At 36.7% G+C, this 72,089-nt stretch overlaps 3 protein-coding genes and 2 non-coding genes across 7 annotated transcripts; 2 read left to right on the top strand and 3 right to left on the bottom strand.

The window, feature by feature from the left end:
* Positions 1 to 27,757: 27,757 nt before the first annotated feature.
* LOC136766750 (corticoliberin-like) lies at positions 27,758 to 28,987 on the top strand. Its single transcript, XM_066720537.1, has 2 exons — positions 27,758 to 27,850; positions 28,467 to 28,987. The coding sequence occupies exon 2, from the start codon at positions 28,487 to 28,489 to the stop codon at positions 28,985 to 28,987; it is 501 nt and encodes a 166-aa protein (XP_066576634.1). The 5' UTR covers positions 27,758 to 27,850; positions 28,467 to 28,486.
* A 179-nt stretch (positions 28,988 to 29,166) lies between these two features.
* LOC136766736 (E3 ubiquitin-protein ligase TRIM63) lies at positions 29,167 to 50,817 on the bottom strand. 3 transcript variants are annotated; one of them, XM_066720524.1, is made up of 11 exons: positions 50,474 to 50,817; positions 49,749 to 49,921; positions 47,083 to 47,260; positions 46,162 to 46,257; positions 43,369 to 43,602; positions 42,306 to 42,328; positions 42,092 to 42,216; positions 41,547 to 41,764; positions 39,935 to 40,189; positions 37,016 to 37,106; positions 29,864 to 29,956 (listed from the first exon to the last, which is right to left on the bottom strand). In XM_066720524.1, exons 1-11 carry the CDS (start codon positions 50,636 to 50,638, stop codon positions 29,946 to 29,948), a joined length of 1,569 nt encoding a protein of 522 aa, XP_066576621.1. In that variant the 5' UTR covers positions 50,639 to 50,817; the 3' UTR covers positions 29,864 to 29,945. The 3 variants fall into 3 exon arrangements, with proteins under 3 accessions (XP_066576612.1, XP_066576603.1, XP_066576621.1); XM_066720515.1 differs by lacking the exon at positions 37,016 to 37,106 and having other exon boundaries at positions 29,167 to 29,956; positions 47,083 to 47,257; positions 50,474 to 50,815; XM_066720506.1 differs by lacking the exon at positions 37,016 to 37,106 and having other exon boundaries at positions 29,167 to 29,956; positions 50,474 to 50,814.
* Positions 50,818 to 51,952: 1,135 nt separating this feature from the next.
* trnaa-agc (transfer RNA alanine (anticodon AGC)) lies at positions 51,953 to 52,025 on the bottom strand. Its single transcript has one exon. It is a non-coding gene; the product is annotated as a tRNA-Ala (tRNA).
* A 562-nt stretch (positions 52,026 to 52,587) lies between these two features.
* trnay-gua (transfer RNA tyrosine (anticodon GUA)) lies at positions 52,588 to 52,673 on the top strand. Its single transcript is given in 2 exon segments — positions 52,588 to 52,624; positions 52,638 to 52,673. It is a non-coding gene; the product is annotated as a tRNA-Tyr (tRNA).
* Positions 52,674 to 56,215: 3,542 nt separating this feature from the next.
* Positions 56,216 to 67,978, bottom strand: dnajc5b (DnaJ (Hsp40) homolog, subfamily C, member 5 beta). The gene is made up of 5 exons (XM_066689232.1): positions 67,932 to 67,978; positions 63,604 to 63,726; positions 61,179 to 61,392; positions 60,451 to 60,625; positions 56,216 to 57,399 (listed from the first exon to the last, which is right to left on the bottom strand). Exons 2-5 carry the CDS (start codon positions 63,708 to 63,710, stop codon positions 57,299 to 57,301), a joined length of 597 nt encoding a protein of 198 aa, XP_066545329.1. The 5' UTR covers positions 63,711 to 63,726; positions 67,932 to 67,978; the 3' UTR covers positions 56,216 to 57,298.
* Positions 67,979 to 72,089: the final 4,111 nt, after the last annotated feature.

Here is a 72,089-nt window from a genome sequence, read left to right as displayed (position 1 = left end):
TATCACCAAAGTCACATTCAGTTAGATGTAATCAGCTTGTTTGTTTTCCCATTACTTTTTGTAGGAAATATGTAAAAAAAAAAATAATTAAAAAAAAAAAAATATATATATATATATACACTCACCTAAAGGATTATTAGGAACACCTGTTCAATTTCTCATTAATGCAATTATCTAACCAACCAATCACATGGCAGTTGCTTCAATGCATTCAGGGGTGTGGTCCTGGTCAAGACAATCTCCTGAACTCCAAACTGAATGTCTGAATGGGAAAGAAAGGTGATTTAAGCAATTTTGAGCGTGGCATGGTTGTTGGTGCCAGACGGGCCGGTCTGAGTATTTCACAATCTGCTCAGTTACTGGGATTTTCACGCACAACCATTTCTAGGGTTTACAAAGAATGGTGTGAAAAGGGAAAAACATCCAGTATGCGGCAGTCCTGTGGGCGAAAATGCCTTGTTGATGCTAGAGGTCAGAGGAGAATGGGCCGACTGATTCAAGCTGATAGAAGAGCAACTTTGACTGAAATAACCACTCGTTACAACCGAGGTATGCAGCAAAGCATTTGTGAAGCCACAACACGTACAACCTTGAGGCGGATGGGCTACAACAGCAGAAGACCCCACCGGGTACCACTCATCTCCACTACAAATAGGAAAAAGAGGCTACAATTTGCACAAGCTCACCAAAATTGGACAGTTGAAGACTGGAAAAATGTTGCCTGGTCTGATGAGTCTCGATTTCTGTTGAGACATTCAGATGGTGGTGTAATGATGTGGGGGATGTTTTCTTGGCACACTTTAGGCCCATTAGTGCCAATTGGGCATCGTTTAAATGCCACGGCCTACCTGAGCATTGTTTCTGACCATGTCCATACCTTTATGACCACCATGTACCCATCCTCTGATGGCTACTTCCAGCAGGATAATGCACCATGTCACAAAGGTCCAATCATTTCAAATTGGTTTCTTAATCATGACAATGAGTTCACTGTAATAAACTGGCCCCCACAGTCACCAGATCTTAACCCAATAGAGCATCTTTGGGATGTGGTGGAACGGGAGCTTCGTGCCCTGGATGTGCATCCCACAAATCTCCATCAACTGCAAGATGCTATCCTATCAATATGGGCCAACATTTCTAAAGAATGCTTTCAGCACCTTGTTGAATCAATGCCACGTAGAATTAAGGCAGTTCTGAAGGCGAAAGGGGGTCAAACACAGTATTAGTATGGTGTTCGTAATAATCCTTTAGGTGAGTGTATATATATATTGTGAGCTAAATATTTATATACAATATATACAAGATGTAAACAGGAAACAGGAAGAGTAGATTAGAGTTTGCCAAAAAACATCTAAAGAACCCTGTACAGTTCTGGAACAACATCCTATGGACAGATGAGACAAAGAATAATGGGAAATGAAGAGTATAGTGAAGGGAAGGAACTGCTCATGATCCAAAGCATACCACCTCATCTGTGAAGCACGTTATGGCATGGGCATGTATGGCTGCCAAAGGAACTGGTTCCCTTGTATTTATTGATGATGTGATTGCTGACAAAAGTGTTTAGGGCTATATTATCTGCTCAGATTCAGCCAAATGCTTCAAAACTCATTGGATGGCGCTTCACAGTGCAGATGGAAAATGACCTGAAGCATACAGCATGATGAACTGCATTTCTTTCCCTGTGTGTCTCTGGAAACAAGGTCACTGTCTCGCGGCCTTGCTGTGCTATGGTACTGTGCCATAGTGCAACCCTGATACCCAGAGGAACAGAGTCTGATAAGAACCAGTTTTCTCCAGACATTTGGGCTTGATACATCGTACAAACCCCCCTTATATTAAACATTACGTATGCTTTAATTTTCCCCGGTTTAACCATATATGGGTTTTCCTAAGGAGATGTCAGGCCGGATCCGAACTTGCACTCATCACGGGACATACATGTGGGTCCTGTTATCTTTCTCTCCTGGCTGGTCTGCATAAAAGTGCCTGTAGTTTGTAACTTCTCTAAGACTGTTCTTGAGATCGCCTCTTGAACCTCTTCCTTGCAGCTGCATGTAATAAAAAAACCTTTGACTGGAAACATATATCTCTCTCTGGATTTCTTCGACTCTTCACTGCGAAAGTAACCCAATCCTTTTTTTAAGGTGAAGAAATGGAATGATCTGCAATAGCCAAGTCAATCACCTGACCTGAATCCAATTGAGCATGCATTTCACTTGCTGAAGGCAAAAGTGAAGGCAAAACGCACCAAGAACAAGACCGCTGCAGTGCAGGCCTGGCAGAGCATCACCAGGGAAGAAACCCAACATCTGGTGATGTCTATGGATTCCAGACTTCAGGCAGTTATTGACTGCAAAGGATTTGCAACCAAGTATTGAAACTCACAATTTAATTCATGAGTTAGTTTGTCCAGATTCTTTTGAGCCCCTAAAATCGGGGGGATCACATATAAAAATGGGTGTAATTCCTACACTGTTCACCCAATTTGGATGTAACTACCCTCAAATTAAAACTGAAAGTCTACACTTAAAGAACATATTTTTGTCATTGTGGTGGTGAACAGAGACAAAATGATGACAATTGTGTAACTGTCCAAATATTTATGGACCTAACTGTATATTGCAAACCAAGTACTTGACTGTAACTTCATTTTGTAGACACACATACTCATACTGTATATTTTCACATTATGCATTCTGTACAAATTTAAAACACCCTTACATGTTGTGTTACCCAGTGTTTTTCAACTCTGGTTCCTCTATGGCCATGAGCAGTCCAGGTTCTTAATTTAAATGGCTCTAAAACACGTGTAACAATAATACAACATTAAATATCTACTTTGAATAATAGATACAGGGAAACATTTAAAACTTAAACTAAAATGAAACCTGTTTGTTTTATACCTCAGTTACAGAACACCAGCATTCTTTGCTCTCTGGTAAAGTTTGGTAAATTATTTATTATTCCTTAGAGGTCTCGGGCATCAGATGTCAGTTTTGTTTTATATTCTTTAAATTCCCTGCAGCCAGCTGAACAGAATCTGTGAAGTGGATCCAAATGGCAGCAATGCTGTATGACTGTTTGGTCAGCTGAAGCATTTTTGATGCAATGCACGGCCATCAACTGGATGACTGTTCTTGGAAGTTTTATACGATTACAGAATTATTTATTCTATGATAAACTATATAATACATAATATATAATCTTTGGAGGCAACTAAAGTTCACTGCTCTTCCCAAGCTGCTCTGTTGAAGAGTTGTATGTTAAGTCTTAAGTTAAGTTTATATACATTTAAGGGCCAGCTTAGACTGAGCTGGCAGAGCAAGCAATTGATGCTCTGGCCACTGACACTGACCACAGAATGAGATCCTCTCTTAGTCACTCTATTACAGAAATACAGTATTTCGAGCTATCTGGGACTTTCTTCAATTGTAGAGGCTAGGATTTGCCTCCAGCTGTGCACTTACTTTAGTTACCATGGCGATGCACGTATAACTTCTACTAATGCATGTCAAATTTTGCAAAGTAGTCGTCCAGCCATAGATGAAAAAGTGTCTATGAGCATTAATGAGTAGAAAATGTGTACTTCAAAGGGTCTGATGTTTTCTTTCCAGGAAATAGGTTTTGTTAGCTTAGTCCTGAAAAAAGGGAGGTGCATTATATAAAAACAATGCTCTAAACCACTGCTAGATTCAAGAGGAAGATTCACAGTCTTGTCTTTGGTCAACCTGTAATTCCGTAAACAAATCCCCTGCTTTAAGCAATTATGCTTTAAGAATATTAAGATACCAGTTCAAACAAAACCCGCAGATATGGTGGCACTGAAGAACCAGGATTAACCACCACATTATTATGTACGGACAGAAATATTCTTGAATCACGGTACTTTTACTTTTCTAAATTAAAAATAAACAAAAACAAGCAGATTTCCATCTGACCAGGTCATAAAACTGTGTACATAGCAGTGTTGGCTCCAGCTTATGGTAGCTTTATATACAGCCATCTGGGACTATTATGTGAGACGGAGGGACTGCAGAGTGTGTGTGAGTCAGTTGTGTGTGTTGGGGGGTGGGGAAGTAAATTGGGCATCTGATGTATTGAGGGGAATTTTTATAGTTTCCAAGTTCGAAGGTTAGCTCCATGTGTGATAGGCGTGGGCACTGTGATTGGGGGAGCTGATCATGGGGGAAAGGAGATTGATGGGATGCCTCGGAGTAGAAGTATTTTGGAGTGTGGTGCCTGACTGTCTACAAATAAGTACTGTTGTTTGCACCTCTCTCTTACTATTTGTTGTCTTTTTAAGAGGTAAATCCAGCTAGCTAGCACACATTCTGCAATATATTAAATATGTGTCTTTGGATTACACTTGTAGCAGTGTAAAGACGAAAAATATTTGTCATCGACCTATTTTCAGTGACATGCTTAAAGATATGCTTATGCTATATCACTTTAAACATACAATCTTTTGTTTATCAGTGGGGGACGTGTTTGAACATGATATTGTAACGATTACGAGCCTTGCTTAGAGGCCTTTTAGTGATGCAGTAAGATTTTGCCACAGGAGACTGGTGTTCAATTCCCCATCTCGCCGTAACCCAATTGTGCATACTGGAATATAAAAATACAGATGGGATGATTGTATTTGCATTGTGACCTAAATAACGCGTGCATACATGAAAATGCAACTGTGGGATTGTATTTGCAATTTAATAAAGTACACTATATGCTTCCGTACTGTTCTTGTGACTATTCTTATTACACACATTTTCAATAGAGACTTCAAACTGAAAATAATGTGAATTACAGTAATTTGTGACCGTGAAGTTTACAATAGCTGTTTGTGACTTGATTTCAAATACATTTCAAATTAAGTCACTCAATATGTTTATGTTTTGCATCCATCCACTATTTGATGTAATCATCTGCCATCAGACATAATCCATAATGGTGATAATGAAGTTAACAAAAATAAAAAATAAATACATGGACTAAAATTACATTGACTAAAACTAGACTAAAATAACAGGCATTTTCGTCGACTAATCTTAACTAAAACTATTGAAATTTGAAATGTCTAAAATGTGAATAAAACTGATAAGCATTTTAGTTGAAAGAGTAAGACTAACACAAAATCTAAAATAGCTGCCAAAATTAACACTGACTTGTAGACCTTTTAATGTTTTCATATGTTGAGTGTATAGTGATTTTAGACCTAACTTTAAAGTGTGTATCTTATAATCTATAGAACATTTTATGTTAGTGCTTGTATGACCTTCATCTTGGATAATGGCGTCAAGCTAAATTAAATTATTAGGAATAATAATAATGTGTTACATAGCCAAATTTAGTACACTAATTATTCTTAGGTCTAGGATGTTGTGACAGGGATTCAGGTAATAAAATCAGCCAAAATATCTACGAGCCATCTAGTTCCTAAACATACATATATATATATATATATATATATATATATATATATATATATATATATATATATTTTAGTAGCAATACCAAATTTCTTGGGGCCATCCAGCTCCTGATTATATATTTTTAGTAGCCAAACCACTTTAATTACTATATGTCATAGATGTCTTGAAGTTAGTAAAGTCTCTTTAGTTAACAATGTGAGGTGCTATTTGGAAAAAATACTACTGTGAAGGGCCAGATGCCAGAAAAAAAATTGTGACAAATAGTCTGTCTTTATATTTAAAATCAACTAGAAAAAAAAATACTAGAACTAATACCCTATAGCAGGGGTGGCTAACCCTGGTCGTGGAGAGCTGCAGGGTCTACAGGTTTTTGTTCAATCCAGATCGTTAACAGCTTAATTGAACCAATTGTGTGTCTTAATTAGGCTCAATGTCCCTGTGTTCAAGGTATCCAATGATTGGTGATTTAGAGAGACCTGGAAAACCTGCAGGATTGCAGCTCTCCAGGAACAGGGTTAGCCACTCCTGCCCTATAGTATCATGAAATCTATTATATGTACAATGTATTCATTTCTGTAAGGTCTGTCCCCTGTTTGACATAATGATTCAATGTAACGTTTTGACGTACCCCTTGCTTTGCATTACTAGTACTCGTATTGTTTATTTTGATTTCCCCTATGCCTTCTTTCCCTTAGCTCTTAACGATGCCTGGACTAGCTAGGACTATCTAGGATGTAGGACTTGTATTGTTTACTGTATATTTCCTATACACTTGTGTAAATTGGAATTTGTAAGTTGCATTATGCTTTGAACTGTACTGTATTATTGCACTTTGTATTGCTCTTATGTTTTGTAAGTCACCCTGGATAAGGGGGTCTGCCAAGAAATAATAATAATAATAATAATAATAATAATAATAATAATAATAATAATAATAATAATAATAATAACCTAAATATACAATAGACCTCACATACTGTATATTAAACATAAGATCATCAATTACAATTTTTAGATGTGAATCCATGAACAATATACAGCTAAACTGGAAAACAATATAATACAAATGTGTTTGATAGGTATAAGAAAATAAGAACATAAGAAAGTGTACAAACGAGAGGAGGCCATTCAACCCATCGTGCTCGTTTGGTGTCCATTAATAACAAAGTGATCCAAGGATCCTATCCAGTCTATTTTTAAATGTTCCCAAACTTTCAGCATCTACCACATCGCTAGGGAGTTTGTTCCAGATTGTGACGACTCTCTGTGTAAAGACGTGTCTCCTGTTTTCCGTTTTGAATGCCTTGAAGCCCAATTTCCATTTGTGTCCCCGGGTGCGTGTGTCCCTGCTGATCTGGAAAAGCTCCTCTGGTTTGATGTGGTTGATGCCTTTCATGATTTTGAAGACTTGGATCAAGACGTAGTCTCCTCTGTTCCAGGGTGAAAAGGTTCAGGTCCCTCAGTCTCTCAGTAGGATATTCCCTTCAGACCTGGAATAAGTCTGGTTGCTCTCCTCTGAACTGCCTCTAGAGCAGCGATATCTTTCTTGAAGTGTGGAGCCCAGAACTGTCCACAGTATCCAGATGAGCTCTAACTAGTGCATTGTACAGTCTGAACATTACTGCCCTTGTTTTAAATTCTACACTTTTGACAATATACACTAACATTGTGTTTGCCTTTTTTATTGCTTCCCCACATTGTTTGGATGGAGAAAGTGAGGAGTCCACATAGACTCCTAGGTCTTTCTCATGTGTTACTTCATCTAGTTCTATTCCTCCCATAGTGTAATTATAGTTGATATTTTTTTTACCTGCATGTATTACCTTGCACTTGTCCACATTGAATTTCATCTGCCAGGTGTTGGCCCACAAATGAATATTATCTAAGGCCCTTTGAATAGCCTGTACTGTGTATATCATATCATATGCTTTCACATGATCTGCAGCTGCAGTTGCATGTTCAAAAAACTCTAATGAATTAGTAAGACATGATCTGCCTCGTCTAAACCCATCTCCATCTATCTCCAAGTATATGGTTTTCATTGAGATGCTCCTCTGTTTTCTGTCTAATAATTTTCTCCAACATTTTACAGGTGATGCAGGTGAGACTGACTGGTTTGTAGTTTCCTGGCTCAGTTTTGTCACCTTTCTTGTGGATTGGTATGACATTTGCTGTCTTCCAGTCAGTCGGCACATCCCCTGTTCTAAGTTTCATTTGGAATATTTGAGTTAGCGGTCTATAAATCATTTCCCTCATTTCTTTAAGTATTGTTGGGAATATACCATCTGGCCCAGGTGATTTGTTTGTTTTTAATTCTGCTAGTCCCTTTAGTACCTCCTCCTCATTTATCCTGATCTCTCTTAGGGTTTGACTGGACTGATTGTCAACCTGTGGCATGCTATCTGTTGTTTCTTTTGTAAAAACCTCTGTGAAATACATATTTAGAACATTTGCCACATCTTGTTCGATTTCCAAGATACATCCGTTTTTGCCCTTTATCTGTTTCACTTCCTCCTTTATTGACCGCTTGCTGTTGTAGTATTGAAAAAGCTCTTTGCATTAGCTTTAGCTCCAAGAGCTGTTTCTTTCTATTTCCCTCTTTGCTTTCCTGATCCCTTTCTTAAGATCTCTTTGCAGCTCAACATATTCTTTGTATTTTGTTTCGTCTCCATCCCTTTTGTATGCGCTATACAACATTTTCTTTCTCTTGATTTTTTTTGCATACCTCTATTAAACCATTTTGGCCAATGATTTCTGGTACTCAATTTGCTAAGTTTTGGTATAAATTTCTCCTGAGCCTCAAGTAGTATATTCTTAAAATATACTCATCCATTTTCAACTGAATCTGTATCCAGTGTGCTCCAGTCTAAGTCCACCTCTTCTAAATGCAGCCTCATACCGTCAAGGTTTGCTTTTCTAAAATTGTAGACCATTGTTTTAGACTTGGACCTTGTTTTTTGAAAGAATGCCTCAAAGCTAACCATATTGTGATCACAATTTGCCATTGGTTCTCTAACTACTATCCCCCTGACTCTATCTTGGTCATTTGAAAATATCAAGTCAATACATGCCCTCTCCCTGGTTGGTTCCCTGACAAATTGAGTTAGAAAGCAGTCATTTACCATCTCAACCATTTCTATTTCTGCTTCTGTAGTCCCAACCGGGCTTTCCCAGTCTATGTTAGGAAAATTGAAATCCCCCATTATAACAGCCACATCCTTGCTACATGCAGTCCTGATTACACTGTACAATGCAACATCTTGCTGAATATCTGAGTTGGGTGGTCTGTAACACACTCTACCACTAATCCTCCAGATCTGTTGTTCAGTTTGACCCACAAAGATTCTGTTCCGTTACTGGGATCTAATTTGAGTTCTTCTGCCTCAATGTAATTTTTCACATACTGTATAATGCTACCCCACCCCCTCTTCGATTTTGCCTGTCCCTCCTAAACTGTGTGTATCCTTTCAACTTGTATTCATCCCCTGTCCTACCTTTTGCTATGTCATTGGTTCCAATGTGGACCATGACCAGTGGATTCCCTCTGGCTTTGACCAGTAGCCCGTCTACTAGTTTAGGGAGATCTGCAACCTGAGCACCAGGCAGGCAAGATACCATGCGGGTCTCCTTATCACTAGAACACACTGTGTGATCTACACCTCTAAGAATTGAGTCTCCTACTATAACTACCTCCTTCTTCTGGGGGGGAGTGGGCACCATGGTGCTCTGGTGCTCAACTGCCCCCCCATCACCCTTTGAGCTGACACTGTCCAACTTGGTGTCCAGCAGTTGGAACCTGTTGGGCAATTCTAGCTCCTGGGATGTCTCTATGAGTTCTGCACGCCCTGTAAACCAGCAGTTCTCTACACTTTCCTGCTCTACGGTCTCAACTCTCCTAGGTTTTGGCATGCACACCATCTCTCTCATGGGTTGATTGACTAATTATTTTATATCACTAATACAGCACAGATCAACAAGCTGAGCCTCAAGATCACAAACCTTGATCTCTAGGATTACAATGTGACGTCATCGATAAATTTTGCACATTAGCACCAACAAAGCTTCGAACCTTCATTCGGTAATGTATTCCAAACCATCAAAGGTAAAAATGTACCCTTCGGGACAGCTCTACTCCGTGCACAAAAGGATGTCTAACAGAAACGGGGCCCCATAGGTGTCAACCATGGACACAATGTGATAAATACTTAAAAAGTCATCTATAATGTCTTGCTCAGATGATGTGGGTAAGTAATTCAGTAATGTGTTATTTAAGGACAAAGCTCACACTGCTGCTTCCACCTTATTTCCCTTTGTCACTCTAGTCCTGCCCTGCCCAGTTAAGTCACATGAACAACCGATATGGTACATGCAAACCGAGAGGGCAAGAGTGGGCATTAGTGACCGGGGGGCATAAGTGACCAGCTACTTTTAAACACTTGAAAAATAGGTTTTGTGATGTCTTATATATATCATGTCAGCCCATCACAATAGAGCTTATTGCACTGCCTTGGCATAATTAGCCAATAGAAAGCCACGTTCCTGGAGAAATTTGAAATTGTACTCCACACAAACCACTATTATAGCAGGACACTTTTTAAATGCAGGAAATACATTTTTACTTATTCATATAATCAAATAATTATTTTGATTCCATAATTATATTCATCTACAGTTAGTCAAGCTACAGTAGGAACATTTGGTAAATATCATTAGCAACATTTTTGGCATAGTTTGTGAAAGAAATGTAATCTGTATTTTCCCCTGAAGTCAGGGCATTCATGATTTCAGCAAATATCACATAAATCACATTATCAACAAACAGAAATTGTGTTATGGAAATAAAAAATACAATGTTTCTATCTGTTATGTCTTTTTAATTTAACTTATTTAAAAATGGTGGTCACTAATGCCCCCTCTTGCATCTAGCGTGCATGGAAACCAATAGAGTACACACACAGACCAGAGCAATATAGTATGCATGCAATCCGATGTATGGCCTGTTTAGCCCCCCATACCATCATGGACACATTCTTATAAGCTGGCTGTAAAGCTGCATGTGGAAACGCTTGTTTGATTATGCAACAGTTTATTTGGTAATCTAATATATATTTCTTAATTAATGTCAGATTTGTTACACCTCATAGTGTTATCCCCCCATCCACCTTGGGGATGCCCCCACAACCTCTGACACAATTCCAACACTGCCTGAAGTTAGTGTTGTCACTATCAAACACTAAGGTGTTTTTCCTAGTCCAAATAGCCTAGACTCGTCTTTTTCTACTTCTGCAAAACACACCAACTCTGGACTATAACAGTCGTCCCTAAAGTGGAATTACATGTCCTGTTTTGTGAACACAGCTTGCAGTGAATCTCTAACTGAACTGCTCCATCACATCAAAAATAATTATGGATAAAGATGCAACATCTAATTTGTTAGGCCCAATGTACACTTTACACTAAACATGCTATATTTCACTGACACAGAGGGTATGCCAATGTGTGAATAGCTGAACTCGCCCCCCAGCAGACTTTTATCTTGCCGATAAAATGCACCCTTCCTTCACATGACAATGAAACTTACTCTACTGACTGAACACTTTAATTTAAAACACAGTGAATAAAGTCAACAAGTGAACATGTTAAATACTGTATAGAAGGGTTTAAATATATATAAAACATATATATAAATGAGATCTTAACTGTATTTAAAAAACAAAACGAAATCAATCCATCGCATACAGGGTATACACTGTGTGAAATTGAGAATATTTTACTTCAGGAAAGGAATATGGTTTAGCTTGAAATATACAATTCCTTCGGAGTTGGTATTCAAAATCATTACTGTTTGAAACCGCCAAATTAAAGGTAATGGTTTAAGGAGAACACACACTTCATTAAATAAATTAATATTGGAGGTTGAAAGAAAAAGCTAATTGTATGTTAAAAGGGGTGAGTTTGTGAAATGAAAACATAAACATATAATTGAATCCTTTTAAATGAAATTATACCAGTAAAACATACAGAATTTTGAAGATATTCTGTTGAATATACTATTGTTGTGATAATTAACGTAAAATAATATATATAGTAACTTTAGTATAAAATGGTATGAGCTAGTGGGAGGAGCCTCCCATTATATATTAAGGGCTCTGATGTGGGTTTGCTGAGCACGCTGCACGCTGATTTTCTGACTACTAAGTAGTACAGTACACAGTATGACGATGAATGATTCAGTGTAGTATATAGGCTATGTCATGTGACCTGATATGACAGACATGCCGTTCTGTAAAAGCAAAAAATCTTGTCGAGTTAAAAGCTGTGTTGCTGAAAACTACTTTTTGATCAGGAAACATCAATAAAATGGATACATTATCAATACAATTAACCATGTTGTTACATTTGAATTCCAGAGAGCTTCCTTCAGTGATAGATTTGACCAACATTTTTTTTCCAAAGTGAATGGAACGGCGGCCGAACATGAAGCATGATGGGATGCAGTAATCATTGTAATGAGCTCTGGCTGTATACTGCATATTTTGCATCATTTAATTAAGTTTGTTTCCCCCTCTATATTATATTGAGAATGGGCAATAGTTTTTATTAATTTTGTTCAGTTCTTATATTTTTTTCTTTTTTTTTGTTCCTGTCAATCCAGTGCACTCAGTCCTTGTCTTTCGGGCATGAAATAAAAACCTATCCTGACATTTGTGTTCCAGACAGTTGCCACTTCATTGTAAAGGCACAAGGTTCCATGCTTACACTATGTAACTCTTGTATTTCTTCCACATTTGTTGAATGTGCTTTGTTAACATTATTGGCGTAACTGCGAGAGGTTTTAGGACGACTTTGAAGTATTGCAAGTATTTTCTTGATCTAATACCGCTAGTATGTGACCAATCCCATGGCATTTTGTGTGGAAGGTTAGCAGAGTGAAATCCATTTGCAGTAATGCCGCTAATGCCTACAAGCACCATTCACAGCTCAAACGTTTTTCATTTAACAGGGCCCTAAACATAAGGCCCACAACTGGCAGTTACATCAGCCTACAACCCCATTTAAATCAACACTCACTGTGTTTATCAGCTAGCCGTGCTGGTTATTTTATCAGGCCAGATATTAACATATTAGTTACTTTCTAATTGCATTACACAGGTACAGCATATTTTATGTTAATTATTGTTATATCAGGTAAGTTGTGACCTTTGGACAAAGGTGTCTGCTAAATACATTTAAATATAATAATATGAATAATTTTAATAATAATAGACATTAGACTGATGCCAAGGAATGTATGCATCTGCTAGAGATCACCCTACTTGGGAACTGAAATGATAGATCTACTATTTAGGTGCTTGGTTGATCAAGGGGTGCAAAAGCCTGATGTTGGATGTGATTTTTTATAGTGCTCAGCCAAGGGTCACGTAAGGAGTCCCATATTACTCATGCCCATACAATTTGATAGACATTTTCTGGTCAACCTACATAAGAATTAAACTCCAAAGGTAATGACTATTGCTTCAACTGGCAGAGAGATACATGAACATACCAATTAAAGTCACATTTCTTGGTATGTTTTAGGAAGAAAGTTCCGGCCAAACAATCTTCAGAAAAATACATAATGATGTGTCTTTTTCATTCAATGTGTCAGCAGAGTTTTCTTTATGAATAATGTCATGTGCACTGTGGCATTTGCAATCCATTATCCGCATTGTAAGAGAAATATTCACTGTTTCGTAAAGTAGTTACTCTGAAGATCGACAGTGGGAGAGATTATGTAAATTTCTTCCAAGTGAGAGGGCTAGATGCATGCTGATTAGTCACAAGGCCATAGGATAAAGGTGATTTATTCTTGGGCTTGCCCTCTCTTGTCAAATAGTGATATAAGTAACAGTGCCTTTCAGAGTCTTATTCAATCCTCCTTTTATTACAGAGGAAGCATTATGAGTTTCCGGTCTCCACCAGTGTGTAAGTAAAAGCTCTGAATGAAGAGGCGCTATCTTGTGCATCTTATAAGCACTAACTATTCTATCTACATATCTGTGACCTCACATCCCTCATCTCAACTCTTCAGTTATTGAAGAGTAGATTATAGTAGCTACTGACGTCTCATGAGAAGGATATAGATATAATATAAGTACACTGATAATAAGATCAACATAAGAGATATCAAAATCTTTACAACACATATAAAGCAGAAAAGTGCACCAAGATGAATTAGGGCTCTTTTATCCTGCATTAATTTCAGCATGATGAATCTCCCCATGTTTATATGAATGACTGAAGATATACCAATTTTTCAACTAGAGCCACACAATCACACTTCAGGAATAACATACCCAGTTATTCCCCAAATTTAGCTTTCATGTGGCAAGATAAAACTGTAATACAGGGACACTATAAAAACAGATGCCATGCCATCTAGACTTTAGTACAAATGTGTAAACTATGAATGAATTCCCTCATATGAATATGGAATTGTGTCATCCATCATTGAGTCCCCAAAGGTCAGAAAGAGGCTGGGATCACATACCATACATTTTTGTTAGACAAGCAGAAGAAAAGGCCACAAGGTATTGATTTTGTGTCACAGGGTCTTGGTCAGGCAAATGACAAGCTTTGCAGAGGTTACAGGCTTCAATTAAAATAAGTAGTTTGTTGCTTATTATTACATTTTAATATCACTAATTATAATAAGCCTCCTGATCAGGCATTAGTCATGGATTTGGATATTTAGGAACAGCTGTTTTTTAAGCATTGTATTTCTCTAAAATGTGTGAAACTTTACTTCATAGGGATTGTTGCTACCTGCTTCCAAACATTGCTCTTTTGATATGTATAACAAGACTCAATACGGTCTATGTTGATGTGTTTTCCTGTGACATTGACCCAAGGACTCAATTGCTAATTAAAATTACACCAAAAAATTAGTTTTAAAGAAAACTCGTGATAGTATTAGATAATATTAATGAAAGACTATTCTGGACAGATTTGTTCTGCTATGCGCTTTATCAGTTTCACTTTGTTGTTTGCTGTATGGACACATTACACAATATTACATTCATTCAATTCTGTATTTATTTAAATTAAAAGTTTTAAGAGATAAAAAAACAACAACAGTAAAATAATTCAAGATGGATGAACATAAAAGGTTACAGTTCTTGTTAGATTGAATATAAAAATGTTTCTTTGTTAAATAAAACAATCTTTAGAGATTATACCGCCTTTGGTTTTGTGCCCCAACATCTGATCAGTTTTGACTTGACCTCTTCAAAACACATCAACACTGCGCTGGTTTCAGTTTCTGGAGCTGACATTTTATTATACCAAGTGTGCCACCCAGTCAAGGTAATTTACTGTCTTGTTATATTAACTTTCCCAGATAACATTTACACTGAAATTTTTGGTAGGGGAAAACACGCACACACACACAAAGATAACACTAAAAGGAAATGTTTTGGAAATCTTATAAACTGAAGACCTAATTCTAAATTCTGATTTCTGATTCAAAAAAGTTTTATTTAAAAACACTGAATATACAAATGCAGTATGTTTACTTCATTTTATTTCTTATGTTGATTTCTGCTCTCCTCACTTGCCTTTAAAGTTGTAAAATTGAAGTTTTGAATCCTTGTCTGTTTATCAATTAAACAACAGAGATCTAATGACAAATCAGGTATATAATAATGATTTATTTCCTATTCAAAGGACAACAATTAAGTGCAATCGGTTGATACACAACAATGCACCTATCTGATAAATTAACAAGTCAGACAGTGTACCATCACGTAACCATCACATGTTATTTAAAAAAAAATGTACACAGGTCATATGTTTGGGGAAACTGCAATATCTGTCCTGAAATACCATTTTCCATGGCTTCCTTCCTTTCAAATCAAGATGGTCTAAAAAAGAAGCACTTTGCTGACAGTTATTCTATAAAAAGTAAAATCTGCTCACAGGTCACAATGGGTTTTAAACTGCTATAAGATGTTTTGAATTCTTACTTTTCCTCAGCATGAACAGCTAGTTCACATTTCCACTTCATTAACACTCCCATATTCTTACTCCTGTCTGAAACATTGTGAAATATGTAATTGCTTTCTTATTTATAAATGCTTTTTATTAAGAGATCCATTTAAGAAAGTACACTTTCTTACCTTCTGGAAGTGACATTTCCAGTGATAAACCATTACCATTTAGAAATATATAACGGACAATTAACTTTTAATAATAATAATAATAATCATCATATCTATCTATCTATCTATCTATCTATCTATCTATCTATCTATCTATCTATCTATCTATCTATCTATCTATATATAGTTGGTACAAAATAAAATGTTCCTGACATCAGCTTTATAAGTTGTCTGAAATGTTACATATGAAAAAGCCTTCAGGCCCATTTCCACATCTTAAATCTGAGCATTAGATTTGAAGCTCACTGACCATATTAGAATATTAGTGTGAACATCACTTTCAATCATGAAATAGGTATACAGCCTGATGCTGGATCTGTAATAACCCTTCCCTTAACCCTGCAACGTATTATGCTGCGTGTAACTGGAGGCTGCTTGAACAACACTTCAGAACACACAGCATATGGGATGTGAGGAAAGTAATGTCAGTAATTCCAACTCAAATTAATTATTTCCTGGCATATGTAGATAATCTATCAAATAAACTTTAACAATGTTAGGAATTGCATATTTTGTTAGTTAACATGCCAAACCCGCATTTGTATGATATGTCATTACCATAAATATGCTTATATTGTAATATATTTTTAATTTCATATAAGCTATTTCTGTATGTAGTTTCCTGAAGTGAGAAAATACAAAATCAGCCTTTTCTGGCTTTAGTGTTTAGAACAAACGAATTTCAGACATGCATGTATCATAAAAGACTTCAGTTTATAAATACTTCCTTGCATATCTGTTAACTGCTGTATTTTGAATTCACAATACACCCTACGGCCTTCTATTACAACACCCCACTCTGTGTCACCTGATACAGCCACTACTTAAAAGAACAAGGTTAGACGTATCCACCAAGTAATTACTATATTAACACCCAGAGCTAATGAAGAATGCAATGATGCAAGTGTGCAAACAGCTGTCCTGAAAGTTTAATATTTTGTTCCCAAGAATATTGACATACAGGAAGGATTCAAATTTCAAGTGAGATTTGTCTTTATTAGAAGAACCACTCACATATTTGACAATAATAATTTGACTTTATATGTTATGCCTCTGTAGTCCTCAATTAAACACATTCAGACACAGCTAGAGATGAGAACAAATGCACAAAGGAAATCTCAAGGCGTTCTTCCAAAGTTAAAGATTTTTGGCATGCTAAGTCTTTATTCATTCTGATGGAAAATGTATTTACTCCTTCATGCAGTGAAAGTATAAATGTAGTTTATAATTAGTCTTGTTCTGCAATTATGAAATGCTTGTCTAATGCAATTTTATCTATTTTTGATATATTTAGGGCTGCATCAATAATGCCCACTTGCCCAGCCTTCTGTTGTATTTTTGTCAGTGTGATGAATAGATGTCTTGGACACAGTTAACAACTTATTTCTTTGGTTAAGGTGAAGAGGAAATGAGGTTTGCACTTCCGATAGCACCTTCAAATCTTCAGGAAATATCCCTTGAATCTGATAAAACACACTTGATTAACCCTGACAGGGAAAAAATGAGCTATAATATTCAATCTATTAAAATGTAATGAGCAATACACTCTTGTAAACCAACATTTCACCTTATATGTCAAATTGAATATTACATAATGAAAACCGTCTGTAAAACAGAATATATTTTTTCAATTAAGTTGTACTCTGATGAAGAATTACAGTTTGGATTAGTTATGGGAACACAACACAAAAATACTGGTATGTATTTACTGAGGCTTGCACCAAAATAAATAAATAAATAAATAAATACATAAATAAATAAATAAACATTTCTCACAGTGCTTGCTTTTCTATCTGATGAAAATTCCACATTGTATGTGTTTTATGTTCATCACTATGCTGTCAAGGTTAATAATCAGGCACCTTCAGATATATATTTTTATAACGAATGCTGCTGAACAGAAACCTTATATTTAAATAAATTACAATTTTAATTTTTACTGTTAGTTCATTCCAGAACACTGACCCTATTATTCAAGTAGTTTCTTTCCCCAGTACTACAGATGTCAAAGGACTTCAATGTATCTCTCATATATCCACCGAGGTATGATGTCTTTTAAAAAGAATTGGAAATCTTAAAAAAAAGAGATTGACTTAGCTCATGAATTACAATTATTTTTATAACACTGGTTATGAAACCATGCTTATTTTACTGGTGGCTGTAAAACTTGGCCTTTTGCCCATTTTATAGAGAACAGTTTGCTTTATTGGTCTGACCATTTGAATGAATTAGCTGCAGTATTAGGTTGATGCCCAGAACTTTTGAAGATATTCAGAAGAATGTTGGTTCAGTTTCAAGATTCTTCTGCTTTTGGCTTGATCAGTTAATTAGATTAGTGGATCAGCTAAAAGTGGATTGCTATACATATCTGAAATGGAGAGAAATGGCCTCTCAAGGAGCTCATCTGCTAAATGCCTTTGCTAAGAGTGTAGAAGAGTTGACGACTCCAGGTTGAATATTTGGGTATTTTGATCTACAGTGTATATCTAAATGTTCTTAAACAAAGTGAATTATTACCCTTTTTTTTACCAGTCCTTGTTGGATCTCTTTTTGTTGTTTTAAAAAAAAAAAAAGTATTTAACCACATAAATCTTAACTTTCCATAATGCACTCAAAAAGTTGCACACAAAAAGTGTTTTGAATATGTGGTGGCGATGGTGGGTGGTGTACTTCTTAAGTACTTCTAGTAGGTGCATTTATAACTGTTTAGTGTGAATAGATGTTTTAACAAGTCAATTCTGTGACAAATTGTAACAAATTATTTTAATGATCCTTTTAATTATCTTTATATATTTTCTAACTCATAATTACACCCAGGGATCTGTGTTGGGCAATTTAAACGTGATTAAAATGGATGCATTTAAGTAACTGTTATAAGTATATTCAATCCAATTAGAAGTACCAGCTCATATTAATAAATGCACAATCTTCCTGACAGATTTGCTGTACAAGTAACTAGGGCTGCAGTCTATTGGGACAAATCAGAGCAGCAGGAGGCTTCTGTGAACAGCAGGAGACATATTTTAACAAACTCATTTACAATGCCACAGCACAATGTTTATTGATATTTGTGTTCTCTGTGAACTGAAATAGACTATATTAATAAAACATAGTGTACTTTTGAAAGTATTGGAGACCAATCCAATTACTGGCATGTTAATACTTTATAAAAAAGCAGCTCAACATATTTTCTACTCAACACATATAATGTTAAAGATAGAGATACAGAGGAAGGAGTTGTAAGCTTAAAATAAAGTAGAAGATAGATAGATAGAATAATGAGTTGACTAGCATTACAGAAAAAAAAACTAAAAAACTAAAACAGAAACAAAGCAGGTCATCAAATGAAGCTGCAGGCTCAAATTTCACTTCATGAAAATACCTAAACATTGTACTGGATTTATTCTCATGAAGCATTCCTGGAAACATTTGAACTATGTTTAAATTCAGTCCTACAAAATATCTTCTACTGATTTTTCGTCACTGTGGTTTGTCCCTGACAGAGGACCAATGAAAATGGACTAATGAAAAGTCTTAACTCTAATTAGAGAATTAGGTCAGTAACTATTGATCTGTAGATAATAGATACATGGAGAAAGTATTCCTTTACAAATTGGTGGTAGCTAACCAATGTCTCCAAGGACATGAAGAAAACAATGGTAAAGATACTGGTAAACATTACATAGATTAGATGGTTGTGTTTATAGAATTATGGCATCATCCATCCAATGTTAAACTGATTATCTTCTATAATCATTTTCTGATGAGTTTGTGGGTTACAAAAGTTAGATGTTAGACAATTTGCACAATGAACGTATTTACAGATGCTACATGTTCACAAACAGTTATAATGTTTACCAGAATGTTGCAGAACTTAAGATAAAGCACAAGGTCTGCATTACAAACCTATATATTCAATTAGATTTTTCAAAAGGAGCAAAATAAGAATTTGTTATCATTTTCTTCACTTATATAAAAAATATTGTATAATGTTTCCACTGTCAGAGTCGGAAAAAAAAATCTATATGAATGCAAGCTACGCTGATTGGAAGTCATTACAATCCAAGAGGAGCAATGAAACATTCTTCAGTGAATTGGAAAATAATGCAAAGATGACTCAATATTTAGAGAAACAAAAGTTAAAAACATTTCAAGATTCATGCTTGATGACCAATGCAGTAATTATGATTATGATTATTATGATAATATATATAGTTGTTGATGCTGATGTTGTTGTTGTTGTATTCCAAGACAACTCTTACGAACAACAATATTATCAGTTCATTATTGATTCTCCACCTTCGGACGAGGTCACAAAACCATGACCTCTCAAATCTGAATAATGTCATGGAAGGGCACGTTAATAGCCTAAATTTACTTCAGCACTTGTTTATTTTGTATTTCCCCTTGGAGAGCACAGAGGCAGCCACATTAGAAGGTGATGAAGTTGAATGTCCAGAACTCCTGGCTGTTACTCAGAGCTACCCAAGATAGAGGTGACTTAATATATCTGTCTGTTAAACCAAAATAAATGGGTTTAATTTAAAAAAAAGCATTTCATTAAAAAAAGAAAGAAAGAAAATTAATAAAACAGTTACAAAGTTATTATTTATTATTGTGAAACAACAGTTACTGAAAAAAATGTCTTGGTTAGATAAGTATGCACCCCTCTGAGTCAATACTTGGCAGAACCACCTTTGGCAGCAATTAAAGCAATTAAAAACAATATTCATCCATTCTTCTTGGAAAAATTGTTCAAGCTCTGTCAAGTTGGATGGGGATGGTTGGTGGACAGCAATCCTCAAGTCTTTTTTAGCAGACTGAAGCAGGTTTTCCCTGTATTTAGCTCTATCCATTGTGACCTCTGCCATGACAAGCTGCCACTACAAAGCATCCCCATAACATGCTGCCTGCACCATGCTTCACAGTGGGCATGGTGGTACCTGGGTGATGTGCTGCGCTGGGTTTGTGTCATTTATGATTATGATTATTATATTTCTTTGCAGACAGCCGTATCCGGGGGGACTAATAATTGTTAAAAAATGTCACATTATTATATATCACCCATTTGTACAGCTGTTTCTTTTTTTTTTTAACTGATGTCCTATACCTGAGATTGAACTCAATACCCTCTGCTCAGGAGTCCAGAGTGCTATTGACTACTCCACAAGCTAAAATAGTTAAGGTTTTGTTTTGTTGGACCACAAATCCATGGATACATACCTAATTAAGGCTTTTTGTTTTTTTATTTTTCATTGATTTGTTTTTTCACCCCCCCATTTTTTCTCACATGAAAGTGTTGAATACGTCCTATAGCCACTGTACATATACAAATGGCATCTTATCTATTACACTAATTTTGAAATTATTTCCGAAAATATTTAATGCTTCTATGTGCTGCTCAAAATGAAACCCTGCATAATAACCAATATTTAATATTAAGTGCTACTTAACTTTTTGTTTGTAACCGCTTAGGGCAACAGTTGAAAAACTAGGCAGATGCCTGTATATTTCAGGAGACTAATTACAGGTCTATCTTTATTTCTTACTTTCTTATTCTTTTAGGTTTTTTTACTCATATTCTATGATTCCAGTGTGCGTGTTGTGGCTTATATTTGTCAATTTCATGTTACTAACTAACCTTTCAAGAATACCTCAGAAATATAACAACTATGCTCAGTTTTTACAACACTATGAAATGTAAAACATTACATTTTACAATGAAATGTAAAATTGTATGTTTTTATTTATTTCTCAAAGACCTATTTGCATTTGAATGTATTAGCATTGCATTTAGCAGAAAAGCCAAGATGGACAAAGTATACATTTCCACTTGGCTTATAATTATCACCCAAGCACCATTGACTGCTACTAGTGATTATGAAGTGCAGATTTCTCAAGTGAAGTGCCATGCCTATGGAGATTCCTTTCTGTTTCCATAAAGGTTAGGTGCCCTTCAGAAGGTCTTTGCAAAGTGCAGTTCGTTAACATGAAGCCGAATGCACAAGCATTTCCCAATCTCAAGGTCACAAACCAAGGAAAGAAAGAGTTCCACACACAACAGCTGATTGAGATTCTCGAAGCAGAATGGAAACTTGTGCTGAACATTGCACAGCTTGAAAGACCACTTTCTAGCCTGACTGTGAGAGCCAGATTGACAGCGGCAATGACGTATTTTCTAATGAACTGTCTGTAATGAATTATTTGAAGCAGCTCAGAAGGCTGTACATCCTTTTGTGCCCCTTTTGTGGGGACATGTTTTAAAGTCCATCAGCATGGCATACATAAACTAATCTTGACAGGATGTTTGAGCAAAATGTAAATTTAAGATCAGCAATCGGGGATATGATATTAAGAATAAATGATATGATTGGAAATGCAAAATGGCATGAAGCACCAAAGGATATGTTTTTATTTTCTACAGGATACAGGGTGAAGCATTGCTTATGCTACCAGTCAATAATAAATGCAGACACACTCAGCCACACATACTCAGACGATTGTTGAGATACTTCAGAAATCTGACTGAATACTTCTGTCTGACTGAAGTAAGAATAGCATTTGTAACTATAGTACAAATAAACAAATGAGACAAAACTAAATTACACAAGGCCCACACCAAATCAGATATTCCACCCACCCATTAATCTCATATAATTCACTCTGCTGGGTGCAAGCTTCTAATTTGCAGTTAGTGAGAAATTCAAAATTATTTGGTCTAAGTCTATGTAAGAAACAACTATAACAGAACTATGAGAAACTGTGGAAGAAGGATCTCCTCAGTTTTCAACACACAAATTATTTCAACATAAAGAGAAACAAAACTTTTAATGTATGACAAACATCAAATTCATTTGAAAAAACAATTAATTATTCACCCCTCTCTGCCCATTAAGTAATAAAGTGAGGTAAGACATTTTTAAGTAAATAAATCCAGTCAATTGTGAGAAACTCTGAGATAATGATGTACCTAACATTAATTTTAAGGAGGCATCTACTTTGACAGCCCTTCTAAATTCAACCACAAAGAACCGATTATGTCTAAAATGTTTTGTATTTATTTAATGGGGGAAAATGTCCCAAGAGTATTTTAGTTTTAGGCTGAGGATGAAAAGTGCTTGGTCTTTAATCACAGGAAAAATCTTAACATTTTTAAATGGGTTGTGAAAAATGACTGCTCCATAGAAACAAAAAGCATTTTAAAGCCTTTGTTTTATGTAGGCTATTGTAGTAATTACACCATTTCAAACCAACAGTTATCAGCTTTTGCAGATCCTAGGGAATGTATAGTGCCTTTCATAATGATGACAATGACACTGTGGTGCAGAATATGGCAAGAAAAGACAAGGAAAATGAAATGCTTGGTTGGGACTCTTTTCTGAAGCAGGAAGGTAAGAGAAGCTGTTAGGTGTGAGGTTTCACATTCATCAGTGGGTTCCCAAAATGCTCAGCTTGAGTCCAACAGTTCAGACATCACTAGTTCAGATCTAAGTGATGTCACAGTGTCTTGTCCAAGATAATTACAACTTATCTATTGTTTTCCACATTGATATGAAGTAAAATATTAATATGCATAAAGTAATAATCTGAAATTGGCCAACTAAACAGAATGACAATTTTGAAATGAAAATAACAGGAAGGAACAAACTTGTTAGATCACCTAATGAAAAACAGCACCAATGTACTAATTTATTAGAGCTTAAAATTAAGGCAATTTGTTGTTTAATTGTAGAGTCAGAAAAGTGATAAATCATATGTATGCATATTCATATTTCCATGCAATAATATTTTTTCCCTGGGATTGATTAACATTACCAAAGGGATCTAAACAAATACATATTTTTTGAATGGTTTAAGGGACACAGACTGGGGGCATTTAAACCACTAGAGACACTCGAATATAACTTTCAGAAGTGCTGAAAGTAAAATAAGTATTTTTCTGAAGTAAAACAATAAACAACTAAAAAGGTTAGGGTTAGAGTTCAGGTGGTCTGGTTATGAATAAATCACCCATAAAAGTCATTCATATGATGTAGTTGTAAAAGCTAATTATGATACATAATTCGTACAGATTATCAAAAAATAAAGGTCAAATATAGAATAATCCTTTATGCAGAAATAGAAGCATTTTCATACATATGTAACACAAGAGGTTATTCTATCATAATGTATGCAGATATCATTAATGTAACATTTCTGTGTTTGACCTTATCATTTATATTATTTTTCCATCTCATTTGACCAGCTGTATTTCAGTATTTTATAATTTACATACATTACATTTCCATTTAAAATGGAACCCAGACAGCACCCAGAATCCAAACTTGACCGAGGACTGTCTTAAAATCCATGACATCACAAAGAGATTTTGAAGTATTACAAGGGTTCAGTTACTCAAAAACAAGTAAATCACTGACTCTTAGGCTGATCGCTATATTTAAGTATAATTATTGACATACTAAGTTGTGTTTTTGCTAATGACCATCAATTTGTTTTTGTTTTTCCCTCTCCAAATGTTTCTTCAAATTAAGGCTTAAATTCTGCTTGTTACTTTTATCCAACCCAGTTTAATTCAGTGGTTTTGAAATAACAGGTATGTTAAGGATATATTAAATACTCACAATCTAAGAATAAAACATAGAAAGGAAAGAAAATAATGCATTATGCGAATCTGACAGAATACTTACAAAAATTATTTAAAATTTTACCTCCCCTTAGCTAAGTTTTCTTAATACTAGTTTTCTTCAGAAAGAGTTTGTGATATGTCAATATGGCCTAGCTTTAATGATAGCAATTTCATACAAATATTCAGCATATGAAAAGGTCAGTGATGTCTTCAGAGTTGCAAACCTTCAAGGATAGCAACCTATAATATGTCACCTGCTAGCTTAATGATAGAAAGTGTAGTTTTGTGCTTAGACTGTTCTATTTATATCTGACCAAAAGAATATGATGCTTTCAATAATAAGCAAATAACACACTTGGAACAGCAAAACTCTTTACTAGGAAATGAGTAGATTTTTTTATATAGTGTCAGATTTCTTTCTTTTCTTTTCCAAATTAATGTTACTTAAATATTTTTGCTAGAACAAAATATTCTTAAGAATGCCACCAGGGCAAAACATTGATTCACAATTTACTATAGAACTTTACAAAAACTAAACCTAGTCAAAAGGAACACTAAAGCTCACAAAATCATGTAAATATACTAATACATCAGAATGCACTAGTTTCTGAATGTTTTTCCAAGAGGTTATGTTTTCTGAGTGAAAGGTATGCTTAATATTCATTTTAGCTAGCTTAGGCCTTTCACACCTAATTTTAACTTGAAAACCAAATCTATTGCAAATATATATATATATATATATATATATATATATATATATATATATATATATATATATTGATGCAATGTCACTTCAGTGAAGATTACTGATGTCTTCATATGTTTATGGTCAGACACACATTGCCTGGATATTGTTATCAGTTACTGATTTTCATGGTTTGGGACAGTCAATTGGAGGTGTTGCCTTTTGACATCTCTCTGCTGTATGAACTTCTTTATAGTTAAGTATGTTTACACTGCGGTGAGGTTGGCTCTAAGCCAGCTTCATGACACTGCATGAGGTGCCTGATCCTTAGCAGTGCTCAAAACTGTATAGGTGCTTTTGCACCGCCAAGAAATATCCAGAGACTCTAATCCCACCAGTGTAAATGCAGCCTTGGGCTTCATTGTTGGTTTTATTCCTGGTGTAGATTGCTAATGAAATAAAAATGATTTAATCAGGCACCTGATGTAAGTACCATATAAACTATTATTGAGGCTCTGCTTCAGCACCATTTGGTTCAGAACTTGGTTCAGTGGTTTTCAAGTTGTTCTTGCTGAGTTTACTAGTCCACTGAGGACTAAGCTGTCATGGTAAAGCCTTGCTGAGTCCACGGTGAAGAAGCTTATTTTCACTGTATTTTCATTTAAATCTTCCTGAGAAAAATGTCGCTAGTGAGGATGAAATCTTTAACTTTTTCTTTAAGGTTCAGTGGTAACTGTCTTACCAAGCATGCTAAAATATTTGATATACATTTACTTAAAATCCCCTGTACTTTAAAGTGGGGAAATACATGTATTATTTTTATTTGGTTGAAGCATATCTGATTTAATAAACCATTTACAGCCACATTTTCCACTGCAAAAGGCTAATACATGCACCACAGAGCGGGCAGTTTAGTCACAATTCGCCCACAGCTGAAAATAATGATCTTGGTATACATTTTCAAAACCTTACTCTGAACAGCAATGTTTCATAAGTTAAATCTCATACTCATACACACTAACTGTTGTCTTCATTTAAATTTAACCTATCATATAGTGTACATTAATACATTAAGGGAATATGGTTGATATCATTTTTGACTTCATAATCATCTTTCCTTACTTCCTCTATCCTTTTCTTGGGTGACTTAATAATGTGTTTTTCATTTTATCTGAAGGACTAAGACAACCAAGAACAACCATTGTTGCTTCAATTGTTGTGTGTTTATACATTAATTATATCTATCTAATAACAATCTTGAATTAAGCACAAACCTGGATGTGCTGTCTTTATACTATACCAACATAAAAATACGCCTGTGAAGCTAAACTAGATGCTGTGTGAAACACAATTATCTTTTGGTGCGTTTCATAAATTTGCTCCACTGGAAAAAAAAAAAAAAAAAAACTATATATGTATAATATGATTCATTCAATTCATACTATTGTGACAATGCCTGTATCTGAACGACAGGCTTTGTCCTCCAAAATCATTATCTCGATGATGTACACAGATCGCCGCCAAGCGTTTATATGTACTTACGCATGTAAAGCACACAAATCAATCAAGCATTTTTAATGTTATTTTGTTTGTTTGTTTCAAACTGACTTATGACTAAAACGAACTTAGGCAACGTATGAACAACACATTACTAACTGATGCATACAATTGTACTTAACTACTGGTCAAGATCAATCTAATTAAGTTTTATACGTGTAAGAATGGCCTTAGTGAAATAAACTGAATTGAAGTATGAAGAATGAAGTAAACTAAATTAAAATGTCATCCCGCCTGCCAATCGCAAAATAACAAGTAACAAGACATAGTTTTGCTGGCAGGTTTCCTTTGAGCAAAGAACTTAAAGCCAGTTCTGAGCGAAATGAATCATCCTCGTTTTTTCCAAATGTTTTGGCCACCAGTGATGATGAAAACTTTAAAGGGAAATAAGAAAACAGACACACACACACATCGAGGACTCAAATGATAAACCGACAGAAGGTAGCTGCCACACGTTCAATCGTATAACCGCAATTACGGATCAGGGGTGCTAATCTGTGTGGGGAAAAAAAAGACATATACCTTTCAAACGTACACAACTGTGGAAAATGTGAGTTGCAAGCCCTTCGCATAAACTGATGTGCTTTGAAGTCGCAGGTGACAGAAAAGCACATCATCTACCTGCTTAATTAGAAGTGTTCTCGCCTGAAAAGGTACTTGTTAAGTCCTTTCATGTTCTTCATGTGATTATAAAGGCATTGAAGGAGTGACGGAGAGACGTAATGAAGGATAGATGATTTTCTTTCTTTTTTATATGAGCAGTCACTAGATCGCCGCAGTCCTATGTGAACTAACTTTTCAGCACCATGGACAGATACAGGTGGGAGATGCGGTTTGCAGACGCATGTTCCCTAAAACTGGTTGTTGATGTGGAAATGGGAAACGCACAATAGTAGATACACTCAGGTGGATCTTAATTAAGAAAAACAATATTTGTTTCTTGTTCAAAACTTTCCCCCAGAGAACATTCATTCACATGCCATCATCAATGGGCTTCCAAATTGCTGAACTGGTTGCACGTCGAATTACGTCACGATGAAATGAGACAGACACTTAGAAATAATGGCATCCGAGCTTGTGTTGCTGAATACATTTGCCCACCAGCTTTTCAAATCCATTGTTCATTCAGGTGTCTACCCATTCAAGTGACTGCGCAGGCGCCGGATCTGAGCTCAGAGCATGACACTTGGCGCAGGTCTTGGGCTATAAAAATCCCACATCCAGCCTTTCTTTGAAGACGTCCGTTTACAGGTTGATGACAGATCAGTAGCAAAACTGGAAGACGGAAGACTCTTATCAACTGTTCAGCAACTTGCCCAGGCATACTTGGCATTCCGATCTAATTCAGGTATGAAAACGTAAAACTTTGTAAGTATGTGTTTATTTGTTAATTTAAGCACAGATAATGTCATTTTGTTAGGTTGTCTATAGCGCATTTCAGTTGCAGATGTCATCTTAGTAGTTAACATTTATAGATTGAGCACATTTTCAGTATTATAACCTATGTTCACCTTTCTAATTTGGCACTGTATTTACTTCTGAGTGAACTGTACTGCTGTCAGTTTATGTTTGGTGTCCTTCAACCTGATTCTTAAACTTAAGTGTCAGATTAGTAGCATGTTAGTACATTTCGTTTGCTTTACAATATTATATTTTATTCATTTTTTTTGAGTTGCTAACTTAAACATATAGTATACAACATAGTGTAGAATGTCCATGAATAAATGTTTAATTAAATACATACTGGCAAGGTATAATCAGCTCTAGTTTCATTGTGCTAGAACCATCTCAGATCCATGGTAATAATGCAACGAACTTGAAAAATAGACATGCCCTGATAAAGTTTTTTTTCCTTGTTGTTTCATTTAATTTAACTCAAACATATAAGCGTTTTAAAACACCTAAATCTAACAACATAATGGAAGTGTTCAAAAACAACTATATAATAACTCTTTCTTCTTTAGATTCCTGTTGCTATCCTGACATGAAGCTCAATTTCCTCATTTCTACCGTGGTTCTTCTCGTTGCCTTTCTACCACGCCATGAATGTAGAGCTCTCGACAGCCCGGGCGCTGTCCAACACGCTCCCGACTCCCAGTCCGACCTGCAGCAGCAGCCCCTGCCCGTCCTGGTGCGCCTGGGAGAGGAGTACTTCATCCGGCTGGGCAATGTCAACAAGAACCCCCCACCGTCCACAGCCAACCTCTCTCCTGAAGACTCCTCGACCACCGTCAACAGGGCTCTGCAACTGCAGCTCACACAGCGGCTTTTGCAAGGCAAAGTTGGTAACATCAGTCGGTTTGTGAGCAGCTCCGGTAACCAGATTGAAGACCTGATGGAAAGGGGGAAGCGGTCCGAAGAGCCCCCCATTTCCCTGGACCTGACCTTCCACCTGCTCAGAGAAGTGCTAGAAATGGCTCGGGCGGAGCAGTTAGCCCAGCAAGCACACAGCAACAGGAAAATGATGGAGATCATCGGAAAGTAACCATGACGTCATTGCATCGGCCAAAGAAGTTGTACATCTAGCACAAACACAGTATTCTATACCATAGTGCTGCTTTTACATTATTTATTTTTTATAGCTTTAAACCTCAATACGAAGAAAAATTGATAAGGAATTGTATTCCGCTTGATGGTGAACAGACTGTATCATAAATGCAAGAAGAAAATACATGTAATTTTAATTTGTATAACTGTTGTAACAGTGCTAATACAAAAACTGTAGCATTTACACAAGAAATCCTCTCACCTTTTCATAAAAATACCAATTCGTATATTTTAAGTAGCTTGGTAGGATATTCACACATTTCAGGATGCCGTACTCAGAAAGATCTCCTCTCTGAAATTCAGTTTTCACTGTACTCTACCTTGTTTACGTTTGATAATAAACATACTATGAGCAAACAGTCACTTTTTGTTGTGCAAGAGAATGTCTAATATTTATATTTTTTAATAAAAGCTTGGAAGCTACGTTTACATGTTATTGTGTAACTTCTTGCGTGCTAACAATTTGAAACTTGCATGTAAAAGTGTAGTATATTAGCATATTCACAAGTATTGTTTTTACAGTTACTCAAAGTTGACAGTGTAGACGAGGGATACATTAATTGGTGAGAGATACATGATTTCTTAAATCATGAAGGTCGCGTAATTTGTTCCAGATGAGATTTGTGTCCGACCGCGCGTTGTCTTGCAGGCGTCTTTCCATCAATGGAATCGAGCTTAAAACAAACCGGTTAATATGGGAATATTTCAAGCAGGGTCTCCCGTAGACCAGGGCTCCCCGGCACATGGACGGGCTCACTGTGCGCTCGCCGGCTGGGAAAAGGGGACACTACTCTTTAAGCGAGTTTAACCAAGAGAAGGAGAAGACGTGCCGGGGTCCGTCGCCGCTTTTCTCCTCTGAATTGGCTTGACTTTCGGCTTGTCCACCCGCTGCAGCGTCAGAACCAATCTGGAAAATAGGTTTACGGAAGGAAATGTAAAAATAATGCCATTGATGACTTACAGGTAGAATTGCTATCAAATCATGGTGTATTGTGTATTTATTGAAACTGACATTGTTAATGGAATTTCAATTAATATCATTAAATGTATGCTTAATTAACAAAACAAAACAAAAAACAGCCTTTCTCTGACAATTTACGATAGATGCAATTTAAATTGAACTGTGAGGTGCCGTTAGTTGTACCAGTTTCTCTCTTGTCTGTAGAATGTAATGGAAACTTATTTCTACTACTAGTACCACAACACATATGATTAATCTGAGTAGTAGTAGTTGTAATATTATTTATTTTTCTTAGCCTATAGTTTTAAAATTGTTTATAATCTGCAAGGTTACATATGATTATGATTTATCCAGGACTGGTTGAAAATGTGTTAGTTTGCTGGGCGGAACTGTAACAAATTACTAACTCACTATATAAATAAATACATGTCAAAATATAATTCAGTTGAATGAGACAGCATGAACATCTGTGAGCAGTACATGGAAGTGTTGAGAATCATTGCTGCATGCTACAGTGTGTCGTGATGTATGCCTTGAAGAAGCCATGCCATACAACTGCAAAGAGCATGCACCCTAACATCCTAAAGGCTTGCGGATAAGAAAGTAGGTTTCTTGTTTCAGTGTCAGATAGAATTTAGTTCCTCAATTTACCTAAAAGAAAACATTAATTTGACCCCCCCCACCCTCTCTCTCTCTCTCTCTCTCTCTCTCTCTCTCTATCTCTCTCTCTATCTCACACACACACACACACACACACACACACATACTTAGGTTGAGATACTCTCTTCATGCTTCTTTTATTATTAACAGGTATTTTAGGCTTTGATTTCCAGGAAAACAACTATCACATAAAACATTCCCTGTGTGGATGCTCTTAGTTTAATTAAAGCCATCGTTGAGTTTTTATAGTCCATTAACATTGTTGATATGCTATAAGACACCCTAAAGACATGAAAGGAAATTATATTTTATTCCCATTTAGTAATGGAGCACTACACAAGTGCTAGTTTCTTTATTTTTTCCATAGTCAACAGCACTACCTCTAAAAATGTGTACACAATCATGAACGTATTTAATACAGTAAACAGCTTTACAAAATTGTAAAATGTGTGATGTTTAGGGCAGGAATAAGGAGTATTCCATACTTACGTACGTAATCTCTCTCTCTCTCTCTCTCTCTCTCTCTCTATATATATATATATATATATATATATATATACACACACACACACACACAGACAGATAGATAGATATTTGTAAAGCTAATCACTATGAAAAAATCACCTGAAACCCATAAGAGAAAGAGCCCAGTAAATCATCCACTTCATTACTTTCCAATACACAAGTAAATGGGGTACACATAAATAAATTGTATACTCTTGATAAAATTAAATACATGTCTAGTTCTCCATCCAATGAGTAGGTCACTTCAACAAGGTCACCATAGACACAGAAGAGTTTATCTAATTCTTGAAGTGAAGGTTAAAGCTGACAGTCTAAAATAATTTGGGACTGTGGATAAGTACTTCTAATAGGACCAATCAATTAGGTTTCCCATCTTATAAGTGCTGTGCAATTAGTTACAAATCCTCTAACATACCAGCTTGGGGTGATACATTTAAGCAATGACTGCACAAAACCTGGAAAAAATTATCTAGCACTGTATGTTACACACACACACACACAAACACACACACACACACACACACACACACACACACACAATAACACCAGCTACTGAAACAACACTGTATGTTGTCCATTGTTATGAACAACAAACAGTCTACATAACAATGTGAATACACTGTCATATTATTCTTTCTTCCTCATGCAAAACACATTCTAACACTGTCACTTTTCACTTCTGAAAAACATTACATAAAATATCCCCTTCATCAAAACGTTGTGTAAGCTGAAAAATCGAATGAATGCAGTGTGTGAATATACAAATCATGAAGTACAGACATTGAAGAAATCCATAATGTCAAGAGACACACCACCACATATTTGTTATCAATCAAACAGGAAATATAATTCACCACCCAGGCATTTATATCTTTGCATACATTTTCAGCTGTGCAGAATGAAGGCTGTAATTTCACCCGATCATCTCGATTCTACATGCATCGAAGCGCCTAGTACAAGATATTTGTATGCAATCAAGGTGAGTGGGGGCCGCCCCTGTAGCTCCTGGAAACAAAGGGATATACATTGAGCTTTCACGATATAGCCCCCCATTGTAGTCTATGGAACAACTACTGCAGGTCTCTGCTAGTGGTATAAAAACTCTGCTTTATCCTATGTTTTCTTGCCCCCCCAGAAGCTGGCATTCACTTGCTTCAGCCGCACATCTCGCAGCTTCCAGGTGCTGCACAAGGCATGCTTTAGCCCACGGGCTCCGCACCTCCAGAAGCCGCTATTCACTTGCTTTAGCCTTATTCTCTCAGTTCTGTATACAGCGCTGCATTTGCCGCCTTTCATTTGATCCCATGGAGAGGCAAATGGAGAGGCTACATTTTAAACATGCAATGTCTTGAAGGAGCCTTTTTTTTATACATGTGTGTATTTATTTCTGTATGTAGTGTATTTAAGACATCGTAATAGAATGAGGAGGTTCATGTGCTCTTTATGGAAGCTATGCGCCGCCTCCAGAAGCTGCAATACACCTGCTTCAGTCTTATATCTCTCAGCTCCCAGGGGCTGCACACTGCATGTTTTATACCTCCAGCTCGGCGCCTCCAGAAGCCCATATTGCTTTAGCTTTACTGGTCTCAGTTTCATCTCTTACAGCCTCCATTTCTAGCATTTTATGTGATCCTATCGAGGGGAAAAAATTATAGTCAATATTTTAAACCTGTTGTGTTTTGAAGGTGCATTTATGTAGCCTATATGTGTATTTATTTATTTTAATAACTAAGACCACGCAATAACTGGGCCGTGCAGAGACTCAATTTTGGAGGGAGACTGTACTGCGGGGCTGTGGATGAATTGTCGGGCGAATCAGCAGTGGCTAGTAACGGCTCACGTCCCTGTTTTCCACCCAAATTCTACCACTGATGCCCTATTGTGTCTTTCAAGAGTATATCAATAATACTGTAATTATGCCAGCCGAATATTCTGCATTGATTGACGCATCAGGCATTGTTTTCATGACAACAACAAGTTGCTTGTCCCTGTGCGCGAGGACAGTGGCCGGGTTTTGGGTCGGAACCAGAACAGCCTCGCGCTTTGATTGGGCCGCATCTGTCAGATATATGTGATGTCTCTGCATGGCCCTGTTATTGGGTGGTCTTAGTTATTAAAATAAATATATACACATATAGGCTACATAAAGGCACCTTCAAAACACAACAGGTTTAAAATGTAGACTATATTTTTTCCCCTCGATTGGATCACATAAAATGTTAGAAATGGAGGCTGTAAGAGACGAAACTGGGACCTGTAAGGCTAAAGCAACATGGGCTTCTGGAGGCGCCGAGCTGGAGGCATAAAGCATGCAGTGTGCAGCCCCTGGGAGCTGAGAGATATAAGACTGAAGCAGGTGTATTGCAGCTTCTGGAGGCGGCGCATAGCTTCCATAAAGAGCACATGAACCTCCTCATTCTATTACGATGTCTTAAATACACTACATACAGAAATAAATACACACATGTATAAATAAAGACTCATTCAAGACATCACGTTTAAAATGTAGCCTCTCCATTTGCGTCTCCATGGGATCAAATGAAAGGCGACAAATGCAGCGCTGTATACGGAACAGAGAGAATAAGGATAAAGCAAGTGAATAGCGGCTTCTGGAGGTGCGGAGCCCGTGGGCTAAAGCATGCCTTGTGCAGCACCTGGAAGCTGTGAGATGTGCGGCTGAAGCAAGTGAATGCCAGCTTCTGGGGTCCAGGAAAGCATAGGATAAAGCAGAGTTTTTATGCTACTAGCGGGGACTTGCGGTAGTTGTTCTATAGACTACAATGGGGGGCTATTGTGAAGGCTCAATGCATATGCCTTTGTTTCTGGGAGCTACAGGGGCGGCCCCCACTCACCTCGATTACATAACATTTCTTCTACTGGCGCTTCGATGCATGTAGAATTGCACTCAGCTGTATTCTGTGCAACAAAATAAATGCTTTGTCAATGTTTTTATTTTTGATTATATAATATCACACTGCTGCTTCTTCGGCTAAAACAATTGCTTTGTAAACACATATTTATTTATTTCAATGGACTGCAATACAGAATTTGTGACAAGGTTAATGTAATAACAATTTAGAACATTGCTCATTTGAGATCTGTGTGTGTGTTGTGTGACAATGCCCCTTTGATCTATGTGTTTGGATCCTGCAAAATACATCACAGTCTCATTAACTTAATTCAGGAGGGGATATAATAACCTTCCAGGCCCAATACCTCACAGGCATTTCTTTAAGTTTTGGGGCAGATTCAATTGGAACAATTGTATGCAATTAATTTTCTAAAGAGGAATCCCACATAATTATTCAAAAATTGTCTCAGTGAAGAGTACTTCAACTTATGTTCAACTCAACATAAGACCAGCTACATGTGTTTTTTTTTTCCCTCTTCATTTGGAGACTAGGGAGCTTCAAAGACTTGTCCTATTAACATTTTAAAGCATGTTTCACAGTAGCTCAGATGAATTGAGACCAAGGCGTTTGGTAGAACACACACAAATATTGAATTAATAACTAAACATTGTTTAATAAAAAATATATAAAAAAACTCCTTGCAGTGGGTGAGAGCATTATTGCCCTGGGACAGACAGTAGGAGGCTTTAGTATCATATCATCATGGGCAAAGGGGAATTATCCACAACACTAATCATGCTTTGTGACCTTTTATTGTAAAGCATAGTTCAGTGCTTTTCCTAGTCTGTGACCTACAAGGACACCAATTCTTGAAGAGACTCCTGACCGCGACTTTTCCAACAGACAAGAAAAGCCAGAGCCTTGATTCATAAGTTTAAATGACACTTTCATGTTTTCTTCCAAACATCTTAAGTAGCATTCAGTATACCAACAATCACACTCCACTGTATTTTGAATCTATATATACTGCAGACATTTGACCAAGCACACAGAGTTTAGAAATACTGTCCATCATCCATTTATTTATGTATTTATTTATTTATTTATTTGAGTACAGTCTTATTGACAGACATGCCTTAAGAACAGCCAGCAACCTGTTCTGACATTTAAACTCCCTGTTACATAGTTGGATGTTTCAAGGCGAGAAACAGGAGGAACTCCTGGAGAAACTATACACTGACATTGATGCTTAAATTGCAACTCTGATAATGTGTTTGTATGCTCATGATTTAATTCACTTTAAATCACGCATTATGGAAATCTTTTAAACATACAATTTAAATGCAGCAGAAATTAAGGTACAGTAAGTCACAGTTAAATGTTCATCAATCTTCAAAAACTTTGGACTGACACTAGTTTATGAATTGTTAATTCTAAAGAAAGAGTTTACTCCCAGGTTAATTTGTATAAAAGGTTTATGCATAATACAATTTCACATATTTCTGAAACTTCCTATTCAATCTTCCTTGTGGGAGTGTAGCCTACACTATTTCTAGATGTAAGCTTTGGAGTGTCTTTGGAGTATCTATTTGGCAGCACATGATCCATCCTAACTTCTATTGAATTTGAAATGTCTCTGTGCAGCCATGTGTTACACTTGCATTTTTATTTTAACTTCTTACAGTGTACACATTCCTATATAGTTAATTGGTCTAGAATCTATAGATTATACAACTTTTCTTACATCATATTTTCAATAAGAAAGCAAAATTTTTCACCACAGCTAAAATACTAAGAAAGCTACCAAAATGAGAAGAGACATCTGAACAGCAGACTATTTATCATATTTCTCCTGTCAAGGAATTTACTGGTGTAAAACAGTGGTTCCCAATCCTGGTCCTGGAGGAGCCCCTACACTGCTTGTTTTTGTTCCAAATGAGCTCTCAATTACTCTCAAGTAACAATCTGCTTAGATATGACTTTATAAATTGTGTAATAAAGGAGTTGGTTCCTTAATAAGTTATTTATACAATTCTATACTTAACTTAAAACCCCTACTGTTTAAAATAATGAAAAGACTCATTTAAAAGATTAAAAAAAATATTAGTTCAATTAAGGGTTCAATTAAGTAACTGAGTGCTCAGTTGGAACAAAAAACAGCAGGATAGGGGGTTGGGGAGGTTGTATGTGTGTATGTGAGAGAGAGAGACAAGGTGTATATTGCTCTTATAGTTTGTCGCCCTGGACAAGGGCATCTGCTAAGAAATCAATAATAATAATAATAATAATAATAATAATAATAATAATAATAATAATAATAATAATAATAATAATAATAATATATTCTGTATTTTTTTTACAATTTAAAATGCAGAAAAGTGTTTGATTATCAATACTATCAAATATAAATAGCATATCTGACCAAATAGATACTGATACATCTAAATGCCCAATGTTCAAATATAGTCACATCCTGGCAGTGGGTGTTGCATTCAGCTCAATATTTAACTTGAGCTGTAACACTGGAAATAGGGTGAACAATCCTACACATTAAATTCACAAACTGACCATACAGCTTTAAAAAACACTTACAGAACGTGTTGAGAAGTATAAAAACACTTAACGCGCAATTCCACGATTCTCTTGAAAACATTTTTCTAACAGATGAATGAAAGTAACTTGTCAAAAAGTGTCATATTCTATTCATTATCTTTGAGATGAAACCACTTTTTTATCCGAAAGAACACTTAGGAATATTAGATCGCGCTTCCCTACAAAACTGTAGTTTCCCATTATTTTAAATACTCAGATGAAAGACTAGTTTAATATTCAGCCACCAAATCTTACAGAGCATTACTGCAACGTCTTGTGTCAACAGTTTGTCCTGAAGTAAACTGATAATAGTGAGAAACTACATGTTTGGAGGAATTAGTTAATATTTAAATGAATGTTGAAATGAATATCCTACCCATAAATGTAACAATCGCGCACTGAATCTGACTCCAAAGCTGACGAAGTATAATAAACAATGCCAGAACTGTCAGCCAGAATGCTAGCTCCTGTGAAAAAATAAGATGCTAAAGCTTCATGTGTGTAGAATATTAAAATACATCATTTTAATAACTCATGAGTAAACAGTCACATCAAAAGCTTCTAGACTCCATCTACTGCATTTTCTGATCATAACGCTCTTGTCCAATTGCAGATGACTAAACCTGGAGCAACAGAGCAGCAGTGGAAGGTGCAATTGAGGAACTTCCCATCTGAAATAAAGTACTTGTTGTTTTTAAAGAAATCACAGGTTCACAGACTGAAACAACAGTATCTTGTTGTCAGAATGTCAATGTCATTGCCTGGCTCTCTACCTTTCCTGATTTGTCACTTTAAATAGGGATTTGAACTAAATGTCGTAACTTACAGCTGGAAACAAGAAAGGCTTAGCTTATCATAGTTTTAATTGCCTGCAAGCAACGCAGAGTTACTCATTATATGAATACAGGGAATAATACACCCATAAGGTCATATTCTGAATAAGAGAATACCCACTGTATGTATATGCATATTTATATATATGGATTATAAATGTTTTCATTACAAACTATATTTAACAATTTTGTGACTCCAATTATTGTTTATATTTGATAGTTTTACTACATATGGTATTAGTTATATTATCTAAAAAATAATTGTGCACCAGTATAAGTAGATTATTCCCTTACAAGCAGTTCACTCAGAAAGACAGAATGATTAGATCCTGTTAAAGTGTTTATCTCGCTGGGAGTACAGAAACAGTCATCCACAATACACTGCTGCTAATTCTCATAATAAACAACCAACAATACAAAAATGTTAGGGGTCACATAAAAGATATAATACTAGTCCATGTCTACAAGAAAACGGTATGCTTCATTCATTAAACTTTTAAATGCATTTTATTAAAGATAGACATATAAATGCATAAATAAACAAATAAATAAGATTGTTTTTTCTTGATATTATGGTTTTCATATATTGTGTGTATGTGTATATATATATATATATATATATATATATATATATATACAGTACTGTGCAAAAGTAGGCAGGTGTGAAAAGATGCTGTAAAGTAAGAATGCTTTCAAAAATAGATATGTTCATAGATTATATTTATCAATTAACTAAATGCAAAGTGAGTGAACAGAAGAAAAAACTAAATCAAATCCTTGTTTGGTGTGACCACCCTTTGCCTTCAAAACCAGCACGAATTCTTCTAGGTTCACTTGCACAAAGTCAGGGATGTTGTAGGCATATAGTCAGGTGTATGAATAAACAATTATACCAAACAGGTGCTAATGATCATCAATTCAATATGTAGGTTGAAACACAATCATTCACTGAAACAGAAACAGCTGTGTAGGAGGAATAAAACTGGGTGAGGAACAGACTCAGCTAACAAGGTGAGGCTGCTGAAGACAGTTTACTGTCAAAAGTCATACACCATGGCAAGACTGAGCACAGCAACAAGACACAAGGTAGTTATACTGCATCAGCAAGGTCTCTCCCAGGCAGACATTTCAAGGCAGACAGGGGTTTCCAGATGTGCTGTCCAAGCTCTTTTGAAGAAGCACAAGGAAACGGGCAACGTTGAGGACCGTAGACGCAGTGGTCGGCCAAGGAAACTTACTACAGCAGATGAAAAACACATCATGCTTACTTCCCTTCGCAATCGGAAGATGTCCAGCAGTGCCATCAGCTCAGAATTGGCAGAAAACAGTGGGACCCTGGTACACCCATCTACTGTCTGGAGAAGTCTGCTCAGAAGTGGCCTTCGTGGAAGACTTGCGGCCAAAAAGCCATACCTCCAATGTGGAAACAAGGCTAAGCGAATCAACTATGCATGAAAACACAGGAACTGAGGAGCAGAAAAATTGCAGCAGGTGCTCTGGACTGAGGAGTCAAAATGTGAAATATCTGGCTGTAGCAGAAAGCAGTTTGTTCACTGAAGGGCTGGAGAGCGGTACATGAATGAGTGTCTGCAGGCAACAGTGAAGCGTGGTGGAGGTTCCTTGCAAGTTTGGGGCTGCATTTCTGCAAATGGAGTTGGGGATTTGGTCAGAATTCATGGTCTCCTGAGAAGTACAGGCAGATACTTATCCATCATGCAATACCATCAGGGAGGCATCTGATTGGCCCCAAATTTATTCTGCAGCATGACAACGACCATAAACATACAGCGACAGTCATTAAGAACTATCTTCAGTGTAAAGAAGAACAAGGAGACCTGAAAGTGATGGTATGGCCCCCACAGAGCCCTGATCTCAACATCGTCGAGTCTGTCTGGGATTACATGGAGAGAGAGAAGCAACTGAGGCTGCCTAAATCCACAGAAGAACTGTGCTTAGTTCTCCAAGATGTTTGGGCCAACCTACCTGCCGAGTTCCTTCAAAAACTGTGTGCAAGCGTACCTAGAAGAATTGATGCTGTTTTGAAGGCAAAGGGTGGTCACACCAAATATGGATTTGATGTAAATTTTTCTTCTGTTCACTCACTTTGCATTTAGTTGTTTATATATATATATATATATATATATATATATATATATATATATATGTGTGTGTGCGTGTGTGTCTGTCTATCTATATAATGTGTGTATGTGTATAAACCCTGTTTATACAAAATACTATTACAGAAGGAATAATATGAAGATTGTTTCTCTCAATCTGGAGAGAAAGACTCATAATGTGTCTGAATTTGTGATTTAAAGTAGCGGCTCTTAAGAATGGGCTAGCAAAGGCCTGACCAGAGCCTCTCTTTATAACAGATGTGCAACTGGGGAAGGCCTTGGTCAGATTATGATAAGGCATAATAATTGCCGCTGAAGAAGCTGGTACAAAGGTTAGTAACTGACCTGGGGGGCAGCAGTGGATGAGCTAGACTCCTTATTGGCTCCAGCCAAGCTTTGTTTCTCTGCTGGTCCAACTACATCCTGTAGCTTATCTCCTTCCGTTGTCCCCGAAGTTTCCACCTTAGTCAGGGTTTCACCTGCACTGGCGCCGGCTGTGGGCACTATGTGGGATTTATACCAACCAGGAAACAGCACGGGTTCTGCAGGGGCAGGTGTAGGAAGTCCTTCAGTCTTCACAGTGCTCTGCTCAACAGCTCCCTTAATGACAACGGGGGAAGGATCAAAGAGAAACCAGATGCTGCCCTTCATTATCAGCTCCCGGTCAGAAAGGCCACACTGCACTGCAGACCTCCACCCAGTCACTCGCAAACAATGTAGTGATGCATCAAAATACATTCTAAACATATTGTTAACAAAGTTAAACCCTAAAGCTATATAATAACATTTATGTGGGCAGATTTTTCAGATATGCAGGTGTTTCATGAACATGAACTATGTTGTTGTGGAAGATTTTATACATGAGTAGTTGTTTGGGGATATCATATTAGTGCAAATTACTGCAGCTTTGATTCCAGTTACCTATCGTGTCTGTTTTTATTTATTTATTTGTTTTTTAATGTGGCAACAGGTTCCTTTCCTGCTTTCCTCATTTCCTGTTGTAGCTTGACTAATTTGGATAGTGCTTTGGGATGACTATGAAAAATGGTCTGTGTGAAATTAAGTTTGATTGAATGATAAAACTTTGATACATTTTTAATTTGAGGTGACATGCAATTTAAACTCATGCAAGAGAGTAGGAGATAATTACTGCAGTGAATACTTTATGGAGCATGCAGTTTGATAAGGGTTATCAGCTAAATATATGGGCCACCAGGGACCCTCCTGCTGTGCTGAGCTATCGCCATGTTATTTTGAATGTTCCTTCAAAAACTGAGAAACTATTTCCTTTCAAACTGCATAAACACCTGGAAGCTGCTGGTTAAAAGTGGAAGTTTTTTTTCTCATGTACTGAAATAGCACTACATTCACTGTAGTGCCACATTGTGTCCTACACTTCATTCAAATACTCACTTTTGTGATATCAAATTAAGATGTTTTAAAAATGTTTATATATACATAGTATATGCTCCCTATTTAATGACTATAATGTAAAGAATGGTAAAAAGGTAATTGTATCTGGATGGAAGAGTCCAAAATCTGAGTTAAATCAATGATAATTAAACTGTAACTTAATCCTAGGAGTTTAAACACTTCTGTGTCACTCACTGAATACTTCACTGATTTAAATGTGTTTATTTGAGTTGCTGGAATAGGTCGCTGCCTCCTTTTTAGCATTTCAATTGACCTTTTTTATGCCTGGATATGTGTGTTCAGCCAATGATTCTGCAGTTTAATCCTAAATGGTATGAAATGGTAATCATGGCTATGGAAAAGGAGGGTGCATAAGGACATGTTGTAATTAATAGATTTTTTTTCATAATATAAAATATTTATTGTATGCTAGGTGTTCATCATCCAACGTGATGTTGGATGATGAACACCTAGCATGCAATACTTATTTTATATCATGAAAAAAAATCTATTAATTACCACAGTAAAATGCTGGAGTGCTCACCTGTACTGGTGTGTCGGGAGGCTTGATCAGAGTCTCCACAGAGGGGGCACTTGCCGTGTCAGCAGTGCTTTCCGTTTGTGGGGCCAACTGCTGCTGCACCCCAGCATCTGTCCTCCCCACCTCTCCTTCAGACTGTCCTGGCTCCATGTGAACCTCTTCACCCCCCTCTCCTTCTTCATCTCCCTCTTCGTCTTCCTCCTCCTCGTCCTCTTCCTCCTCTGTACGGGGACGAGAAGAACATTGACATAATAGGACAGCATTGCCTGTTAATATGTTGCTTTTGTTAGGCCAAAACAAACATCTTTAAGTCATGAGGAGACAAAGCAAAAAAGTAAACACATATTACAGGCCAGATTGCAAGAGAAACTGTTTTCTATTAGTCATCTGCTCACAGTTTTATTATTCGGTTAAGTTTTTTTGTTTGTACGTGCCATCTCAATTTAATTAATATCTGTCTGTGGGATGAATATTCCATTGGCAGGCATTGAAATTATGCGTACATTTCAGAAAGACACACATGTATCTCTTCAATCTATTATCTTTACCTCTTAAAAAATCTAAATTCCGGAGGGCCCTCCCTTCTCTTTCAAAACTGGTGGCAAAGTGATCCATGTTCTCATAGCCGCGCTCCACTTTCTCCAGGTGAGACGTGTTGGAAGCTTCAATAATTCTATAAGAATAAACACAGCAATGTATTTTTCTGTACTAATGGCTGTTCGAGATGTTTAAAAGTATAGACTTTTACAATAAAATACTTACTTCTGTAGCAGTGGTTTTGAATTCTGAAAAACAGAAAAGAATGAAGTAAGCTAAAATAGTATTTGATTATGTTTGTTCAAATAATAAGGTAAGCACTGAAGTTAATATGTTCCAATGAAACCTTGTCTATCAAAATATTGTCTACTAAACCATTGTTTGAAAATAAATGCAGGTCCAATATAGCCACCTGTTGAACAGCCAACATATTTGGAGTTTAATCAAAAGTTAAATTCTGGTTAAAATAAATAAATAAATAAATAAACTGGTTGTGCACAACTGCACAAATTTGGTGAAACTCTTCTCCACTGACAGGAAGTGAGGCATTTAGACAATGGCATGGATACATGTATTTATTTCTACAACTTAATGAGCTCAGTAAATATCCACTTATTTAAATGATTGTAAACTATTTTGGAGAGACATAATCCTTCAGGATTTATAGATCACTCTCAATCTTAATAAAGACTTTAAACATAGGCGTAGATTTTGGGGTGTCCCCCCTAATATTGAAAGCGTCCTCCCCAATTCTGAAATGAAACCTACAGCCCGCCTTAAAATAACTATATATGTTATTAACCAGCAATTAGTTAATTTTGGTTGAATGGCCAGCTCTAGCCTTTGAGGGTTGCAGCGTGCTAGAGTTCTCATCCCAAACAGTATCTTAATGACAATTCACACACAATTCGTTTTTTAAATGTTCATGATTGATTTATACTGGAACCAATAATACCTTCAGGACCAGGGTGGGTCAAGACTTCCCTATTCCTCAAAACGAAGAAATGTGCAATCATCCCGATCAAAAAATAGATGTTGAATATACTAATGAAAACCAATGACATGATTCCCCTGTCTTTTCCTGCATTATTATTATGGGTGTGGTGAGAATGTATAATATTTGTGGATCCAGAAAGGGTTAGATTGATTGTCAGTGAACAATAAATGAACAAAATGACAGCTGGATTGAATATGTCACCTGAGACCTTGCTGAAAATATCTGCAAACCATTTAGTACAAGTAAAGGATATGCCTACATTTGACAAATAAATCAATTCAATTTGTGTACCTGTAGAAAAAGGGACATCTCGGGCTCGTCCATGGTTTGTATTCCAGACTCTACAATCTTAGACACAACCTCCAAGTGATCCCCATACTTCTTTTTCAGTCTCTGCACATAGTCCAGCTTTTCCTCCTGTTCACAGGTAATTTTCTGGCTCATCTCTGCTTTGCGTTCCTCCAGGATCGCATACAAGTAATCGAACTTTTCACAAACCTGTGACTTCTGCCTCCTGCAGTTTTCCTATGGGAAAGAGTTTTCTAGATTATTTTTTTAAGTATTAATGTATTTGTTATTTTTATAAGGTATATCTTCATGTTTGAATGGAAGCCCATGGTAAAAGAAAATAAAAAAGACTTTTCGAATGACAGAAGTCATGACCGCGAACGTAAAAGGTGAAAAGTCATCTGAAACTCAGTATGAAGTAGCTCTCTAATGGTAGCATAACACCAAATTGCATCTGAAAACAATTTTCTTAAATATCACAGGTGCAATTCTCCAGCCAAAAAAAAAAGGTATTATTCTTTGTGTTCACTGCAGAATCTGGACATTTTTTTAAAAAACATATCCTTTTTTAAAGAAAAATAAGGTGTCTGACAGTAGTTGAAATAATGGCAGTAAGAGGAGATGAGTCATGAATTTCTAGTGAATACAATATCTCCCTCCAAAAAACAGTTTCTAACTACTGAGTATCATTGCCAAAAGCTGGACAAAAAAGTCTAAGATATCCCCTGGGGTTACAAGATACCAATTTTTAAACTTGAGGGCTTCAGAGCGCTCAAAGAGCTAATATACATCAAGACTGACGGCTGTATAGTCCACAGACTGACCATTATATTGTACAAATATTTAAAATTACAATTATGAAATTGTCACTTGCTTGGCAAGGCAATTTTGCCATAAATCCTATGGTAAGTTTATGCAGATTTCTATACAAACTATTTTGTAATACAGTAACATGTTTCAGTGAATATTGTTAAAGTGTTTTATTTGTTTGCATTTAATACTTTGTGGTTGAGTCTGTCTCTGTGTTTCAGGAAACTTAATTTAAATATTTTCCTCACAGCTTCTATTGAGTTGGCAGACAGCCATGAAACTTCTGTAAACAACGACAGAGAGGATGACTCACAATATCATATTCAATGTGTTGCCAATAGGAAGTTTACGACTCAAATATTTTTAAAGATGTTATTTAAAGATCTACGTATGTGTGAACAGCCTAGAAAGTAACTAAAAGGCACTCAGTATGAAAAGTTATTTTTAAAGTCAGGGATGTATCTGGCACAAATTTATCACCACCCACATAAAGAGGACCTGGCATATATCTCCTTGAGGTGACTGCTATTAACACTTAATGCGATTTATGAGTCATTTCTGAACCACACATATACCTAAATTATGCCTGGCAAGTCATTAAAATAGATTTACATCTAAACTCTGAATACAGCTTATACTCCTGATTTAGTTATGTTTACATATTGCATTGCTCTACATCTTCCCGATTTAAATACATGTAATTCATTATCTTATTCCTCTGTTTAATTTCAAATTATACTTGAAATGGACAGACAGGTCCCTATACTTTATTTGTTTTAATTTGTAAGATAATTTATTCATCTCAATGTACAAAAACTTGATATGGCTAGTGAACAGTAGTTCTATAGGCATATTACATAACTACACCCTGCATTAAACACTATCACCCTGCACTGCAGTCTGCTTATACAAGCTTTTTAGAGGCTGTGTCAGTTAAATGACAGAACAACCATCTAAACAATACGAACACCAGGGGATTATGCGGACATATAGACTAGGACGCAGGACAAAGCAGGACCTTGAAATAACATCACAGAGACACATACTCCATTAGGCAAATATAATCTGCTTAATCAGTGAAATAATAAGATGATCCACCTCCCCTTTCAGACATTGAAAGTATACATGTATGATTACCGATATTACACATCAAAGTGTAAAAGGATTATGTACATGACAGTCCTTTGTTGGGGATGGTCACATGACTAGGCTGTCATTCATTCATTCATGCTCCTGAACCTCTGTGGGTACTCTCTGATCAGAAACGAAATCTTCCTAGTATTTCACCCACCCTGAAAGAATCTGACAAAAGCAAGAATAACTTTTATATAATATTGTGGTTCACTCCATCCCTTACAGGTTCAAGGCTAGATGAGCTGTTCATGAAAGCAGAAATTAAAAAACAAACAAACAAACAAACAAACCTTCTATACGGGCAATCATGACAATAATGTATAATTAGAATGTCGCATTCGTTTAAATTCTGGCACAGAAAGGTATGAAACGCATGTCTTATTTCAGCAGTCTAATAACAGTATTTATTGACGCTGCATTCAATGTTCACCAAAAATTATGAACAGCTCACAAACAGTGGCATCTATTCAATTAAGAGGAGATTCATTTAATTCCATCGAGAGTAGAAAATTGTCTTTGGGCTTCACATTAGTGACGCCACTGAATTTAGGCATAATGCCGTGTGAGAACATACTCTGCATACTTGGATGTGTCTACGTGATAATTAAAATGACAAAAGAAAAATTAATTATAGGCTGTAGGGAAACGAGGTTCTATTTTCAAATGAATATTTAAATCCGTTGGGAATCAGTAACCTGGACAAACCAGTGTAACTCCATTTACAAAATGATATTTACCACCGTTTCTTTAAGCGAAATATGAATTCAGCATCATAAAATCAAACAATCAAATCCTTGGAGAAAAGATCAAACATTACAGGGAAGGAGAAAGACCAGTCACAGCCAGTTCTACCTCAAGGGTTCTGCAGGTCTCTTCCAGCTGACTGATAATGCCCTGAATTCGGTCATTGTTCCCAACCAGCATCGCTATCCCATCACTGAGTTCAGACTGGAAAGGGATAGAGGGAGACAACAAAAATAAAGAAAACGCACTGCTGGTATACACATAACAGATCTCCTTTCGGAGAGTTATATCAGAATTGCTTTTATTGCAATTATTAAATTATTTACCCATGAAATTGCACAGAAAAAATACAATTTGTGCCCAGCAAGCCCTTTCCAGCTGTACGAATCTTTTCAGTTGGGTCATTCCCTTCCTTACATGCAGAGAAGCAGGACTAAAGACTAGAACAAAGAATGCTTTCTATTCTCATCCAAGGTATTATTTAAATGATCAGTTAAAGTCAGTCAGTGCCCTCAGGGCCGTGTGTGAAGTGCTCTCAACAGGTTAAATACATTTTTTCATCTCTTCCTCACTGCTTAAAAGCCCTGAACAGACATTGAACTATTGAGCTTCAGGTTCTATTGAGGCTTTGTTGGACTGTTATTTTTCTCAAGTGTATTTTCTCCAGGACAATTATGTGAAATAATGTATTAATAGTCCTTTTGCAAAATTCCATGAAGAATGGATTTATTTATTATACCAAAGTGTGGGACCTGTTAGGCTGGGTGGGCAGGCTGAGTGGGTGATCTTTTCTGAACCCTGTAAATTAAACAAAACGCATCAAAGCAGTGCCAAGTGTTAAACTGTCAAAGTGCCGCAAGAGGGAGAATTTTGTCATTTTGCCATACCTCCCTCCTTCAGTGTTACAAACTGTATTTGAAAGTGTGTCACCAGATTAATCTCCTTATGGTGTTGCACAGGCATCTGCGATAAGTCTAAGAAACGATTGATAAATTCATAGAGCGACATAATACTAGACAAACATCTCACCTTTTGTCGTTGGTAAACATTGGTGAGAGGTGCTACCTCACAGTCCTTATGAGCCCCGAACACTTTGCACATGGAGCAGGTTGGCGTTTCACACGTCACACAATAGATGTTGATTTTCTCATCTTCGTGCTCCTCACACATGGGCTGGTCACGCTTCCTCTCAGGGCCCGATTTACTGCTGAAGAACCAGGGATTAAAGGCAACAACCCAAAGTATTGGTTCAACCATATTTACCACACTGAACGTTACAGTCACGTATGAGTCCCACAGGAAAAATATATAAATGCCGCATGCACTTCCACCTTCTAATGCTGATCACATGTATAAGCCCCAACACCAAACCAAGTCTGTAACTCTATCCCTAACCTTGACCCTAACCTTGTTATACATGTAATTAACAGCAGAACTCAGATGAAGTGCAGAAGGTATTCATGTGGTATTCATACATCAGTTCTTTAAGAATTAGTGCCCATTATTGTAAAGTGTGACAAATAAATCATATTCCATCTCAAGAAAATCACTCCCATTATAGTTACCACAACAATTTGATTATTACATCATTCCTTTAACAATGTTTTTTTCATATCAACTTACATACTAACTTAAAGGCCTACAGTATTTTAAATGACTGTGTATGTTTTAATGCAACACTAAGAGGAGCACTACAATCATTGCCAAAAACTCTATTGTCTTTGCATTTTACATGATTATAAAACAGCAAAAATTGACCAGTTAACACTAACACAATTCTAATTCCCTTCTGGAATATGTTTCTCTGTGAATAAAACAATGAGGTTCAATGTAGGATAACTTGACTTGTAAAGGTAAAGGATTTTCTCATTTGAGAATGTTTGCCTCTAAATGACATTTGTAAGGAAAACAAATACTTAATACTTAACACAATTATGTTGTATCTACAAATGAAACACATTCCGTGAGGCTTTATATTCTAAGTACTCAGCCATTAAATTATCAGGAGAAAGATGCACTTGTGTGACAGCCCTGCATCCCCTCCCCCTCAACACTGTTCCTATCAGAAGGGCAGATAAGACGACCCATTCCTGGATCAGACTCTACAGCATCTGTTTGAGCTCAGCTGTCAGTTAGCACCACAATATTTAGATGTATGGGAAAGAACCAACTGTTTTAACCCAGTATTCTTGCAGTGGTCGGTTTTATAATAATCAAACTTTCAAGACTTTTAGTTGATTTATTAGGAATACAAAAACTAAAAATCAAACACCAAAGTGTCAGGACTGAAAATGGTAGGCCTATATCAAAGTGATCTGAAAAGCTTCAGGTGCCCCTCCAGTGTTAAGGGGCAATTTTGATAATTGCTATCATTATGATTAAAAATAAAACTCAGCTAAGAAAAGAGAGGTCCTTGTAAAGAGGTCAGCTGTGAGTTCAGCTCTCCTGGGACTTCAGCCACATGCCTCCTGCCAAGTGAGTCATCCCCGGGCTGTAACTGGGTGACCTCACTGCCCTTCTACAGAGTGGACAGTTCTAAACACGCTCAGCTACATCGAAGCATTGTCCAAACAAGAGCAGTTCGATGTTTCAGTGTTTTTACCTTAACTGACAAGTTGGCCCATGTATTTAATCAAATGTAATAAGTAAACATATATAGAGTAACTTTGTTTTTGTTTTTTGGATTGAAAAGAAGTTCTTACTGGTCTGAATAAGGTATTATTAACAAGAAAGAAAAATAAAATTTTAACTGATAACTGATCCAAACTGCTCGAGGGGCATCTAAGAACTGTAAAAAAAGAAAAAAGAATCCAGTATAATACTGCTATAAGGCTTTACTGTGCATATTTCAGAATATCAAAGTCTTATACAATTTGTGTTTCAGAATATCCTCAACATAATTACATACACTATCTCTCTGTTCTTACCACCTGGAAGGAAAGTCATTCAACTGAAATGTGTTTGGGCATCACATCATAAGATCACGGTTTATTTCAGTTGTGTTTTTACTGTATATATACTTATCAGCTCAAAAATGCAGCAAACACCTAGAAAGCTGTTACTGGAAAGTGAAAATAGAGTGAGCATTAACTTAAGTGACAGGTCAGAATGAAGAAAAAATTGTCCTCGTTTTACAACCTCTCCTCTTGCCTAGATATTACAAATAGGCCTAACTGGCCTTTAAATCCCATTAAAAGCGGAAAGATTGCTCACATTTCTTCTTCTGATGATGTAAATGTGATATAAATACATATATTTATATAAACAAATACTCTGGGCAACATAAGTGAGAACCTCAAAAAAGTGTGAACTAATCATGTCAATTTATGGATTTGCTGAAACACACAGGTCTCTTCTCAAACTGTGCTTAATGTAGAATGAAAGTATAAGACTGCTGATGGTGACTTTTAACCAAAAAATATGTTTTGAACCTGAATAGTCATATTATTATGATTATTAGTCTTATTTGTATTATTACAGTGCACATTTGAAATTCAGATTATTGTAATTTAAAAACCAATGAGTTTGCTCTTCTGAAAGACTTTCCAAGTAAAGTATTATGTTAATAATGTAATAATTGTTTCCCTTTCACTGCAAAAACAACAAACAAAAAAGTCTTACAATACTATGGAATAGAAAAATGTGATGCAATGATTGGCTGATTTCACATCCCATCATTCTGAACCGTGCCTCACCTGGTGGACTCCTGTTTGTACATATCAATAATGTTTTCCACCAGCAGGTTCCTCTGCAACCCGTAAACCCCATGTCTGTCCAGGACAACCTCATGTCTACACGATGGACATCGGAATCGACCTCCAGATGCCACTGTTGTACCCCCTCTGGTTGGCAAGTAAGGATTAGAGGCCTGCGCAAGGAAAAGGAAAACCACAAACTAGGATTCTAGCTGGGAAATCAGCTTGCTTTCATAAATATCAAGCATATCATGTTCTTATTATTCTGCACTTAAGAGCAATACAATGGAATAACTACAATATCACATAAATGTTGTACCATAAACTGGTTTCTCAATCAGAGCAACACAATACAGAAACACAGAGCTTCTAGTATCATACTTTTATAGACAATTATCATGGGAAATGTATTTAGATGGATCTCAGATTCAAAGTACTTTGTTATCAGTACCAAGGGCCTGGTTTTTCACATTTCATAAGGTTTTACTAATAAGTGAAAGCAATAATATGTTTATTACAGAACAATGTAATGCAGTCCCCCCCTATAAATTGCCTTATTTGAAAAACTACAACATGTAATAAGTTGTCTTAAAACTGCTTACTGGTGGCTGGTCTTACTCATATTTGATCATATTTTTGATAAAAAGGTATGACAACTACATACAATAACAAGCTAAGATCAAGGTGTAAATCAAGTTGTATTCTATGCCTATTAAAATACATACCTGGAAGATGTCATTGGCACACTTACGACAGAGGTTGTGCTGACAAGGAAGGATGACCACAGGTTTGGTAAATATTTCCAAACAGATGGGACAAATTAGTTGTTTCTCCAGATTGTCCATGGTTTGCTGCTCTTTGGAAAACGAGTACTCCAGAGAGGTACTCATTGCACTGTTGAACAATCACAACGTTGCTTTCAGGAAAAAACACAAAACAGAAAAGAAAAGAGAAAAGTTTGTACAAAGTAGTATCCAGGTGGGGGTGGGGGGCTGTCTCTTTGGAACAATCCACACTCCAGGGCCCGGAGAAAATGTCCTCAGAGTATCTCCACAGATCACATTGCCTAACGCCTGGCGGTCGGCTGAGTGTCAGCGCTGTTTTTAGAAGCATCAACGTCAAAGGTTGCCATGTGGACTTGTCCATATATGAAAATGACAAGAGGAGAAGCTCTGGCAGCTGCTGTGCCACTGAAAGGGAGGGAAATAAACAGTCCCGTTTCAAAGAAAACACAGCCACTCAAGGAGACCAACAGCTGAAGTCAGTCCAGTCACAACTAAAACAGTCATTTTACATGGATATACACCCATATTTGAGTCTCCAAATGAGCCTAATTAAAATATGCAATGCATATTCTGGATATACAATAAAGTTAGCAAACAAAGTAACCACATTCATCACTACTATCAGATATTTGACACTTTTACTAATAATAGTAACATTGCATACCAATTACAGCAACTGTATAAGCAGATGTTGGGCCTGTTTGTCTTTCAGCTGCTAAACACCAGAAATGTGATGGGGAAAAATAAGTGGTTAGTATTTATAACTCAAAATGTATGAATAAACAAACTGTTTTCTCTATTAAAATAAGACTAACAGAACAATAAGATGCAATTATCAAAGTAAATTGTACTTTTTCACGTGATTTTATCTACAATGAAATTGCCATTGCCTTTCTAACTGTAATGCAACTGACATTTCACCCAGCTGATAGTGATATAGCAGTGGGAGACTTGCTTAATTGATTGCAGAGCCGTCACGTTTTATTTAAAGAAAGTCAATTAGACAACAGCGATATAGTTTCAGTAGCCTGCAGATGTGTTCGCCATTAGTAACGTCGCAGATGGTGTGGGATAAATTTGAACATGCCTGGGATTCTCGGGTTTATTTTTAAAATTATTGCAGATTTCGTCTGCCACTTGCTGTCTGCCACACAACAACCCGAGAGCTTTTTAAGCGCCCTGCTATACATGACACCGAGGTAAGACAACAGCTCCAAAGTTGTAAGGCTACGTGCAAAAAATATAAGACCATCAGCACAAATACAGCGGGAAACGAGAAGCTTGGCCTAATAAACAACTGACCAAAACGAAACCGCATTTTATTCATTCGCACTGTATGTATTGTGTATTAAATAAATCAATACATTTTCATGAATTAATTGAAAACGTTTATAAAATGGTAAAGAAGACGCAAAAGCCTGGAGAATGCGGGCATCGATCCCGCTACCTCTCGCATGCTAAGCGAGCGCTCTACCATCTGAGCTAATTCCCCTTATTGCAGGAAGCAGCGTACAGGATATGGCTTATACTGATGCAAATGTGATTTGTGATATGTAAACATAAATATATATCATTTCCTATAATTAGTTGAAATGTATCGGTTATATCTGGTGTTTCTTTGTTTCTTTCTTTTGTAATGCTTCTCCAAAAATAGTCCCCAACCGACAACAGCCCGCTAGAAGGGAAGTTGGAACTAACTTAGTTTTAATAACACGGATCATGTCGTGTAACAATGTAAACTCCTGTTATGAAGTCTGTATTTCAAAGATCTTTAGTAGGTCTATTTAGTTATGTATCCAAGTTATATAATACCAATTGTTCAAAACATGGATTTGGCTAACGTGATTATCGAATATTTCTTACGCATGGTCTAGCAACTTTGTTTAACAAACTATTAAATATCAGCCCCTGAACGCCTTAATACGAATAATTTATATACTCATGAAATATCAATTATAATTATATACTTCACTTAATATGTACTTAATATACATGTCATATGTATAATGTAGTAGCTCATTTAAATACCAATACTTCCACATGTTTAACACAACCCTTCGATAGCTCAGTTGGTAGAGCGGAGGACTGTAGCGGAAACACGGGCATCCTTAGGTCGCTGGTTCGAATCCGGCTCGAAGGAGGGTGATGTTTTTGTCACTTTGTATCTTTTTATGAATCAATAAATAAGATCAATCAATTTTCAAATACAAAACAAAATTACCCACCACCATTATGATTTAAACAATATACTTTAGTCTATATAGTAAATATACAATACACTCCATGCGGTGTAATGAAAGTAGGCTACAATTTCTATAGCATGTAACATGACACGCTGTTGTTCATGCATTTGAAAATGAACCATTCCTATACACTATCACGAGGTATTGAAGGTGCATTTCTGTATATGTAATTATTTGTTTTTCTTTGTGCGTTTCTGTATGCATTTGTTGAAAAAAATTGGTAAAGCTTCTACCACGAAGAAGAAAATACTTTTATTATTATTATTTTACTGGGAATGTGTTTAAAAGCAAGAATACGTTGATTTATGAACTTTGTAAAGTCGCCCTCTAGTTGACAGCGTCACTGTCAGTCCTAAGTCACTTAATTCACTTTCAATTGAACATTGTATAGTGCCTTTTAATAAACTATGCCTCAGATCACAGGTGAATCATATCAAATCATATTTATTCCAGTTACATTTTGAACAAAATCCAGTAAGGACCTTTTATTAACTCTGGTCTGTAAGCAATTAATATGAAGAACGAAGTGCAGCATAGCTTTAAAGTACTGGTATAGTCAGTGTTTCTATTAAAACAGTTTGTAAGTTGATAAATCTGAGATCCATTTTGCAGAATGGAAAGCACAATTGCAGGTGACATTGAGACTACATGCGGTTCCAGAGAGTGTACAGATCAATTTGGTGGTCAATCAAGTAGAAGGGGAAGGTAGATTCTAATCCTACCAGAAAGGGAGTGTGACACAATAGCAAACATTTTCACTGTTTTGGGGGAGATATTTTCTAGATAGGGTCCCTGTCTCGGTTGTTCATTCTCCTTACTTCAATTGTAGGCCCAAGAAAATGTCAGTGAGTTTGCATTAAGACTGCAGGAGGCATTTAAAAGACTACAGAAGAGGGACCCAAGAGGATTTGGAGATTCTGATCTTGTGATGCGGTACCAGTTTGTTGATGAACTTAGAGGCCCTACTATTCTCCGTGAGTTAAGGACCCAAGTTCTTTTACAGGAAGACCTCTCATTTCTGGCTATAATGCGGGAGGCCCAGCTGCGAGTGGAGGTGCACCAAACCATAGAACCTCAGAATCTGTGTTATCAGACCCAGCAAGTAAGTGACTATAAATCAGCCCCTAATCTCCAATAATTAAGGAGTGTCTTCAAATGACTGCAATGTCTAGAGAATCGATGGGAGAAATTAGAACATAACTCTGCAGGGCCAGTCAAAGTCCAAACTAAGCCATGTCTGCCTCTCCTGCTAATGTTTTTCAGCTAGATCCCCAACTGCAAGATAGGTCCTGAGAAGGAGGGGGCCCTGATCAAAGGAACTGGAGATTAGACCAGTATGACCCCCGAGGACGGCCTATATGTAGACTGTGCCATCCTAAGTGATTAGGAGTTACCCAAGTCAGACACAGGACAGGTGAGAGAGAAAGCTATTTAGTTGTGTTTCTACTTTCAGACAGTCTTAGCATTCCTAATCTTGTTTTTAGTTTTGTCTTAATTGTAGTTAATTCAGTCCAGCTGCTGTTTTGGTTAGAGTAACTAGATTGAAGGAAAGTTGACCTAGTTTAGGAATCTGGAGGTGGAGTCAGTGAGTCAGTGAGATGTCAATTAGTAGCAGGAAGCCAAACACAAAGGTATTTAAGCACCTGCTGCGCTGTTTCTCGGTAACAAAGGAAAAGAAAAAGTCAAGCATTTGAATTAGGGAACAAAAGCCAAGAGACAATTTTAGGGCACTAACAACTTACTAAATTTAGAAACATGTGGCCACTACAGTGTCAGGTTTGCAGAATGATTGCCTTCCTGGATGAAGTAATCCAGGAAGACTTCATTTGTGAACGCTGTCAGCATGTTGAAGTCCTAGAGATCAAAGTCCGTGATCTTGAGGCTCAGCTTGCTGATCTGTGCTTTATTAATGATATGGAAGAATTGGTCAATCAGCCCATGAGAGAGATGGTGTGCACGCCAAAACTAAGTTCTAAGTTGTCTCACTCTACAATGTTTAGACTAAAGCACAGCAAGTGGGAATCAAATCATTGAAAAAGTGACAGATTGGAGCCCAAGATGACCTCTTGCTTGTTTACCATGACTATTTTACTATTTCGTTTAAGTCAATCAATTCAATATGGCAATACACAAAGCTTTAACCGTCTTATTAAAGTACTGTGCCCATCACAAATCAAAACTTCAACCCAGCTGCACTAAATAATATAAATAAATTGATGCTTGTTATATTGTGACTGTACACTTTTAGACAATATTTAAATGCAGTCATCTAATTCTATGTTATTTGCAGTATGTTTTTGTCTGACTTTTACCTTCCAGACAACCAGATCAGCTTCCATACAAGCCAACAAACTAAGACGAGCAGACCAACTGTCAATCATGCACTGTGCCAAACCCACTGCAGTCTTTCTAGCCAATAGGAACAGACACGCCTATTTTGACCAATACAAATCCAGCCTCACATAAAACGACTTCAGACAATAATGTTGCAGTTTATTATTATTATTATTATTATTATTATTATTATTATTATTATTTGTATTTCTTGGCAGATGCCCTTGTCCAGGGCGACTTACAAAATATAAGTGCAATACAAAGTGAGAGGGTGTTTATTGTGTCTCTCTGTGTTTAACTGTATGGAAATTAAAATCACCAAGCCGTTTTATGTGAGGCTGGATTTGTATTGGTCAAAATAGGCGTGTCTGTTCCTATTGGCTAGAAAGACTGCAGTGGGTTTGGCACAGTGCATGATTGACAGTTGGTCTGCTCGTCTGGAAGTTTGTTGGCTTGTATGGAAGCTGGTCTGATTGTCTGGGAGTTAATCAGTTTGCCTGGAAGTTCAGTGTTTTGTCTTGAAGTTTGTATGGAAGTTGGTCTGTTTGTCTGGAAGTTTGTATGTTTGTTAATGAATATCCACATTAATTAATTACATAGTTGATAAAGTAGCATATGCAATTATGGATTAATTGACACCTGAATCAGACAAATGAATACATTACTTGACAGATTCCTGGATGAATTTACTACTGTATGGCCAAACTGCCGGCTGAATGGCCAAATTGATGACAAACGGCGCTCCATACCCAGGCTTTGCAATAGTGTCTGGGCACAGACTACAGTGTTAAGGACATTCAAGGAACATATTTTTTATTTCCCCAACACACACAAACACACACACACAAACACTATCTATCTATATATATATATATATATATATATATATATATATATATATATATATATATATATATAAAAAATTAGAAATGTACAAGTCTTGCTTTGATCATGTTTATTACCAATTAAATAACATAAACCACAAGAGATTAATCACTACTATGTAGACATCTCCTGATTTACTTTAAAACCAGAAAGATAACTGACTATTTACATAGAGTAATGCAATAATACAATTCCAAAACATTTTAACTGAAATATAATTTAACTCATTAGAGGAAGATTAAAAAAACAGATTTAAATGAATATATACAAGATTGGGTATAAAGAGAAAGAAAATGCTCTGCAATTGGATATCAGTGGTGGAAAATCTTTGGATGGATACAATTATTAATGCTGATTATGTAAGCACACCACCTAGACATATAAGCGTACCAAATAAGCCTTCTGCCTGGGTAAAAGTCAGACAAGAACATATTGCATATAACATAGAATTAGAAGACTGTATTTAAATATTGGCTAAAAGTGTACAGTCACAATATAACAAGCATCACTTTATTTATATTATTTAGAGCAGCTGGGTTGAAGTTTTGATTTGTGATGGGCCCAGTACTTTTATAAGACGGTTAAAACTTTGTGTATTGCCATATTGAATTGATTCAATTAAACGAAATGGTAAAATAGTCTTGGTAAACAAGCAAGAGGTCATCTTGGGCTCCAATCCGTCACTTTTTCAATGATTTGATTCCCACTTGCTGTGCTTTAGTCTAAACATTATAGAGTGAGACAAGTATCTAACCATTGGAGAGATCTCATAATCAGCCATTCATGAAACCATACTCTTACACTACATCTGAAGAGAACATAGCCACCATCTACCAACAACCTTAAATTAAAAACTACATGGAATAAAGGATAAATCCAGTGTTCGTCTTTTCAAGTAAACCTCTGCCAAGTTAAACAACTCCTTTTTGATTTCAATAAATTCTGTACATTCTGAAAATGTAACAATATATGTCATTTATATTATACTACTAATACTACTAATTATAAAAAAGAACAGTCATCTGGCCAAAATATAAGCACAATATAATTGAATTACACTTCTTCCATTTGTGTTTGAGTGATTATTTCCAGTGACAATCTGAAACATAAAGGCCAAAACTAGAAAATGTGCTAAGCCAACCAAGTGGACCTTCACTATTTACAGAGAGCACTAAACTAAGCTTAACCGCAGTAATGTCATTACTTTTTGATGGGTCAGCAGCACTACTGTCTAAGGGAGCAGAACTGGGAAATAGAGCGGTTTATTGTGGTCCTAATCCAGAAAAGCTGCCCATTGCCACCCTCAGTTATAGGACTCTGTGTTGTAGCTGCGGTGTCCGTCCCCAATCAGCTGTGTCTTCTCACTTGCACTGGTTGGCTGAAGCGCAATGGGGGTGTCACCATCTGCAAACAGAAAATGCAGTCCTTGAAAATGGTACTTATTCAAAAGCATGCAATTACCTTCCCAACACTTACCATGCCAAGCAGTGTCATATAGTATAGGCTGCACTTGCACAAACATCAAGTTAGTCAATCAATGATCAGAAAACAAGCAAAAACATATTAGCTAGCCAACGTGCAGTACTATGGCTAACTATGATTCTACAATGCCAATCTTCTGATTACCAAGCTAAGAAAAAATGAAGATTGCAGGAGAACTGGAGGAAAACAAGCAAAATACAAACACAGCCTCTGATTAATCTATAGATTGTGTGTGATTGACATGATCTTCTACCACGGATTAATGATATGTGCATATGTGTTCATGAATGTATATATTATAATGTATATATTGCAATAAATACATGGATTAGAGAAATGCCTTTGGAAGAAGAGTATAGCTATCTTGTTTGAGGACTTTGAGATCATTAATAAGATACACAGTCCTGGCACTTTTGTGATCATGTTTGGGCAAGGAGAACAGTTTAAGCTGTGGTTGGATTCCAGACACTCAGCAAGAGCTGGTATCTCCATGATAACACAGTGGACAGAACCGCATTCATCTCCACCACCACAAGCAGGGAGGACTGATTGATACATCAGCAGCATCTGCTTAAATACCACAAGCTGACAATCTACAATCTGTTTTCAGGATTGTCTCCCTGTCCAGAAGTGGAAAGGGGTTGTTTGCATGGAACAGTGTGTGGGGATATAACACTGGACCACTATGACAGAAATATTTATATGTAACAATTTAAAATACCCAGACCTGCCTTTTGTTTTTGTTTTGTTGATGAACACCAATGGGTTTTGGTGCAGATAATTAGAGCACAGGATATATCAGTTAAAAAACACAGATGCAAAGGCTGACAGAAATTGTCGATTTTGAAGGGCTACGGAGTGCAGCTCAAACCTCTTCCAGAGCTTTATTGAAGCACACCAATAGAACAGGAGAGACATCATACACAGCATGTAATGTCAAGCAGCAGCATTCAGCAAAATCACTTAGAACAAGTGGTAGGTTGTTTCAGAAGCTTGACAAATCAGTAGATGCTGAGTTGGTGTCCTCAGAGATCCATTTACAGTGTGTTTACAATGACACTCTTTTCTAACAGCTGTGCCAATAACCCAATCATCTAGGCTCCGGGTGTCACAGAAATCATATGTTGGACATTTAGAGTATTGCATTTTTCATAATCTGGTGCATGTTATAATTTATACAAGGGACTAACCTGGATCTCTGTTTTGAAACAATTATTACATAAAGCAGCCATGATCCAAACTCCTTTTAAACTCCAAACTTGTCTAAATATTGTCTAATGTACAAAATTAAATAGGTTCCATACACAAACATTATATACCAGTAACTAAAATGTATGAAATTATGAAAAAGATCTGAAGATATTTACATTGATTCAAATGTAAACAAAAACTATAATTTGAGGTTCTCTTTGCAGTTATACTTCTCTTTTAAAATTCTATAAGTGACCAAAATGATCTATACTTTAAAAGTCCTTCAGTGAAATGTAATATTTGATCCACAATAGTAAAAGGCAACTGAACCAAACCAATGACCTATTGTATGTAAGGGGTATGAGTCAGTATTTAGTTGATATTGTGTTGATGGTTTTATGTTTTGCAGGTCTTATTACCCCAGCAATAATATATGAAAATTAAAGGATTACTGTATAATGATTTGTGAAGACTGAAATCTGTCTAAAAGGTTGGATTGTTTTGTTTAATTGTCTAGAGGGAAGGTCATTGAGGTCTACAGCTATAGGAGTAAGGTTTGGATTTGTGGTTTGTATCATTCTCTGAAAGTGTTCAGCCTACATTATTTTATTGTATTTCAAAATGAAATATTTTCCTAATTTTTACTTCTTGTCTTTGGGGGTGCTTTAATATATTTTCATCAAGAATATCTGTACACATCTGTCATGTAAATTTGGCAGGAAAAAGGAAAGAGACTTGTTTATTTCAGTGAATGTGATATGACTGAAAATAACTTGTATGAAAACGCATTTTGAGTAATGACTCACATAAGGTAATCATCAGTTTTCGTGGAGACCAACTGGAGCCATAAAAACCTCATGCTGCTAACAGACACCAACATAATACATCACATCCAAACATCTGGCACAAATATACAGCTTCAGTATATTTTAATTGACTGGGTGACTTTGTTTATGGAGGAAAAATAGATATTTTCAACTCTTTAGTAAGCCTCACATCATAGTCGAACTATGACAAATACACTTAAGAAGTGCATTTCAATAGCTGAACTGTGATTTTGTTGATGGGTACTTAGTCAAAAGCTGTCTTTTCAAATAATTTGTTTATGAATCAGCTCATTTGGAAAATTATTTGAAAATAATGTCGCTGCTTTGACTAAAACACTGACAAATGATCCTGTGCTGTTTTTAGTGATGCACATATTTCTAGTCAGATTGGAAGTCACGTTTAAATTATGCATTGAACTATAGTTAATTTGGGTATTCTTACTCACTTTCCAGCACAGCAATGATGACACATTTTAAAGTAACCATTTATCATCTCCCCCTTCCTATTATTATTACATTTAGAATCTCCAGTTATTTTTCACCCTTTTTCTCGCCAGTATGGAATCAACAATTACTGCACTCGACTCACGGCTACGACCTCACTGCTCTTTCAGGAGGGATGAGACAAAGCACCTTTCCTCCACCCTGCACGCCATCAAAGCCATCTGCGTTTTTCCCCACTGCGAGCCCCTGCGCCCCTATTGCCCATCTATCACACCAATCAATGTACATAGAAAAGCCAATTCCCTGAACCTGCAGGTGCCTGAGAAGCCACAGGGGCCACTCAGATGCAGAGAACTGAGTTACCCCCAGATGACTTTCACCTACCCTCCCTCATTAGCGCTCGATCAAGACTGCGCTGCCCAAAGCTGGGAGCAGCACGGGCTTGAGACCAGGATGAGCTTGTACTCCAGGATGAGGCTCTAACGGCGGCGAAAATGGGCCGTGATCTCACCTCTCTCCATGTCAGTGCGAATCTGCTCCTCCAGGTCTTCTGGGGAAACATAGCAGTCGGGGTCCTCTTCCCCAGGGACACGCGGTTTACACTTTCCGCAGCAGCAGTTGCAGCAGCAGCACAAGCAGCAGCAGAAGTAGCAGCCCGTCAGGAGGCCGCAGATAGCAAAGAGACCCTGGGCAAGGGCAAGGGACACTGTGAAGAGCTGCTGCATGGGAGCTGCAGAACCCTATATAGCTGAGACCTTGAGTGAGAACCGAACTGGGATGGCCCAGGGGTCAATGTGGATGCACTCTGCATAGTTAAGACATCCCATAATAAATTAAACCATGAGACAGGCTTGCCAATATGTCACTCGTCTGGTGAGGATCCTACCTTAGTTGTTCAAGTAGTGTTCACTCTGTAAGATGTTGGTGCAGAACTGGGCAATTCCTGAACCAAGCTACTGACCACGATATTTAGACAATTATACCAAGTAGTTACTTCTCACTCCACTCACTGCCTTGAACTGATAAAGGTCTATGTGGGACAGGTTCTCTACTACCTACTTAAAATGAAATGGTTGGTGAATTTGCACTGTGCTGAAATAAGTGAAGTCAAGAAATCAAGAATGTAAATAAGAATTCTGTATAGGTTTTTTCTGATGATAGGTGTATTTAAAATGTTAATTCTTTAAAGAAACAAAGCCTTGAATGTCATCTTATCTGTAGGAGACCTGTATAACTCACCTTTGCCCACCAGCTGGACAGCATGAAGTATGTGTTAACATTTTCTTCTCCAAACTGCTGTGACACATAAAGGCCCAGTGACCCATATTTGTCATAAATGTTCCTCTTTGTGACATCTGTCAATATGGAGTGAGCATTGTTTATTTCCTTGAATTTGTCAGTGGCATCGGGGTTCTCAGGATTCTTGTCTGGATGATATTTCAAAGCTAGTTTTCTGAAAGACAAAATAACAGGTCCTTGCTAGCATCCTACTCTGTATATGAATCTAGTCATTAGATATTTCAATATATTGTAGGCAAAAGTAAATAATCTGGAAGTACATGCCTTACCACTAATAATAAACAATTCTGTCTTCCACTGTTAACCAGTGAAGCAGAGATAAAAATCAGTCATGCCGTGTGGCTCTTGTTAGAATACGAGTGGCGGGGTCTTGAACTATTGCGGTTTTATCAGACTTTTGCTGGAAACACCATGAGCATTACATAATAAGCCTGTTGAGAAGCTTGTTTCAAATCAATTTTTTTAGAGCTGCAGTTATTTTCATCACCTGTTATAGAACAGCCTGCAGCAGTCTGGACAGGAGTTGGCAATGTTTTGTTAATGATCGTAGCCTAGTGCCTTTCCTCCTAGACCTGTGAAGTCACTGCAACTCTAGCTTATGTCTCCAGTTTCCCCCCTGCTGCGGAGGACAGCTATAATGATACACCTCAGCATACTGAGACCGTGATTGAAACGAAAGTTGGAAAATATACACCAGAGGCACAGGAAAACTGGCTTCTATGAAGTCTCTTTCTGTGCTACTCATTATTTGTTACAAAATGATCAGTTCATGAACAAATCCCTCATTGTCATTATGTTTTTAACATGGCAGCCTCTTCAGATTTTCTCAGCACAAAATCTAAAGAGTGAAGTATTGGATCACCTGTGCCATCTCTCTAGCAGCCTTTGGACTCATGTGGTCAAGTGCATGAGTGTCTTTAGCTCTTGACTGAAACATCAGAAACATGAATGACTATAATACAGAGTTGCTCACTGGGATTAAGAGTAACAAATTAACAAAATTTATAAAGAGCATTAAATAAACATAGCTGCTTTATATAATTTGTTTTCTGTTGAAGTACCTGGGAAATGATAATTTCTCATTAACATTTTATTACAATGTGCGCTTGGTTGCATATGAATGTTTAATTAAGCCAATGACTTTCAAAAATATGTAATTACTGCTGTGATTACATATTCATTAAGCATAAACATGACATTCAATAGTGCATTTTAAAATGAAGATTATTTGGAATTGTCTTAAGAAAATATAAATTAGAAGTGTGTGTGTGTGTCAACTTCTAATTTATATGTGTGTGTGTGTGTTTGTACAGGGAACATTACATTGAATTCAGGCTCAGTTCTAAAGGTGTTTAGAGAGACCTAGAGACCATGCTACACTGTTGCACTCCATGACAAGGTTTGAGTTCCCCTGACTCCCTCTTCTTCTTGACAAATTTTAAGTGCTTGTCACCTGAATGTATCTGGATTTGATGGTTCAAATACTAGTGAACTGTTTCAGCCCCACAAGCCTTTTCATACTTATTCACCAGTTCAGCAATTACAATTCTAAAAACACTTAAGCTGCAAAAGAAGAGAGAACCGGGTCATGTTTGCCCCTTTGTGTGGAAATGCATGGGGGAAACTGTTCCCCCATGAGCCATTTCTGGATAGTGGCCAATTGTATTCTTTATTCATGGAAACAAAAAGTTTTTCTTTAACTGCAAACAAAGTAAGGAACAACATCTGTTCTATAGCATTAATATTTAAAAATCCAGGAAGTTATATCATATGAATACACCTTTCCAAAAATTGCAGGGGTCATTTCAAATGGTATTATGAAGATACCAGCTGCATTCTGGTTCTCTCTCTCCAGCTTTGGTCAGTTTTCCCAAAATGTAGATAGAGGTTTGTATTGTTTAATAGATTTGAAACTCATGGTATTCCTATTTTACACACAGTGTAATAAAATGTGGATGAGAAAGTATCGTTTTCCAAGGACATCAGCAGAAAAGAAACAATTGTTTTGTTAGTCTTAAAGTTGAAAAAAGTGGCATTCGATTAGCATTTAAGATAATTTATAAGTTAAGTACGTTCAATGGGATATAGTTACACGTCAGTATGGGAAAAGTTGTGTTTCGAGTTTAAACTTAAACCAGGAATAAAATCTTATAATGGCTAAAACAAATACATCCATGACAGACTTTTGAATTATTGAAAAAGAAGGTGTTTGCTTTGATACTGAAATAAAGAAATAAATAAAGCATCATAACAAAGCATAAAACAATCCCATGGGCCCGGAGTTTGCACAAAGTAAATATGTAATACGTATCGTCCTCAGACTTTTCTCTCACAAACCAAATGTACTTCAGTACAGATCACAAACCTGTATGATTTCTTTATGTCCTCATGGGTGCAGCCTTTTTCCAGGCAAAGAACTTGGTAGAGAGCCTCCCCTGACGTTGACAGAGAGCGTTGCCTTTGTTCAGCCATATTGTCTAATCATTACCTGAAAGTGACAAAACACACACAGAGAAGAAGCAGGATTATGTTAAGAAAATAGATCAGATATGTCACGAACAAGAACAAAGCCTGCGTTACCTTCAAATAAAAAAGAATCAAGAAAAAGAGATACATCTGATCAGATTTCTATCAATGCTTTAGAAACCCTGAATTCAAACATGATAAAATAAATAGCTAATCCCAGTCCTCCTCGCTTATGCACTGTTGTATACATTTGTCAGCTAGTGATGCATACAGTATATCAGTGACTTAAGAGGTGGCACTTGGAGCGCAAAAGGGGATGGTTCTTATGAACTAGAGAAACCTGGCCAAACCTGGACATGGAAAATCTCAATCCACGAGTATCTGGTTGTATAAATAGAATCAATCTCTGAAGTTCACTAAAGAATATATTTTTTTCAATGAAAACCAGTAAAACTCTGTAGTACTCCAGGACCAAGGTTGAATACTATTGTGTTGCCCTGATTTTCATGATTTCCTCAGCACCCATCTTCAGCAGTTTTTCTCCTTCAGGAAGCAATGACCCCTTCTGTACACCCAGTATGGGGTTATTTTCATGCATAGACTTCAGATGCAGCAACCTGATCTGAATTGTAATCAAGGCCAGAGGAATGGGCAAACTGATAGAATTAGGGCAGATCAATCATATGAAGATATATCATTCATGTCAAGGAATCATGTATTGAGTGGTTCAATACGATGACACAACATGTATAAAGGGATATCATCTTTTTTAAAGGGCATGTGTTATTTAATTGAACTAATTAAGTGGATAATACGTCAATTGACCTGTCATTCCCAGGTATTGATCCAATACTATTTGAAAGGTGCATTGAAAGAGATACATTCAAAATCTCTGCAGATTTTTAACACACCGATTGTGACATTGGAGGATATATCGAATAGCGCAACTTGTAACCTACATTAAAATAACCGTTCCTGTCTGGAAAGAGGCTGTGTTAACGGCAGAGACAGGGGTCTATACTGGCTCGCATGGGTTTTAATGGCAGAGAAGATGCTCTATCGGAGAGCCTGAAAGTTTACAGGTGTAAAGTTCAGGGTGGGCTGAGTTGTGCTCAGAGTAAAGGCAGGAAAGTGAGCTGTTTGGTCCCAGGTTTGACTCTTTAAAACAGCATTATTCAGGCCAGCTAAACATCTACTTCTCTCAGCTCTATGAAAGCTCCTTAAAACACACACCTCATTAAATCTGAAGAGGATAGAAATGTCTGACCTTTGTTATATATTGTTATATATCTATGATTATGAAATTGTGCTATACATTATTGATTATTGAAAAGTGATTGCTGTCATTTAAGGAAATAAATTGACTACACTGTATTGCAGATCCACTCCTTGAAGTCTGCTTCACATTTTATGAGTAACTGTAACTATGGGTTTGCATAAAGGAAGCTTATTGATGACATTGCAGAGAAATAAATGTTTAGACAGATAGTGAAGCAACCCACTTCCAAATAAAACAGTGGTTTACCTAAATAAAACACAGTGAGTCAATAGGTCAGCATAAATTCTGCATCTGCATCAATGCCAGTTCACTTCCTGTTGTTTTGTTTTTGCAAAAGAAACCTGCCTTCCAGTCCACATCTGACTGTACCTGCTAATTGGGCATCAGAAGTAGTTACACCTCTTAGACTATACAAAAATAATATATTCTAGCAAGTAAATGATGAGGTCACAGAGAAATCTTTTTACGAAAGGAAAAGTACACACAAACACACACACACAGACATTATTTGTGTTTATTACCACAGTGGTAAAATAGGTTTCTTTTGTAAAAGCAAAAGTATTTGCATGAAATGCGGATGGGGGCAGCAAACTGAAGTCGGAGTATCCATGTAGTTAGACAGATACTGTGACCCATGCAGATAGCAAAGACCTCACACATCACACTCCCACTGAAGAGTACAGAAGGTCCATGTTTGTCAGGTTGGAATTACAGAAAGCATTCTGCAAGCAGACAATTCCCCTGCAGTTAGCTATGGGTAATGTAACTACTATTAAAAGAAAAAGCAAAAAAAAGCACAATATCTCAGAAAACATATGAAGGCCTTGCTTCTACGGACATCCCAAGGCAATACAACAGTACAATAATGCAATTAATAATATTGTATGAAGCAGATAGATTTCAGAATTCAGTCTGTGGCAGAAAAATTAAGAACAAAAAGAGAATTGATATGGATTTCCATTGATATGTAGTTTTGCAGCACTTGTTTTTGCAGATTTATTGTGTCTTTTTATTATTATATTAGAGATCAGATTGTCATCATACTTTCAAATATCTATACATTTGTATCCACTGTTTGAGTTCAAACATGCTCCCTGGAGTAATAATTTAAATCTTTAAAAAAATTAATGAATAATTACAAACTGTATTATATACTAAATGTGTACATAGCTTTAAAGACCCCCCACCCATCAACACACACACACACACACACACACACACACACTCACACTCACACACACACACACACACCAATACTCTAAACCAGGGGTTTTCAAACCGGTCCTGGAGTACCCCCTGCCCTGCTGGTTTTAGTTCCAACCTAGGTCTTAATTGATTGGTGTATTGCTTTGTTAGGTCAATTAAGGATTCAATTAAACAATTAAGACCTCAGTTGGAACAAAAACCAGCAGGGCAGGGGTACTTCAGGACCGGTTTGAAAACCACTGCTCTAGACATTCAGACAAAAAAGTGACATTTGGTGTGGTGTTTGCAAGGCACTACTATAAACACATCCTTACACATCAAGGGAATAAGTTCAACTGAAGTTCAATTAGTTCCTACTGCTAAAAGTACATTAGAGATTATGAAAGTATACATAAATATGAATGATAAAATACATAATACTGTAATACTACTACTACTGATAATAATAATAATAATAATAACAAGAAAAAGAAGAAGAAGAAGAAGAATAGCAAGAACAAATAGACAGATGGACAGATAGACAGGTAGATAGATAAATGTTTTAATATAAGAGCCACTGAATCTAATTTGGCAATACAGCAAATAAAAAAAATGAAGTTGGATATTGAATTGTGTATCTTTTTCTTTGTACGCTTTATCCAAATATTGTTCAACCAAAAACTTCAATCTGAATAGTGCTGAATTGGTTGTCTCAATAAAAAGAGACCCAGTGATAATTATCTCATGGCATTAGGTTATGACATTAGTTAATAATGAACGAGGCACCCACCCTAGAATACACACAAATATCTCTGTAATATAATGGCTGTCATCCGAGTGTAAAAGTATAAGGATGGAGTTATCAGTTTTGGTGTTTCACCTAGACATTACCAGAGAATGAATGAATAATCTGAGTCTTAGAAGAAATAGTAATTCCAACATTCAGGTGAGTGAGAGCCTTATTTTTTAAACATATCAACAATAAACACCAAAACAACATGTTTTTTAGTCTGCATTCCCCTACTGTTCACCAAGAAATGTTATCTCCTGAGCTTCCCCATTCATTATTTATAGGGTGGTGGCCAACAATTACGACACATTTTTCCTTAGCTTAGGCCATAAACGTATCTAATGAATGCTAAACTTGGTGTAAATTCCCAGGACAGACTCATTTATTTGAAGATATGTGTCTAACTTTAGCCCTTCAGCTTATTCATACTGATGATTCACATCAGCTATAAATTGCTTTTCTGAGAACAAATTACCTTTGAGAATACAATTTGCATGTATGTACCCTACACACCTTGTTCCTTTTGTTTGTAAAAAGACTTCTTAAGAATCTTTGTATATTTTAAATGGTTAATATTAATATGTATGTGTCCTCCGATGCAAAAATTCAAGAGGATACAAACCAGAGAATACTGTTTACTAGCAGATCATCATTCTTAACTCGTAACTCATACTTTTTTTATTTGTATTTGTATCTTACCTCACATTTAAACAGTCTCCATTGTTCAACTCAGTTGTACTGAAGTTGTTTCACAAAGCAGAAGCAAATAAGAATAGAAGTGAAATCCTAAAGTAAAAACTTAACATTGCTACATTCTTGTTACCAGATACATTTGCTGCTCTTCATAACACATATTTGAAATTGACTAAATGCGTAATAATTGAATGAACTCATGGAACAGCAACATGTGTCAAACCTTGTCCTTCATCCTCAGCTTGTTGAATTTAACAGGACAAAACTAATTTTTTCCTACCTGTTCCACTGTGAAGCCCCCCGTTGTAAGTCCTGTCTAAGCCAAGGTAGACAGGTCAATGGAGTCAGGTTGCTCTTCTTTGTGTGAGCGGGTTTGTGGTTGGGATGAATAAAACATTCATCATGGTAGCGGCTCATGTTTCTGAGGCAACCAATAACTTGGAAATAAGGCATACGCCTCAGATCCTATCAGGTTTCAACCCTTGAGTTCTGGTGACCATATAGTTCCAATTAGAGCAGGGTGTTCCAGTAGGTAGCCTTACCCATCAGGCAAGTCACGGAAATCAAGCAGCCTGGAAACACGGCCCGGGCCTCTCTCCATGGCAGCAGTGTTTTCTCTGAGTCCTCCATCAGTGGCAATACTGTTCATTCCATGGGACAAGCCCCAGTCAAGATATTTAAATGGAAAGCATGGAGGTGAGACTGCATGATAGTATTGTGGGCCTTGAAACACTGTCTTTAGGTCAGAGGAACCCACTATAAGCCATATAATGAAAATAATTACAAGACATATAATTTGCATGTAGTAAATGTACTGGTCGCATTACTTGTAGTTCATAGTACGATTTCAATGCTGTCATTAAGGCTAAGGCGGAAACAGAAAGATAGAATGTGTAAACCTACAAAAATACTAATTTGCATACAAAAAAGTGATAAGTAAAATACATTTATATATATATATATTTCAGTGACAAGATACAGATATTGTAAGAGCTTTGCTTTGTCTATATCAGATTAAATATAACTCTGTCAAATAATACACTCTTGTTTCAGAAAGGCCAAAATAAAGCTATTCTGTCCCCAGGAAGACTAGAGTATGAGTGAAAAAATGTATTCAGTATAATATTGTGGAAAACTACAAAGAAAGTGTAAGAAAAGTGTTTCACTCAATGCAGTGTGACTGCAATCAACAGGTACTGAAATACTGGTTATAAACATTGGCCATAGGAGTAATGGGGTGTAAGACAGACATATTGTTCAAAAGTGAAAATTAAATTATTCAATTGTACTTCAAGTAAAATCTCACTGTATCAAAGAAAACAACAAAGAGGTTCTTGAGAAGCTGGTTTGATGGGGAGAGTTGCAACCCACAGTGAAATACAGAGGTGGTGATGTGAAGGTTTGGGGTTGTTTTGTACAAAGAAGAGAGCCGGTAAAAGCAGAAGGTACATTATGTAAAGGATCAATATCATTCCCTTCTTCAGTGTCATGCAATACCCTCCGGAAAGCATCTTGTGGGAGAAGTGTTTGTTTTTCAACATGATAGTGACCCTAAACAGACAGCCAGCCTCAAGCAAAATTACTGAAATCAAGGAGAAGATCAACGTCGTGAAGTTGATCCGTCGGTTGGTATTGTTAGTTATCTGACTTTAAGCCCACAGAAATGGTATAGGACACACTTGACGTGAGACTGGAAGAGACAAATGCAAAATATGGCCTGGATGATGATTAGGATTGAGCAGGCACAAATAGACAGTCACATACTGCTTATCTGCAGCTTTAATAAGGGGGTTGGCAAAACATGTTCAGAAAATAAATCAAAAAGTAAATACTGATTCTTATTTCATTAGTTGTATTTAGTAAAGCTTTGGGTTTCCAAAGTGCTGGGACTACATACATACAGTCCAGGACCATTTAAAGCTCTGTATCAGGAAAGCCTGTTTAACCAGAACCCCTGCACTTCCAGCCCTACATTCATGAGGCCTGCTCGGGTCACATTTCATACCAGATGCAATCCTCTGTAGCTTACTGTAATCAATCAATTTGTGTGAAATTCGAGTTCACAGGACCTTAAGTTACAAATGTCCAGTTCTGCATGACTGAAAGCCATATACAATAATACAAATAATAATAATAATAATAATAATAATAAGAAGAAGAAGAAGAAGAAGAAGAAGAAGAAGAAGATGAACTAAAACACGTATTTGGGAGTCACATATTTTATGCTTTACTATCAATTTTAAATATCAAATTTTGTATAGTATATACATATAATTGGACTAATACGAGGAGCTACAAGTTGTATAAAATAACCAAGTAAATTAAAGTTTTAAGTCAGTGAAACAGCGCCACCTTGTTGTCATTTGTGTTTTGGTATTTTATATGTTTAACAGAATAATTATCCTAAGAAAAGAATGGTTATATATACACTCACCTAAAGGATTATTAGGAACACCATACTAATACTGTGTTTGACCCCCTTTCGCCTTCAGAGCTGCCTTAATTCTACGTGGCATTGATTCAACAAGGTGCTGAAAGCATTCTTTAGAAATGTTGGCCCATATTGATAGGATAGCATCTTGCAGTTGATGGAGATTTGTGGGATGCACATCCAGGGCACGAAGCTCCCGTTCCACCACATCCCAAAGATGCTCTATTGGGTTGAGATCTGGTGACTGTGGGGGCCAGTTTAGTACAGTGAACTCATTGTCATGTTCAAGAAACCAATTTGAAATGATTCGACCTTTGTGACATGGTGCATTATCCTGCTGGAAGTAGCCATCAGAGGATGGGTACATGGTGGTCATAAAGGGATGGACATGGTCAGAAACAATGCTCAGGTAGGCCGTGGCATTTAAACGATGCCCAATTGGCACTAAGGGGCCTAAAGTGTGCCAAGAAAACATCCCCCACACCATTACACCACCGCCACCAGCCTGCACAGTGGTAACAAGGCATGATGGATCCATGTTCTCATTCTGTTTACGCCAAATTCTGACTCTACCATCTGAATGTCTCAACAGAAATCGAGACTCATCAGACCAGGCAACATTTTTCCAGTCTTCAACTGTCCAATTTTGGTGAGCTTGTGCAAATTGTAGCCTCTTTTTCCTATTTGTAGTGGAGATGAGTGGTACCCGGTGGGGTCTTCTGCTGTTGTAGCCCATCCACCTCAAGGTTGTACGTGTTGTGGCTTCACAAATGCTTTGCTGCATACCTCGGTTGTAACGAGTGGTTATTTCAGTCAAAGTTGCTCTTCTATCAGCTTGAATTAGTCGGCCCCTTCTCCTCTGACCTCTAGCATCAACAAGGCATTTTCGCCCACAGGACTGCCGCATACTGGATGTTTTTCCCTTTTCACACCATTCTTTGTTAACCCTAGAAATGGTTGTGCGTGAAAATCCCAGTAACTGAGCAGATTGTGAAATACTCAGACCGGCCCGTCTGGCACCAACAACCATGCCACGCTCAAAATTGCTTAAATCACCTTTCTTTCCCATTCAGACATTCAGTTTGGAGTTCAGGAGATTGTCTTGACCAGGACCACACCCCTAAATGCATTGAAGCAACTGCCATGTGATTGGTTGGTTAGATAATTGCATTAATGAGAAATTGAACAGGTGTTCCTAATAATCCTTTAGGTGAGTGTATATTAGAAGGTCATAAATATTTTACATGTACATAAGGAGAATTAACTATGGAGATTTTTATTATTCATATTCTAAAACTTATTGAACAAAGTGAAAAAATGACAATAAAGCATTGCACAGTGTAAACTGATACAAAATGTGTATTTTTTATTACTGAAATACAGTTTTTTCGGGGGGGGGGGGGGGTGGTGGTGGTAGGGGATATTAAAACGTACATTTTTCAATGTAGTATTTTTTTAAAATATGATGATATCTTATTTTATATATGCATATCATTTATCAATGTATTATACAGCTGTGTCTCTTATGACCAGTGTCACAGAGTCCTCTGTCTTTTGCACTCCCCTTTATCTTCACCTCTTCACCTATGACATACCATGCCTTGTTCTACATGTTTACGTAACTGGAGTAATGAAGTAAATATTAAGTGTCCAGGATATCATTGATTTAACAGGTGTTCCCAAAATTGTCTTCAGAATCACTCCATTCAAAACTATCAATATATTTTTCCCTTTGAAATTCACTACATATAACAATGACCTTCAATGACCTGCTTACCTGCTCTTCTTCTCAAGCTAAGAACCACAGAAAACTCTATTTGTAATATTTGTTTGTAATTACTGGCTTCAATTTGATGGCTACATGTATTGAGTAGGAGGCACTGCAGTTATCCCCATCTCAGCTTTTAAAATGTTTGGCTTTTTTATAGTTGTTCCCCAGCTTTTTCCTCCACCCTTGTGCATGATTCTTGCTGTTGCTAATCCTTTCATTTCTGATTTCTCAGTTTC

Source organism: Amia ocellicauda, chromosome 2 (assembly GCF_036373705.1).
Source record: "Amia ocellicauda isolate fAmiCal2 chromosome 2, fAmiCal2.hap1, whole genome shotgun sequence".
In the NCBI taxonomy this organism is placed as follows: domain Eukaryota; kingdom Metazoa; phylum Chordata; class Actinopteri; order Amiiformes; family Amiidae; genus Amia; species Amia ocellicauda.
The sequence above is the reverse complement of the archived record's forward strand: the minus strand, read 5'-3'. Positions and strand labels throughout refer to the sequence as shown.

Excerpts from the sequence above, each read along its gene's own strand:
- LOC136766736 (XM_066720506.1), bottom strand. The coding sequence starts at position 50,638 with ATGAGTACCTCTCTGGAGTACTCGTTTTCCAAAGAGCAGCAAACCATG. Across the intron at positions 49,922-50,473 it reads GTGCCAATGACATCTTCCAG|GCCTCTAATCCTTACTTGCC; the intron begins GTATGTATTTTA and ends TTCCTTGCGCAG. Across the intron at positions 46,258-47,082 it reads ATGTTTACCAACGACAAAAG|TCTGAACTCAGTGATGGGAT; the intron begins GTGAGATGTTTG and ends ATCCCTTTCCAG.
- LOC136766750 (XM_066720537.1), top strand. The coding sequence starts at position 28,487 with ATGAAGCTCAATTTCCTCATTTCTACCGTGGTTCTTCTCGTTGCCTTT.
- dnajc5b (XM_066689232.1), bottom strand. The coding sequence starts at position 63,710 with ATGGCTGAACAAAGGCAACGCTCTCTGTCAACGTCAGGGGAGGCTCTC. Across the intron at positions 61,393-63,603 it reads GACATAAAGAAATCATACAG|AAAACTAGCTTTGAAATATC; the intron begins GTTTGTGATCTG and ends TTTGTCTTTCAG. Across the intron at positions 57,400-60,450 it reads TCGCACTGACATGGAGAGAG|ATGGTGACACCCCCATTGCG; the intron begins GTGAGATCACGG and ends TTCTGTTTGCAG.